The 72,089-nt window shown below is 38.0% G+C and overlaps 1 protein-coding gene and 1 non-coding gene across 2 annotated transcripts; one reads left to right on the top strand and one right to left on the bottom strand.

Moving 5' to 3' along the window:
• Positions 1-5,138: 5,138 nt before the first annotated feature.
• Positions 5,139-5,245, top strand: LOC141593874 (small nucleolar RNA R71). The gene has a single exon (XR_012521932.1). It is a non-coding gene; the product is annotated as a small nucleolar RNA R71 (small nucleolar RNA).
• Positions 5,246-9,862: 4,617 nt separating this feature from the next.
• On the bottom strand, positions 9,863-30,334 carry LOC141592200 (DEAD-box ATP-dependent RNA helicase 57). Its single transcript, XM_074412797.1, has 12 exons — positions 30,137-30,334; positions 29,952-30,054; positions 29,742-29,854; positions 28,699-28,790; positions 27,892-27,988; positions 27,656-27,736; positions 27,324-27,556; positions 26,845-27,039; positions 25,938-26,028; positions 25,308-25,430; positions 24,613-24,763; positions 9,863-10,279 (listed from the first exon to the last, which is right to left on the bottom strand). Exons 1-12 carry the CDS (start codon positions 30,212-30,214, stop codon positions 10,062-10,064), a joined length of 1,575 nt encoding a protein of 524 aa, XP_074268898.1. The 5' UTR covers positions 30,215-30,334; the 3' UTR covers positions 9,863-10,061.
• Positions 30,335-72,089: the final 41,755 nt, after the last annotated feature.

Raw genomic sequence — 72,089 nt, forward strand, 5'->3', positions numbered from 1 at the left:
GTCCCACCATCGTGATTTGAGCTTGCCTTAAACACCTTGATTTTGGAGTTAAAAAGGAGAACAAGGTCTCCAACACTTACCTCTTTCTTCATGATCTTGGCATCATGCCATTTCTTCGTTTGGTCTTTGTAGATTTTGGAGCTCTCATAAGCCTCCAATCTCAATTCCTCAAGCTCATTCATTTGGAGAAAGCGCACTTCTCCTAAGGCATCAAAGTCAAAATTCATCTCTTTAAGAGCCCACCAAGCTTTGTGCTCCAACTCCACCGGCAAATGGCAAGCTTTCCCGTACACAAGCTTATACGGGGTGGTGCCAAGGGGTGTCTTGAAGGCGGTTCTCAATGCCCATAAGACATCCGGGAGCTTTTGGGACCAATCTTTCCGGCTCTTGTTGGTGACTTTCTCCAAAATGGCTTTAATTTGGCGGTTAGAAACCTCCACTTGACCACTAGTTTGAGGGTGGTAGGCAAGTGCGGTTTTGTGCCGCACTCCATGTGATTCAAGTAGAGCTTTGAAGGTACTCTTGCGGAAATGGGATCCGCCATCACTTATGACTACTCTTGGGGTTCCGAACCTTGGGAAAATCGTGCCTTTGAAAAGCTTCATCACAACCTTGCAATCATTGGTGGGGGAGGCAACCGCTTCAATCCATTTGGATACATAGTCCACCGCAACCAAGATGTATTCATTTCCACAAGAGTTGGGAAAGGGTCCCATGAAGTCTATGCCCCAACAATCAAAAAGCTCAATCTCCAATATGTTAGTCAAGGGCATCTCACTTCTCTTCCCAATGTTCCCAACCCTTTAGCAAGCATCACAAGATTTAACCAAGTAGTGAATGTCTTTGAACATGGAGGGCCAATAAAACCCACCTTGGAGGATCTTGGCAATTATTCTAGAGGTGGCCAAGTGTCCTCCATAGGCAGAATTGTGAACTCGGTCAACAATCTCCAAGCCCTCCTCTCTTGAAACACATCTCCGGAACATTCCATCCCCACACTTGCGGAACAAGTGGGGATCATTCCAAAAGTATCTCCTAGCATCATTTCTCAACTTCCGCCTTTCTCTTGGTTCCATTTCATCCGGTAGAAAACCACTCACAATGTAGTTTGCAAGATCCGCAAACCAAGGGGTTTTGGCGGTAACTTCCATGAGTCCATCATCCCGCAACCACTCATTGATGGGTCCACTCTTGTCTTGTATGCCATGGTCTTCAACGGTCAATCTAGATAAGTGGTCGGCTACAACATTTTCCGAACCGGCCTTATCCTTAATCTCTAAATCAAATTCTTGAAGAAGAAGGACCCATCTCAAGAGTCGGGGCTTTGCATCTTTCTTCACCATCAATTGTCGCAAGGCGGTGTGATCGGAGTAAACCACCACCTTAGACCCAACAAGGTATTGCCGAAATTTCTCCACGGCATGAACAATTGCCAACATTTCCTTTTCGGTAGTAGCATATCCACATTGAGTTTGATCAAGAGTCTTGCTTGTGTAATATATCACATGATGCTTCTTATCCACAACTTGCCCAAGTACCGCACCAACCGCGAAGTCCGAAGCATCACACATTATCTCAAAGGGAAGATTCCAATCCGGAGACCGGATTATCGGTGCCGTGACCAATGCTCTCTTCAACCTATTAAAAGCTTCAAGGCAAGAATCATCAAACACAAAGGGGGAATCCTTAAGGAGTAATGAGGTTAGGGGCTTTGCTATTTTTGAAAAATCCTTGATAAAACGCCGATAAAACCCGGCATGGCCTAGAAAACTTCTCACTCCCTTAACATTGGAAGGGGGTGACAAGTTCTCTATGACCGCAACTTTGGCCCCATCGACCTCAATACCCCTCCTTGAAACGATGTGACCGAGGACAACCCCTTCCTCAACCATGAAATGGCACTTTTCCCAATTAAGGACAAGGTTATGCTCCTCACACCGTTTCAACACACAAGCCAAGTTCTCGAGACCAAGCTCAAACGAGTCTCCATGGACACTAAAGTCGTCCATGAAGACTTCCATGCTTTTTTCAAGGAAATCGGAAAATATTGCCATCATGCACCTTTGAAAGGTGTCGGGCGCATTACAAAGCCCGAATGGCATCCTACGGTAGGCATAGACCCCTATTGGACAAGTGAAGGTCGTCTTCTCTTGGTCATCCGGGTGGATGGGAATTTGGAAAAACCCGGAATAACCGTCTAAGAAGCAATAATATGCATGGCCCGCGAGCCTTTCTAGCATTTGGTCAATGAAGGGAATTGGGAAGTGGTCTTTGAGGGTGGCGGCATTGAGCTTGCGGTAGTCAATACACATTCGCCACCCGGTCACGGGTCTAGTGGGTAGGGTACACGGTGGTGCCATCCTCTTGTTCAACCATTTGTATCCCCCCCTTTTTGGGTACCACGTGGACCGGACTAACCCATTTGCTATCGGTAATTTGGTATATAATACCGGCCTCTAGGAGTTTCAACACTTCATTTTTCACCACCTCGGCCATCTTTGGGTTAATCCTCCTAAGACCGTCAACCTTGGGTTGACTCTCCTCTTCCAAAACTATTCTATGCATGCACAAACTCGGACTTAAGCCTTTGATGTCATCAATGCTATACCCAAGTGCTCCTCTATGTGTTTTCAAGATTTCCAAAAGCTTCTTTTCTTGGGACTCACTTAGATTAGCATTAACGATCACCGGATAGGCCTCTCCCTCATCAAGGAAAGCATATTTGAGTGAGGGAGGCAAGGGTTTGAGTTGTACCTTTGGAGGGAGAAAGCCCTCCACTTTCTTTAATAGTTCCTCATCAACTTCGTGATCCTCTTTCATTGCCTCATCATGCAAAGAGATTTGAAAAACCTCTTCCATCTCCGCCTCTTCACGGGCTACTTCGTGCACTACTTCATCAATTACCTCGATTGTGCTCAATCTTTCTACACTTGGACCTTTCATCAAATTTGGCAAGTTAAATTCGATTTTGTTGCCCTCAATTTGGAAGGTTAGCCGCCCATTCTTCACATCAATGAGTACTCCTCCGGTAGCCAAAAATGGCCTACCTAGGATGATGGGAGTGTGGCTATCCTCCCAATATCAAGGACAACAAAATCGGTGGGAATAAAAAACTTTCCAACCTTGACGGCACGCCCTCAAACACCCCATAGGGCGTTTGACGGACCTATCCGCCAATTGGAGAGTCATGGTAGTGGGAGCCAAGTTTTGAATGCCAATCCTTTTTGCAACCTTCAAAGGAATAACACTAACACTTGCTCCCAAGTCACAAAGAGCTCTTGAGATAGGAACACCGCCAACTACACAAGGAATGGAAAAGCTTCCCGGGTCACCAAGTTTAGTGGGCAATTTGTTAAGGATATGAGCACTACATGCTTCTTCCATAGCCACTATTTCTTGGTCACCCAAGACTCTTTTCTTTGTCAAAATGTCTTTTAAAAATTTTGAGTAGGTTGGCATGTTCATTATCACCTCCGTAAAGGGTAGGGTAACCTCAAGTTTCTCAAGCATATCACAAAATTTGGCATACTTGAGGTTTTTCCTACTCTTTATGGCTCTTGAAGGGTAAGGAATTTTAGAAACAAGTTGGGAATTGGAAGATACCTTTGGAGGAGCCGAACTTTTTGTTACCTTTTTAGAATGTTGCAAAGGTATTTCTTCAATAGCTTCCTCCTCATAAGGGAGGTCTTCCACATATCCATCAACATCCTTGTCCACTTGAATTCCTCTTCTAGTCAAATCTTCACAAGCTTTCTTTCCTTTCTTGTCTTCATTAGCTTTACCCGAAGCCTCAATGGGTGAGCTTTCCTCTTCATCATCCATTTCTACCTCATTCCCCTTGGGATCTTCATCAACTTCCAACTCAAGGTCTTTGTAAGGGTCCTCAAGCTCTAAACCACTCCTTAGCACTACCGCATGAGCATGGTGGCTATTTGAGGCATCTTTGGAGCTTTGTCCTTGAGCCAACAAACCACCGGGCGGCCTTTGAGGGTTAGCCATAGCATGAGAAGCCATCCTAGATTCCATTTCCCTCATGTCCTTAAGAAATGTAGCTCTCAAGTTTGCTTGTTCTTGTTGAGTAGCTTTTGCAAAATTAGCTATCTCTTGGCTATGTTGAAGTTGCATGTTCTTAATCATCTTCAAAAGCTCCACTTGAGAGAGCTCACCTTGGGGTTCTTGATGAGGTTGGTTGGCTATGGGTAAAGGGAACCCATAGTCATATCTAGCATTGGGACCTTGGTTGTTGTTTTGCCCCACTTGGAAGTTACCTCTCGGACCATAGTTGTTGAAGTTTGATCCTTGACCTTGTTCTTGAGACCCTTGAACATACCCTTGCCCAAATCCTTGATTTGCTTGATTTACTTGATTCCCTTGGTAAAACCCTTGGTTGCTTTGGTTTCCACCAAACTCTTGGTGCCCTTGTTGTTGGTTGCCATAGTTTTGGGGTAGATTGTTGCTTGACCATTGGTTTTGATTTCCAAAATTATTTCTTGGGTTTGGGAGAATTCCCCTTGGTTGAGCAAAACCGGGTGGATTGGTTTGGGTTTGTGGTTGGAGATGTTAGGGGTTTTGAACATTGGTGCTTTTGTAACTAAAGTTGGGGTGGTTCCTTAACCCTAGGGTGGTAGAAATTGGTATTTGGATTGTAGGTGTTCGGGTTGTTGTAAGGAGGCCTTGGTGGTCTAGGATTGTTGTTGTAGCTTTGAAAAGCGTTCACCTCTTGAGCATTTTCTTCATAGGCACCATTGTAATTGTTGCCACACAAGTCATATGTATGACCACTTCCTCCACAAAGTTCACAACTCGCGACTTGAGCAACTTCTTCCATGGGCGGCCCATATGAGGTCGCGGCTTGGTTCACTTGATTCTTTGAAAACTTCTCAAATTGCTTTGTGAGCAAGTCGAGCTTGGCATTTGTCTCGGAGTTGGAGGCATTTTCCTTAGGAAATTTCCCGTTCCTTCGTAGCATGTTCCCTCTAGAACCATAGTTTGCCTACGAGTCTACCATTTTCTTGATCAATGTCGTGCCCTCTTCATCACTCAAGTGGTCAAAACCTCCCCCCGTGGAGGCATTTACCATCTCCTTAGTTCTTGGTAGTAAAGTTTGGAAGAATGTTTGAGTAATGTACCATTCCGGTATTCCATGGTGGGGGCAACTTGCTATCAAATCTTGATAACGGTCTCAAGCCTCACCTAAGGACTCCCCATCCTCTTGTTGGAACGTATGGATCTCGTTGCGGAGCATCGCGGTCTTTGAGGAAGGGTAGTACTTGGCCATAAATGCTTGGGCTAAGTCATCCCAAGTAGTGAAAGTATCCGGTGGGTGGATGTTCAACCACCGGTCCGCTTGCCGTCAATGAAAACGGAAACAACATCATTCTCAAGGTGTCTTCGGACACCCCATTCTTCTTCATCATTGAAACTTTCCTCTTAAACTTCCGGAGATGAGCATGGGCATCCTCCTCAATATGACCTCCAAACAAGTCCTTCTCAACTAACCCGACTTGGGCGGGATGCATTTCAAAGTTGTTTGGGGCCAAGGTGCCAAAATTGATGGGATTACATGAATCATTATGGTTAGGCCGGTTGTGATCTCTAAGAGCCATTTGTGGTGGGTGGTTTGGTTCTTGATGTGGTGGTGTTTGAGGTGGACTATTGTAATTAAGGAAGTTATGAAATGGGTTCTCTACTAAAGTCTCAATTGTGGTATTTGGTTGAATCGTAGTTGTTGTATCAAAATTTTGTGGGATGTGTGAGTTTGGTTGGTCAATGTTTGCTTGTGTGGAATTATTCCTCACTCTTTCAAGAGTCCTAGTCCTCAAGGTTCTAAAAAGCCTTTCGGGGTCGGAGTTGAATAGGAGAGCTTGGTGATTCCTTCTAGGCATACACTTGACAAATCGTAAGTCTCCTAGTGTTTTTACACACTAGGGAAAGACAAAAATCACACACACTCTACAAACAACAATCAACTACTAAAGCAAAATGACAATTGAGACAAGATTAAAGCAAAGACTCTAAATAAAACTAAGCATAACCTAACGCCATCCCCGGCAACGGCGCCATTTGATAATAGGAAATTTGTCGTCTACTTCCTACACCAAAACTATTTGTAAAACCCGAAAAAGCGTAGTATTTAGTCGGGGTCGAACTCAAGGACGGCGGGGGTTGCTACAAAGTTCGATTAAGAGTCAAGTTTAATCAAAATTAAAAGAAGGGGTTTTGGTTTTAATCACTAGAGCAAAGGACAAACAAGTTGATGATAATGAATACGGTTAATTAAAAGCTAGGGCTTTCGGGGTCATCAATATGGTTTAGGGGCAAACATGAAGATCAAAAAGGGTCAATGGTGAGAGATTAACCTAAGATGTAGAACCAATGTCTTGGCTATCTTAAAGGTGGCTACTAATTCTCATTTAGTATCACACCTCTCCTAAACAAACATCAAGACCCCCACAAACTTTCATTCAAGGGAGAATTAAGCAATAATGAAAGAAAGGCAAAAGCTTTCACTTGAGCAAATCAACAAACACCTTGAGTGCATGAATAGGAAAGTTAAACAATTTCACCAAAGACCAAAATATTCAAAGAATCATGCCCATAAATTCCATAAAGACTCCCCCTAAACCCTAGAAGGAATCTACTCACTCATGTTAAGGGAAATTATGCTAAATAGAGAAGAAAAGCAAACAACACAAGGAGGAGACATGATGAATGTTATAGCAATATCAAAAGACAAGGAAAATGTAAACAAGAGATAAACAAGTAAAAGAAAGGAGAGGAATTATACCAACAAAAGGAAAGATGAATGCTTGATTGATTAATAAGAAGGAAAACCCTTCAAAATCCCCAATACAAACTTCAACAAACAAGTGTAAACAATTGACTATTATTAGAACTAACTAATTCTTGCTAAATATTAATAATAATTATTGAAAGATTAGAACTTGATTAAGGAGGTATTACAATAAATATGGAATGTTTCTCAGATCTAGGGTTGTGTGTAAAAGGGTTTAAGTAGGGGGTATTTATAGGCTATCATTGATTAAGGGAGGAAAGAATGAAAAAGCCCAAAAGTCGTGCTGCGTGTTCTGTGCCGGCGGGTTTACGTTCCGTCGCCTCCCGGTCTTGCAGTGCGTTCTTTCAAAAAACGAGAAAAATGAAGGTTGCGTAATCCCTGCCGGTGGGGTGTAGTCGCTGCTCGCCGGCGCAGAGAATTCCTCTTCTTGAGATTTTCTTCCATTTCTTCATGTCGTACCCTCTGCCGGTTGACCAGTCGCTCTCAGCCACTGTCTTAGCGCGTTGCTTGAACTTTGGCCAAAAACTTCTTCAGAAATTTTCTAAGTATGGAATTGTGTTCCCTGCCGGTGGGCCGGCTGCCGGCCTGCCGGCAGAGAACATCTCTCTCTGCTGGTTTCCTCCTTCATCTCCATATAGCCACATCCCCTGCCGGTGGGCCGGCTGCCGGCCTACCGGCAGAGGATTGTCCTCATAATCCTTCATCTCCCTGCCCCAATTCCTCCATACTCTACTCGGTTCCTACAAAATGATACACAAAATGACAAGTACGGGGATCGGGCACAAATGCAAGGAAAGGCACACGAAACCGACTCGTTATGAGCCGGAATGCGTAAAAGAAAGAGGGAAATAAGGCGCAAATAAGTCATATATCAATACTATGCCTTTCATAAAATGCAAATGAATAGTGCAAGTGGGGTATCCATTTCCTCTCACTTACACTATTTACTTGCATTTTGTGAGAGGACTACTATCTGTCTACAGTTTGTAACGAATAGTGATCGTTTTCAATGAAACAGACTGTTTATATAACTCCATTTTATAAATTTTCAACTTTTCGTATTTCGACTTGTTTCAATATATCGTCGCATGTTGTTAAATGAACTTTTCTTTATCATTTGTTCATTGCCCACACGTTAAAAACGGGAAATATAGCAAATTAACTTCATAAGTTTGATACTATGTACAATCAAGTTCTTTAACTTATAAATGTAATAAATTCTCCCCATAAATTTCTCTTAATGTGCAATTTAACCATATATCTTATTTTTAAGAATAAAATTTGCTAATTAAAATTTTATGATTATTGATTAGATTAATCCTAAAATACTTGATTATTAAAAAACATGTTCAATTTTTTTTTTATATTGGTGAAAAATGTTCATAATATGAGAATTGTTAATGATGTTGCAATGAAAAATTACATTACCAAATTTTCGTTTACACTAAAATTACTTCGCATTTTTGGTTGAATATGTAAATATTATACTTAATTATTTAAGAAATATATTTATAATAGTTTTTATAATAGAAACACAATAGGTTTTAGTTTAAAAAAAATTATAAAAATCTTGATTTGTGGTTAATTGCACATTTTTGGAAAGTTATGGAGCTAATTTGCTACAAGTGAAAGTTAGAGGGCTGATTTGCACATAATTCATAAGTTATGGGGTAATTTGCTACATCCCCACATTAAAAACATTTTAAATAACTCCCTTTTATAAATTTATAATTTATTTTCACGGCATGTTTTTTACTAATACCGTATATTTTATGCAATACTTTCCACATGCATACTCTTGGGCATTGGATTTGACAAACAACGGACCTAATTCTCAAATTCTGACCCCATAACCTCTTATAGATCTATCAAAAAAACATTCAATTTCTTCGATTATAGATCATAATGTGATTAAAGTATAAGTATTTAATTTATAAATCACCATGAACAAATTAATATGATGCCACAGCTAGGTAGCACCAAAACGGACACGGACACTGACACGACACGGACACGCGACACGGTATCTCATGAAATTTAGGACACGGGACACGTCATTTAAATTTAATAAAATATACTCCCTCCTATTCATTTTAACTCTCCCCTTTCAAAAGGGCACGCAAATTAAGGGGAGGATTATTTTATTGTAAAGTATTGTGGTGGTGTAAGGTAATTAGAGAGAGGGAAGATATTATTGTGGGGTAAGATGATTAAAATAAGTATTGTTGTGGGGTAAGGTGATTAAAATAAGATAAAGTATGAGTATTGTGGGGGTATTGTTGTGGGGTAAGGTGATTAAAATAAGTATAAAACTTTACTAAATAAGGAAATGAGGAGAGTTATATGAATAGATGAAAAAGGAAAGGGGGAGAGTTAAAATGAATAGGAGGGAGTATATTTTATAGTTATTTATGTGCGGTTTTATTTTTGAAAAACTATTTGAATATTAAATTTAAATAAGCGAAGGTAAAACTTGACGTTAATTATAATTCATTCTCATTTCCAAAACCAAAAACCAACTTATAATCAATCTATTTCGACATCTCATTACTAGTCTAAAGAACATCATTTACCGCTAATTCAACTTATTTCCCCACCAAATTCAACCATATAACAATTCACGTTATTTACCTTAAATTCAACTTGATTCCGTTTGAAGGTGTGTCCAAATACCATGGACACGTGTCGGACACGTGCCCAAATAAAAGATGAAAGTTAGACACGGCTTTACAAGTGTCCGACACGTTTTGACGTGTGTCTGACAAGTGTCGTGTCCGACACGGGAACGCCGATTAGGAGGAGTGTCCGTGCAACCTAGTGCCACAGTTTATTTTCAAGAGTGTTAGTCAGTCACTAATATAGCTATTTTTTTGCTATAAAATGTCTTAAAATTTTGTTTAATTGAGAGAAATCGAGCCACTACTTATTAGATCCGCTCTGTTTTATTTCCAAAGACAATTTTGTACAAGAAACTTTGAAAGTCGTTTTAATCTTAGCTTCCAAATTCCATGTTTTAAATGGTCAATATAATAGGACCAAGAGGACATCTAAATAACGCAGTTACACTAGGAACAAAAACACTGAAGGCTAGCATATGTAAGGACATTTTTTGCCACTTGAGAGAAAAATGGATGTTACAAATATATTTAGTTTCATTAAACTCAAAAAAGACTTCTTTTTTCGCCTTAAATATTACAGTACAATCTAAGTCATACATATAGATGCTAAATGTGATATGACCTGTAACATCATCGATTAATTTCGCTTAGTTTGCACTCAGGCTTCCATCATTTCGGCCAACAGATATAGAATCCCTTTGCGGTGTATGCCTTTTCCATTTGGTTTTTCGCATGGACATGATCCATGATGGCACCTCGCTACCTGACTGTGCTATCACATTAGCTATGTTCCGTAAAAAGGGTACATCTTGCTCCGTGTAGAGGGTAATAGCTTCTCCTTGTCTCCCAGCTCTGCCACATCGACCTGTACAACATAGACGCGTCTATTAAGTCACGAGGGCCATAAACAATAGCAAACGCTTGATACTTTTGATCGGTGTGTACGAGGAATTTACAAATATAACAGGTTTTTGGAAACAGTCACACCTGATTAGCTCTAGTCGATAGGGTAAGGGGGGTTCGGATGTACACAACCTTACTCTTGTATTAGCAACACAACGAAAAATTAGCTCTACTGCCCTAGGCAAAATGTTTTAATAAAAAAGAAAATCTGCCATGTAACTAAATAGTCTAAATTCTTTCCTGTGGTAGGAAAGATTTTAGCCGACCCCAAATCATTTTGGGATTAAGGCTCTGATGTTGTTAGGAAAGATTTGGAAAGAAGGAATGTCGTGTCCTAGGCAACAATTAACAAGAATTCTGTTGTATCGCCTCATAGGCTACCTTTTATTACAAGAGAGAGGGAATCGAATACTGGCGTAACCTTAACATAAAATTAAGTTGAGATATACATCAATTGATTGCCATCTTTTCAAAGAAAAAGGCATACAACGTTTCTTGAGCTATTGCATATTACATCGTATTGCAAACAGTAAGTCTCATGAGATACCGTCTCTCACTAGTCACTACATTAATGAGAGAACCAATAAATAACTAAGAACTAATTAAAAAGAAAAAGATAAAAATTAAATAAAAATGGAAACTACCTATTATGAGAGAGGTCTCTCAGTAACATTAATATTAAAAGACGTCCTCAAATGAATATTAAAAGTCGTCAACATCACGACCAAGTTGGAAAAAATTAGATCAAGCAACCAGATCACCGCATCGTGTTCATGGTCATGTCAACATTAAATGGGTCATCACTCCCAACACGAACCCGACCCAATTACATAAACAGGTCATTCGCCTCAACCCTAAACCAACCCATTTAATGTTTGTTTTAAGCAACGTGGCCTATTTAACCTATTTATTTTAAGTAGTTCATTTTCAACACACTTAACCCATTCAACCAATAAAACACAATAACCCAACTAAGTTTTACTCCGTATAACCCATTAGCCTAAATATGATGACTGATAGAGTCAAGAAGTGTCGAGTCACTAGGGCCTTTTTAGGCCAAGTATGCTTTTAATTAAGGGTCTTTTTGTCGGAATTAAGAGTTAATCTTCCCGTCCCGATGATTGTCATAACTAATGCGTTTTGATTCACGTGTGGAGCTTCGTATGAGGATAGAACCCGGAATCCAAAGAGCGAACCTCTAGCCACACTAGTAGACAAGAAATCACGCGGAGACGACCTTGCATGAACCAGTTACGGAGCCGACATTCCCTGCTAGGAAGCATGAAGGCTAAGTAGTGAAGAACTCGTGTTGAGGAAGTGAAGAAATAAATTCGTTCCAGGCTCTTTTGGCAGACTGCCACCATCAGCAGCAGTCTGCCATGGCAGTCTGCCCTCCGGGGCAGCGATCTCTTGCAATGATCTGCCACTCACACTCATCCCAGAGATCGCCGTTTGTCTTTGTGCTCGTGACTTTTATTAAGCCCGTTGGCTTAAATTTAAGCCCAAATCCCGTATTACCCTAGATTCGTGTGCAGCCTTATAAATAGTTCACATTTTGGAGACCTAAAAATCATCTTGTTTAGGAGTAATTCAAAAAGGCTTGTGTGTTAAGAAAGCTTGGATTTTTATTAAGGAATTTGTAATCTTTTAGTTTGGATGTTAATCTTTCTTCAATTCTTGGGTTTTTCTAAGAAGATGGAAGGCTAATCTCCCTTTTACTTGGTGTAATTTAATCAAAGTATCCAACTTTGATGTTGTAAGACTCCCAATTCTCTCTCAATTTATCTAATGTTCTTTCCTTTGTTCTTAAATTCTTATGTTGAGTAGATAGAATGTTTGAATTGATCACTCTTGCATCTTATTTACCCATCTATTGCAAATTCTAGAGAAATGGTTTAATCTATCTAGAATTGTTTGGAGCAAACTTGTTATATGTTGATTTGGTTTAAAGGATTCATATTTCAAGTAGGAAATTACATGTCTTTTCTTGCTAGTATGGTTTAATCTAGTAGGATTTGATTCTAGCTTACATCTCTTGTGAATAAGCTTCATGCTCAATACTAGTCTTTATTCATGGTTTAATGAGTTGTGGTTGGATTTGAAGGACTCACATATATGGTTTAATTGTGTGTGTCAATTTCTTGAGATGATAGTATTGGATAGATAACAATAGAGAGAAAAGAGTCAAACTTTGTCATTGTTGGATTACTAAGAGAGAATTACACCAAGTCTTTCCCATATTTGATTGTTGCACATCTAGTGTTTGTTGTTTTGCTTCTATGATAAGAATCGTCTTTACTTTTCCTTATTCTACTTCAAAACCCCTTTCTCCATTTATGTCATACTACATGTTAACCATTGTTCATAAGCATTGTTTGTTGATAAACATAATTAGTAGGTCCTTATTGTAGTTAGTGTTTTGATTAGTCCATAAAGTCCTAATTAGTTGCTATATAGTTAAAATTCAAGTCTTTAGTTCAAAAGTTCTTCCCTTGGGTTCGACCCTAACTTGCCAATTTACTACCCTATTGCTTGAAGTTAGTAAAGTTTAGTTAGGCTTATAAATTGTTAATTTGGTGGTTTATTCTAGTATATTAGCGACCTAGTTTATTGATTACCAAATTTTGGCGCCGTTGCCGGGGAAGGGCAACATAGCTAGAACTTGAGTTTGTGAATTTATGTTTAGTTGTTTTATTACTCCTCTTGTTGTTCGAAGTAATAGGAAGTTCTAATTTGTTTGCTTAGTGCGAAGGTATATGTTTGGTTCCCCACAACACGGTGAATCAACTCCCGTGGAAGAAGACGCTTTTGGGGCCTATTCTTGGCTATTCACTAACCCTTGGTACCGAAGGGCCCAAAGAGAGCATATAGTGGAAGAACCACCCTTAGAAGCCCCTATTGAAGAAGACCCTATTGACGTGGAGCCAATTGAAGTGGAATACCCTTCAATGGCGAATGATACTAGAACTATTAGGGAGCTCCGGCAAGAAATTATGACACTCAACCTCTTTGCATTGCTACCCACCCACGGGGCTAATGCCAACTTTGAATCAAGGGCTATTTCATTCACAACCTCCCAAAGTTTCGTGGACGTGCGGGGGATGATCCAAATCGCCATCTTTCCGAATTCCATATGATGTGTGAGGGTGCAATTCCAAATGGTGTCACGGAAGATCAATTTAAGTTGAGAGCTTTCCCATTTTCACTTCAAGACGCGGCAAAAGATTGGTTGTTTTACCTTCAACCGGTACAATCCGTACTTGAAGGACACGAAGGCGGCTTTTCTTGAGAAATACTACCCCGACTCAAGACATAACCATGCAAAGAAAGCCATCACTTCTCCAGAGCAAGATGCAAGTGAGAGCTTATATGAGTATTGGGAGAGATTCAAGAAGCTAGTTGCTCAATGTCCTTACCATGGCCTTAGTGGTGATGACCTTTTGGTCAACTTTTGTGATGGCCTTACCGCATAATACCAAATCATGGTTAATTCCGCTACGGGTGGTGGAGTTGACAACTATTCCGTGGCGGAGGCAAATGAGATCATAGAAAAGTTGGCCGCTAGCACAAGGAACTATGGAAGAAGCCGAGTGTCAAAGAATATTAACTCCATTGAGACACCTTCTCCTTCCTCCCACAAGCTTGAGAAAACCGTGGATGATCTCACAAAAATGGTTGCTCAACTAGTGGGGAACAATCAAGGAGGAGCACAAGGATCTAATGTGGAATGTAATTTTTGCCAAGGGCCACACCCAATGGAAACTTGTCCCATCATGGAAGAAGCGAAGGAATAAGCAAGGAGAATGTGAGTGCCATGATGCACGGTCAATACAACTCTAGGAACCCCAATGGGGGAGGGTATTATAAGTATGATCCGAGTGGCAATACTTACAACATTGGGTCAAGGGACAATCCAAACCTTAGTTGGGGAGGAGATACCTCCAAGAGCTTCCAAAATGGTCAATTCAACCACTTGAAGAACTCCAACTCTCAAGGACAAAACTCCAATTACCAAAGAAACAACAATCATCAACAATCCAAGGGAGGATCCTTCCAATTTGGAAACCAAGGACACCAAGGTAATTTCCAAGGTAACCCCAAGAACTTCCAACAAGGAGGGGGCTCTTCCTCCCAAGGAAATGAAGATTTGTCTACGAATGAGATGTTTAAGATGATCATGAAAGGGCAAGCCGAAAATACCAAGAGGTTTGACAAAATGGATGCGGACAAAATTTCAGTGATCTTGGGGTGAAGAACCTTGAGATCCAACTCGCCAACTCGCACAAGAAATGGCCAAGAACAATCAAAGGAACTCTAACTCGATTCCATCTACAACATTTCCACCAAAGGAAAATGCAAACTCCATGACTTTGAGAAAGGGGAGAACCCTAGAATCTCCCCAAAGAAGAAGAGGAAGGCCAAGTCACGTGAGAGAGGGTCATTGACATTGAGGAACAAATTGAAGAAGAGCTAGTGGTTGAGAAAGAGAAAGAGACACCTTCTAAGACTAATGGAGAAGAGGAGAAGAGTCCCTTGAGGAATGACAAAGAAAAGAGTGAAAGCAACAAAACCAAGGATCATGTTGAGGAGATCGAGAGAGAATATGTTGTGGAGGTACCTTTTCCTAGTGCTCTCACACATTCTAAAAGAGTCGCAAGAGATGAGGATCTCTACGAAACTTTTAGGAAGTGTGAAGTAAATATCCCTTTGCTAAATCTTTTGAAAGGTGTGCCTAGGTATGCAAAGTTTCTCAAGGAACTTTGCACACCTAGGAGAAGCCCAAGGAAGGGAACCCAAAGAGTAAGGGTAAGTGAACATGTTTCCGCATTTTAAAAATCACTTCCCAAAAAGTGTGGAGACCCGGAATGTTCACCATACCATGCTCTATCGGGGACAAAAGTTTCACTCGTCTTATGTTAGACCTTGGTGCATCAATCAATGTTATGCCATATGCCCTCTATGAGACTTTGGGACTTCCACCATCAACAAACCGATGTAGTGATCCAACTTGCGGATCGCTCAAACATATACCCAAAGGGGATGGTGGAGGATGTGTTGGTAGAGGTAGATCACTTAACCTTCCCTACCGACTTCTATGTTCTTGACATGGAAGCCGACTCGAGGGCCACTCCAATCCTTTTGGGGAGGCCTTTTATGAAGACCTCTAAAACCAAGATTGATGTGTCTAATGGGAACCTCACTATGGAATTTGATGGAAGGAAACTCACGTACAACATCTATGATGCTATGAAACAACCTAGCGATTCACATTCATGTTATTTCTTAGACATCATTGAACCAATTACCTCTCAAATTTATATGTTGAAATCATAGGGACCCACTTGAGGTGGCCCTCACTAACAATGTCGAGAAAGAAGGGTTGCGGTTTTTGTTGTCTAATGATGTGCAGGATTATGTCAACAAGTTAGAGGAGGAAGTAACCCTTGATGACGATCAAATGGAGAAGATGAGACGACGGAATCGGGGGTTTCATCGATCTGCCATGACCACCATGATGCAGCTTCCGCCACGCCTGCTGGACCACTAAGACATCTGCCGTGGCGATCTGCCATACCCTCAGCGATCTGCCAAATCCCCTGTTTCCCGAATACTTGTTTTGCTTGAAGACAAATCCTAGTTACCCCAAATTCCTACCCCTAGAAGCCTCCTCAAAGACCACTTCCATCCATCATTAAGCCACCCACCCCCGATCTAAAACCACTCCCCGACCACTTGAAGTACGTGTTTCTTGGGGAAAACAACACTCTACCTCTCATCATTTCAAACCAACTTGAGGGTGATCAAGAGAAGAGATTGGTGGATGTTTTGCATAAATACAAAGGAGCATTTGGATGGAGCATCGCGGATATCAAGGAATAAGTCCAAGCACTTGCATGCACAAAATTCGATTGGAAAAGGATGCAAAACCCGTCCGCGAACCACAACGGAGGCTCAATCCACCCATGATGGAAGTTGTCGAGGAAGAGATTATCAAACTTCTCCAAACGGGTATTATCTTTCCAATTAGTGACTCCCAACGGGTAAGTCCTACTCAAGTTGTGCCAAAGAAGGAGGGGTGACGGAATCAAAAACCCTCGAGGGCGTTGATCCCCACCCGTTTACAAACGGGATGGAGGGTGTGTATTGATTATCGCCGCCTCAACCAAGTCACTGGAAGACCATTTCCCTACCCTTTATAGATCAAATGCTAGAGAGGTTAGGTGGAAAAGAGTACTTATTGTTTTTGGATGGATATTCCGGGTATTTTCAAATCCCCATTCACCCGGAGGATCAATCCAAAACAACTTTTACTTGCCCATTTGGTACTTATGCTTACCACCGCATGCCCTTTGGATTGTGCAATGCCCCCGGCACTTTCCAACGATGCATGATGAGCATTTTCTCGGACTATATGGAGCGTATTTTGGAAGTCTTCATGGATGACTTCACCATCCACGGGGACTCATTTGACTCGTGTCTGAGACCACCTCGCTATGGTCCTATCACGGTGCATGACTCTCACCTCGTTTTAAATTCTGAAAAGTGTCACTTAATGGTGAGTACTGGAATCGTGTTAGGGCACATAGTGTCGAAAAGAGGGATTGAGGTGGATACGGCCAAGGTGGATGTGATTAAAACCTTACCGTATCCATCTAATACTCGAGACGTGAGGTCGTTCTTGGGACACGCGGGTTTTTATCGAAGGTTTATTAAAGATTTCTCCAAAATAGCTAACCCTCAGTGCAAACTTTTGCACAAGGATGTGGAGTTCGTGTTTGATGATCATTGTAGGGAAGCATTTGACTTGTTGAAGGAGAGACTTATATCGGCCCCAATCATTCAAGCACCCAGTGGGATCGGCCTTTTGAGATCATGGCCGTCTGGCGATTTTTGCCATTTGGAGCCGTATTGGGACAAAAGGATGACAAAGCTTCATATGTGATTCAATATGCTTCATCTCTCTTGAATGATGCTCAACGAAACTACACCGTCACCGAGAAGGAATTCTTGGCGGTGGTATATGCTCTAGAGAAGTTCCGCTCATACTTACTAGGAGTCAAGGTGATTGTCTATACCGATCACAAATCCATCACTCAACTTGTGAGCAAGAAGGACTCCAAACCAAGATTAATGAGGTGGGTTCTCCTACTTAGTGAGTTTGACATAGAGATAAGAGAGAAAAAGGGATTGGCAAATGTGGTGGCCGACCACCTAAGTCGACTACAACTTAATGATCAACAAATACAACGAATGGGGGTAGTCGATGGGAGTTTGCCTCATGAATCCCTTTATAGTTTGAGGATGACGGAGCCATGGTATGCCAACTTGGTAAACTACATGGTCACCAAGAAGTTTCCCACCTCCCTTTCATCTAGTCAAAGGAACAAGATCAAGTCCGATTCTAGGTTCTATATATGGGATGAGCCATATTTGTGGAAAATGTGCCAAGACCAAGTCATCCGCCGTTGTGTGCCGGATGTAGAAATCCCGTCCATCCTAAAGCATTGCCACGAGTACGCTTGTGGGGGTCACTTTGGGCCGCATAGAACGGCACGTAAAATCCTTGAGTGCGGCTTCTATTGGCCCAAGTTGTTTAAAGATGCTCATATTTTCGTTACTACTTGTGATAGATGCCAACGTTTTGGTAACATATCACGTAGGAATGAAATGCCCCAACAACCGATGCTCTACTTGGAAATTTTTGATGTTTGGGGAATAGACTTCATGGGGCCATTCCCTAACTCCTATGGATACATCTACATCCTCTTGGCGGTCGACTACGTGTCTAAGTGGGTGGAAGCCATCCCCACAAAATGTGATGATGCAAAGACGGTGCAAGCATTTGTCAAAAGCAATATATTTTCAAGATTCGGCTTCCCAAAAGCCATTGTGAGTGATAGGGGGACTCATTTTTGTAACAAGGTGATCTCAACCTTGCTTCAAAAATATGGTGTGCTTCACAAAGTTTCTACGGCATATCACCCCCAAACAAATGGCCAAGCGGAAGTCTCTAACCGGGAGATTAAACACATCTTGGAAAGAACGGTCAATCCCGACCGAAAGGATTGGAGCAAGAGGCTTGAAGATGCTCTTTGGGCTTATAGAACGGCCTATAAGACCCCACTCGACATGTCCCCATATAGGCTAATTTATGGGAAGGGATGCCACCTTCCCGTAGAAGTGGAGCACAAAGCCTATTGGGCAATCAAAGCTTTTAATCAAAATGTCGATGAGGCGGGATTGCACCGAAAGCTTCAAATACAAGAATTGGAAGAGCTTAGGCACAATGCCTATGACAATGCTAGCATCTACAAGGAAAAGGCTCGGTCTTGGCATGACAAGATGGTCACAAGAAGAGTTTTCAAAGAGGGAGATGATGTGTTGGTTTTTCAAAGTCGCCTCAAGAATTTTCCTAAGCAAGCTAAGGTCAAAGTGGTATGGACCTTACAAAGTCAAGAAAGTTTTTCCCCACGGAGCGGTGGAGGTGGAAGACCCGACCTCCGGGAAGGTGATAAAGGTAAATGGGCAACGGTTGAAGAAGTACTACAAAGGAATCGAACTACAAGGTGAAGAGGATCTTCTTTTAGAAGATCCAATTTATAAAGATTGATTCTCCAACATTGACTTAGTCGAGCCATCGACGTTAAAAATACGGCACAAATTTGTAAATATTCTCTTTTAGTGTAGAATTTCCCCTTTTTCATAGATAGAATTTACATTCACGTCATTTATCATTCCGTTATTTACATTCTTGTTAATAAATTGCATTAACCTTCATGAAGTTACTAATCATTCTATAAAGTGTGAAGTCGATTTTTACATCTCCTCGGAAGGCGTGTCATTGATGAAGTGACGGAAAAGTGGAAAGGAATTTGAATAGGGGCGTGTCACGGGGAAGAGCAAGGATGAGGTGAAGCTTGTGAGCTAAATTTTGGTTTTATACCAAAATTTAGCCAACACAAAAAAATGCGACATCAGGAGGTTTTGGCAGACTGCCAAACACCTCGGCAGTCTGCCACGGCAGTCTGCCAAAACCACGGCAGTCTGCCGTTCCTGCTACAGTACCGGATTGCTCTAAAAATTACCCACGAGAATGCCCTTGTCCTCATTTCAGAATTTTCGAAACCCTCAATCATCCCAAATCCCCATCTCCCTTCAATCACCCCATTCCCACCCAAATCACCCAAAATCCTTACCAACTTTCATCAAATCTTCATTCCTTAACTCTTTAAACCTCCATCATCCCCTCACAACACACAAAATACCTTTGATTCCACCCAAAATCAGAAATTTCCCCCAAATTTTGAAGAACCCTAACTTTGAAGACCTCAAATTTCAAGCTTCCAGTTTGGAAATCAAGGGTTTAAGACGGGTTTTTGAGCAACTAGGAGCAACAAAGAGCATTATTTTTGTGGAATTCGGGGAGGTATAACAACCAAACTCTACTTCCATTTTTCTTGCTCTCTTATAATTCGTTTTTCTTCTTGTTTTAGAAGAATTAGTTGGATTAGTTGTTGCCTTTTGATGTTATAGTTGTTGTTGGTGGAAAAATTTTCTGGGTGAGGCTAGACAAACATCAAACACAAGCTTTTGAATTCGTCTTGAGCTATTGCACACCAAGTGTTTGGTGAATTGTCTCAAAGAGTGAAAAATTTTTTTGAGTGCCCTATTTTGTGTTGGTTGTGTTGTATCAACTTTCTTGTAGGTACAAAAATGTCAAGCTTTAAACCCATTCCGAAGGCCAAACAAGAAAAGGGTTGTAGAGGAAGCCGAAAATGTGGAGGAACCAATTTTTACCGGGGGGGAAGGGTTAGATGCCAACCAACTCAAAATCTTTCAAAAACTCGGCATTCACCAAAAACAACCTATCAAAACCACCCGTTTCCTTTCCCCCGAGACTCTAAATGCCCTAGGCATGGGCACTCTCGCCCGGACTATGCTTGCTAAGGTGGGTTTAGAAGACTACTTTGATGATGGGTTATGGGATTACACTTACACCTCCTACACCCGAGAGTTCCTTTCGACCTTGACGGAGTGTAATGTGGCGGAGGGAAGAGAGAAAAAAATCCGATTTCGAGTGAATGGCAAGTGGCATACCCTCACCCATACCCAAGTAAGAGAGGTCTTGTCCATCTCCAAAGCCCCATCCCCCATTCTCACGCCCGGAGTCGGAGTGATGCGGCTTGGACCGAGATGGTAGGAACCAAAATGCCGCCCGTGACAATATGATTTCTGTGCGCACCAACCCCGTGGTCCAACTCCTCACCCGCTTCATAACCACCATCTTCTATCTTTATAGGAGAACCAACTAAGGTCAATGCCAAAATCCGAACTACCATGGACCATGCTCCGGAGGGGGTAGGAGTGCCCGATCGGTACAACTATTTATTGATGCATGCGTGTTCACAAGACCAAGAGTTCGGGAGGGAGTATAAATTGCGGGGGGGCAATCACATTCTTTGTCACGCATTTTGATGGGGACATTGATGAGTCCCAAGACATCTTCAAGACTAAAGGTCTTCCCTATTACAATGATATGGTCCTTGAGGAGTGTAAGATGTTCAAGAAGGTGAAGGATGAACCCCTTAAGGGGTATTGGTTGGGTCCCGACAAGCAAAAATACTTGAGGCTTCCGAGGCCTAGCAATTCTCCTTTGCCAAGTGGTACCCATGGTAGGAACTTCTTTTGTCGTATGGATATTTCGGACTTTGCCTCCGATGAGGAGGAAGAGGAGGCAACAAATGAGCCTCCCGTGGACATGGACACCCCCATGTATGACGCGGGGGAGGGCTCTCATGCATCGGTTGCTCCTTGGCAACAAAATATGTACGACTATTTCAAAGAGACAAGAGAGGTGTTCACTACCATAAGTGGACGTGTGGAGAATCTCCAATCTTGGCAACAACAACAAACACCAAGGTTGGAGAATCTTGATCAATGGAAAAGTGTGGTTGATGATAGGGGGAGATTGATAGAGGAGGCCGCAACAACTCAAACGGCTTTGATGAGGGAAATGATTGCCAACCAAGAGGCTAACCGTCGTTGGCAACAACAACTTGACCAATCAATGGCGACAATGCCACCATGTGGAAAGCACAAAATGAGTGGAGAAGCGAATGGACCACCATTTGGGGTCCAAAATGAAAGATATCAAGAGTATGTCGAAGATTCATACTATGATGCAAGGACCCAAGAAGACACACTTGGGATAGTTAATGGTCTATTTGGCATGTCTCTCCACCCCACCATCCCACCCTCTATCACCCAAGAAGATGTGGACCAACACTATGCCCGGGCAACAAGAGAAAGAGAAAGAAGAGAAAGAAGGTGGAAGAACCAAGGCACCCATGATCAAGAGGGTGCCTCGGGTTCTCATTCTTGAAGAAGAAGTGTGTGACTCCTCCACATTGAGGACAATGTGGAATGTAAGTGTGGGGGAGGAATTTGGATTGTATTATATGTAAATTTCTTGTTGGTTAATGCATGCAAAAAAAAAAAAAAAAAAAAAAAAAAAAAAAAACGAAAATCCCGGCTATGTGAAAACCCACAAGGGTGGGCGCCTAGGCAAGATTGGGAAAGGTGGCCGAGGACGGAATGAAAACCCGAAAGGGCATTCCGGGCAAAATGAAAAATTGAGTTGCGAGCCACCATGAGAGGAAAGGAAAAGCTAAGGTGAAAACCCGAAAGGGCACCTTAGGCAAAATGAGGGATTTTCAACAAAAAAAAAAAAAAAAAAAAAAAAAAAAAAAAAAAATTGAAAAATTGAAAAATGCACCACCAAAAATATGGAGGGACAAGAAGGGAGTGATAAGGAGGGTCTTGGAAGGAGGCTAGACTAGGATTTAATTTCATTTTTGAGTCACAAAAACTTGTTCCAAATCGGTGGATTTTTGGCTATGGCTACTTTGGTTGTTGAATTGCATAGGTGTGTGGCCAACCAAGTAGCATGATCATACTCTTTATGGAGTGATAAGGGGGTGAAATAAGGGGAAGATGAATGATGTGGAGGATTGGTTTTGTCACTTTGCTTGTGCCTTGGGATAAGGCAAAAGTGGCCACTTCTACTTTGGAGATATAAGAAGGGTGGAGTTATGTGAGGAGTCGGAGTTGGGGTCATGTCGTGTCTTGTGTGAGGGATGATATAAGGAGGACGAGTGAGAGAAGAGTTTGTGTCACCTTTGAGTCTAGATTTTCTCTTTAATTGGTGGTAGTTCAAGAGGGAGAAATAAGGAGGAAGAGGTGAGGGAAGAGTGGTCATTCTCTCCTACACCCGCTTGTGGACTTGCTTAGAATGCTTTCTTGAGTTTTACTCGGGACGAGCAAAAGTCCAAGTGTGGGGGAGTTTGATAGAGTCAAGAAGTGTCGAGTCACTAGGGCCTTTTTAGGCCAAGTATGCTTTTAATTAAGGGTCTTTTTGTCGGAATTAAGAGTTAATCTTCCCGTCCCGATGATTGTCATAACTAATGCGTTTTGATTCACGTGTGGAGCTTCGTATGAGGATAGAACCCGGAATCCAAAGAGCGAACCTCTAGCCACACTAGTAGACAAGAAATCACGCGGAGACGACCTTGTGAACCGATTCTGGGCCAGCATTCCCTGTAGGAAGCATGAAGGCTAAGTAGTGAAGAACTCGTGTTGAGGAAGTGAAGAAATAAATTGTTCCGAGCTCTTTTGGCGATCCACCATCGCCAGACGATCTGCCATGGCGATCACCCCTCAGGGCAGGCGATCTCTGCAATCATCTGCCACTCATCCGCATTCTTGGTTGTCTTTGTGCTCGTGACTTTTATTAAGCCCGTTGGCTTAAATTTAAGCCCAAATCCCGTATTACCCTAGATTCGTGTGCAGCCTTATAAATAGTTCACATTTTGGAGACCTAAAAATCATCTTGTTTAGGAGTAATTCAAAAAGGCTTGTGTGTTAAGAAAGCTTGGATTTTTATTAAGGAATTTGTAATCTTTTAGTTTGGATGTTAATCTTTCTTCAATTCTTGGGTTTTTCTAAGAAGATGGAAGGCTAATCTCCCTTTTACTTGGTGTAATTTAATCAAAGTATCCAACTTTGATGTTGTAAGACTCCCAATTCTCTCTCAATTTATCTAATGTTCTTTCCTTTGTTCTTAAATTCTTATGTTGAGTAGATAGAATGTTTGAATTGATCACTCTTGCATCTTATTTACCCATCTATTGCAAATTCTAGAGAAATGGTTTAATCTATCTAGAATTGTTTGGAGCAAACTTGTTATATGTTGATTTGGTTTAAAGGATTCATATTTCAAGTAGGAAATTACATGTCTTTTCTTGCTAGTATGGTTTAATCTAGTAGGATTTGATTCTAGCTTACATCTCTTGTGAATAAGCTTCATGCTCAATTCTAGTCTTTATTCATGGTTTAATGAGTTGTGGTTGGATTTGAAGGACTCACATATATGGTTTAATTGTGTGTGTCAATTTCTTGAGATGATAGTATTGGATAGATAACAATAGAGAGAAAAGAGTCAAACTTTGTCATTGTTGGATTACTAAGAGAGAATTACACCAAGTCTTTCCCATATTTGATTGTTGCACATCTAGTGTTTGTTGTTTTGCTTCTATGATAAGAATTGCATCTTTACTTTTCCTTATTCTACTTCAAAACCCCTTTCTCCATTTATGTCATACTACATGTTAACCATTGTTCATAAGCATTGTTTGTTGATAAACATAATTAGTAGGTCCTTATTGTAGTTAGTGTTTTGATTAGTCCATAAAGTCCTAATTAGTTGCTATATAGTTAAAATTCAAGTCTTTAGTTCAAAAGTTCTTCCCTTGGGTTCGACCCTAACTTGCCAATTTACTACCCTATTGCTTGAAGTTAGTAAAGTTTAGTTAGGCTTATAAATTGTTAATTTGGTGGTTTATTCTAGTATATTAGCGACCTAGTTTATTGATTACCAATGACGATGATCATTCTTATTTTTAAGAAGGTTGGTTAGATTATCGAGTCTACTCAACGAAATTAAGACCCATTTAATTAAATGGATTAATGTCGAAAGATCTATAAGTTTTGTGCTGTGCATGGCAACACAATTATATAAATGGGTTACGGCCTCTTAACCGTAACCGCTAACTTCGTGTTGGATTTTCGGATCGGGTCAATGATTGTCGCCTTTAGAAACAAATATAAGCACTCCAACATGTTATTGAAATGCGTAATTCATAAAAGCTCTATAATAATAAAATAAAGATGCGCTTCAATTAGTAGAATCAGTCACAATTAATCACACGCAAAAATTTTAGGCATAGAGCAACTTACCAACTCTATGGATGTACGTGGAAGCAGAATCTGGAAAATCATAATTAATCACACAGTTGAGGCCTTTGAAGTCCATGCCACGATCAACAACGCCAGTGGCTATTAAAATCCAAGTTTTACCAGCCCTAAAATTATCAACAGCATTTTCCCGCTGCATAAAGTCCAAATATCCAAGATTAAATCAATTACAATTTAAGCACCCAGTAAACATAACAAAGAAATGGTTCAACCCAGAGATGGTAAAACATTCAGTGCATCTCATACTACTACAAAACCCGAGCATCTCCATCCTTCCGCAAAATTGGAGGAAGGTGCAAATATGACTACATTCCTAATGAATCTGTAGTCTGTACCTAGCACCGACTGAGCTTTGTGCCACAATACTCCCATGAAATTTTACATCAATAAATTAACGTGGTTTAAAATTGAACTTCATTAAACATGGAGTGTGGTGGTCCTGGAATTGGGTCACACCATGGAACATTGTAATTAGTAACTAGTAAGGTGTGGGATATAGGAATATACAGATGGAGAGTGGAATAGACAAACCCCAAGTTAAATTCATTCATAATCATATCATAAAGTTGCGCAGTACAGTATTTTTTAGATTTTTGAGTTTAGGAATTGTAACTAAAGTTCACAATGCTTTTTGACTAGGAACCCCAGTAGCAACTATCTTCAATGGGAAGACCCACCTGTGCTTGCGGCAAATCAGCATGGACAACATCAACTTTAAGATCACATAAACCCAATTCTTTGTACAATTCTTGAGCACGTTCCTTGCTTTGCACAAAAATTAACACTGGTGGATTCAAGCTCTGTTCAGGGAAAAAAACAAAATCAAAGAAGCATTTGTTAAGAAAGAACCACGGCTAATTCATATAATAATAATGCAAAAGATAAAATGCACCTCAAAGAAATATTTGAAAGAAAACTTGCTGACAAAGATAGCCAATACGCTATTCTTTTTACTGATACAGCTCCTTACAGATTGCAAAAAACCACTATAGCTTATACAATCGGCCATTAAATATTTCAAAAGTGTCCTTTCTACTGTTCCTAAGACTGTTACTAATCTTTTTTATTTTGAACATAAAAAAATTAGAGATTTTTAAAAGCTAGGCCAACGAGTATCTCCAGGTAGAATAGCGAAAACTATGGTTAATGATTTCTAAATAAATAAGAAAACTGAGACTCAAAGACAGCAGCCATTAAAGCTATTTTCTTGAAACAGAAGCTACACTTAGCAGTTCAGAATCAGTTACAATTACAGGTAACCAAAAATTCAAGAGCAAAAGGATTTCTTGCTGCCCAACATTCCCTACCTCCGCAAAAATCTGTCTTAGTGCAAGAAATTTTCCTTCTTCACTTCCAGCAAAAACCAATTTTTGCTTTACAGATTCAGAAGCTGTATTCCTAATGAAACATTTAACACAGCATGGCATTAAACCAAAATATGATTGAAAACAAACCAAAAAAAACAGAGTACATATACAAATGCTTGCGCTGCCACCCACACAGAGGGACAAAGCTTGGTACACTATATGGTTATTTGATTAAGGTAATGTTCTAGAGAGAGCATAAGAGCAAAGTAAAACAAAACGGAACCAAGGACTACCAGATAAGCAATCATGGGTACACCCAAACGAGATGTATCATGATAGAAAATAAGATAGTTAATTAATTGTAACAAAATTAGACAATTATGCAAAAGATTATTCACAACATGAAGTTCATGAGTTTGAATATTTAACTTATTACAGGAACTTCACACGGGGACGCTAATTATTGCGGCCAATTTGAAGGAAGAGTATAAAGGCACGAATGAGATGATCAAAACAACTCTTTTGAATTGCAAAAGGTAAAAATAAATAGGAAGCGAACTTCCTTTATACAGAAGGGCATCAAGGATTCATGCAAGGCTCTCATAAAGGACACATTTGCTTATGGTTTCAGAGTGGTCCGTTAGTATTTCCTACAACACCTCAGCCCAATATTCCATCCACTCGAGGGTGGCCCATTCTAACATCTGTGGATCTGTTGCCTTATTTTTTAGGTTTCAGCAAGATGTTAATACTTGCTCATACCGCTTATGTCCAGGAAACACGTGTATAGGCTAGAGGATTTTCTTTTTCGACAATGGCCTAGAACACTTTTTCAGTGCATAGTGAAGCAAGTAGATTCTCGGCTGGAAACTATATATACACTACGTAATATGAGAAACTCACTCACTTTTTGCCCACAATGATCCGCACAGCATCATGCATCAATGTACGGGCAAGGTCTTCAACTGTGTCAGGTAAAGTAGCACTGAACAATGATCTGATTATTGATGGGTTTGAGCATGCTTTAACAACAAAATCAATCTGCTTCACAAAGCCAAGCTCAAATAGCTTATCAGATTCATCAAGAACAAGGAATTCAACTCTGCACAATGGAAACATGAATTAGCAAGAAGCCACAATTTACATGCTCATATGTTCAATTCAGAGTTCAAAGAGAATAATGATTGCACAAGGCCACAAGGGTTCCATCCAATGTGTCAGGGGTCAAAAGTGAATTAATTACTCGACTTTGGTAATTGAAAATGTCAAAGTCCCTCCCACCTCCCCTCTAGTGTTGCAACGATGATAACCACAAACAAAAATTGACTTAAGTAGCTTCACATAATGGCAATCTCTCGCAACTACGCAAATGAGAACAGCATATACCTGGTTAAATCAAGCTTTCTTTTGCTGATTGCATATTCTAAGCGAATTGGAGTTGAGATGAGGACATCACAAGGCAACTTTGAAAAATCAGCACTTTTGGCAAGCTCTTTGGTCATTAATTTAATATTGAATTTCTTTCCTTGAGCAAGTTTCTTGCATTCTCTAGTTGTCTGAGCAGCCAACTCTCGAGTAGGGCAAACCACAACAGCGCGGACACCACCTTTCATTCCATGCTGGTTAAAATATTAAGACGACGTTTATTTTGCATTACTAAAAAAAAACCTTTGAACACCTTCCTTCTCTAGCATATTCAACAACAAAAAGATAAATACCTTTAATTTCATTAATATAGGGCAGATGAACGCCAAGGTCTTCCCAGAGCCAGTAGGTGCACAAGCAAAGCATTCGCGCCCCTGAATATTTAACAATGTTAAACATGTAATGGGAAGAAGTAAAAAAATAGTTAGCTCTTTGCAGAAATGCAGATGGTCTGTAAAGGTCCAAGATTCATGAACCTAATATGTCTAGAAAGCCAGATGTCAATGAAAAATAAAGGCAGAATGCATACAGATAAAAGGACTGGAATAGTCTGCCGTTGGATAGGAGTAGGCTCCTTGTATCCAAGTTCAGCAAAATTTCGAAGTAAATATGGTTTACATTTGTATCTGTCAAAAAAAAAAGACAAAAGAGTAAACTATATTATATATGCAACATTACTAAAAAAGAGATGTTTGAAATCAAGGGACTGTAAGGCTTCGCTTTCGCTCTTCTTTTCTCCTCAAGAGGATATTTGTGCTACATTATCAAAGAAGTTTGTTCTACAGATAAACAATCCAAAAAAAGATGCATATCCAAAAATCTAGAGACTACAAAGCCTTCTCTTTCACTTTTCTGATCTCATCAAACGGGGAGGAAGCGGCAAAAAGTAAAAAAAAAAAATAATATCACATATGATGTATGAATGCAAGTAGCATACAAACTACAATACATGCTCTACTTCAAGAGTGACCATTTGCCAAAACAGTATCTATAGTAGAAGATTCAAGTTAGAAAGTCTGTTAATTAAAAAAATTAGATCGTATAAGTTGACCATCAAAGACAAACGGGTATAACATGAATGGTATGGAGTAATTGGTATCAAAGATTAAGACCATTACCAATTATATAATTTTATTATGCATATGTGCAGAAGAAACGCCTATGACCTAATTATGAGAAGAAAAGGAATATGGTGATTCAAATTTACATAAAAACTTAATAACACTCTAAAAACTTAATCAGATATCCAGTCTCAAGTCTCAACACATTGCTGAAAAAAATAATAATAAACAGGCATGCTATATCAAAATACTACAGGTTACAGTGAAGGCATTACCTAACACTAAGGTCCTCAAAGCTTTGGAGAGGAGATGGAACATTACTTCCAGAGATATGAATATTATGCTCTTTACGCAAAAGTTGATCACGCTGTAAGTTAAAAGGAAGTCACGTCAAATACACAACTGCAAACAGATTATCATGATTCACTAACTCATGGTGGCTGAGCTAGGGAGTTTGGAAGGGATCTCGCCCCCGTAATCAATGAAAAGTATACAATTCTGTTGTCCTAGCTTCCTTTCTAGTGCATTCCAAATAAATTGTCCCATTTCAGAATATAGTAAATAAAATTGGTATTCATCTTATATTACCCTTATAAAAGTAGCCACTAACAGTTAATCCCTATTCATTTGCTCCTATTTTCTATTAGTCAAAGGCTTAGTCTAGAAAAGAGTGTCTGAGAGGCCAGCCCGAGGCGTATGGGATCCAAAAGGGCGCACCTAAGCCACATTAGGCGCAACCGAGTTACACCTAGTGACAAGGCGCAATCAAGGTGCATTAATATCCAATCATATACGGAGTATTTTTTTTTCCAAATTGTTGTGCTTTACCCTTCTTTTCTCCCCCTAATGCTTAATTTCCACTTAACAATTTATCCCTCTTCGGAAACAAAAAGGGGACTAATTGTTGCACAAAATTTTGTTCTAAAATATCACTGTTCCGTTTGAAAATCAGTGTCTCGCACCCATAAGGTGGGCGTGCGCCTCGTTGTCTTAGACCCCATCGCCTAAGTGCGTCTTGCGCCTTCCTCAAAATAAGGTCAAAGGGTAATTTTGTATTTCATCGCATTTTCTTAAATCAACTGTTTAGTCAGAGGGGAGAATATAAATGGGATGGAGGGAGTAATTTCAATCTTGCTTCACCCCCAAATACATCTAACCGACATTCAATCTACATTTTAACCCCCAAAACTCTGTATCTTTACCTCATATTTAGCACATATAAACAAAACCCTACTCTGTATCATACTCAACTAATTCTGAAGCTAATCAATAAGACAAACGACAATCAAGCAAACGAATCGATAGTGTCAAACAGCACCTCAAGTTGCCGAAAAACCTCCTTCCTTTTCTCAGAAGCACCATCCTTTGCCTCACTGTTTTCTTGATCTTCAACTACAGAATCTACACCCTTGAATACATTGAACCCTTCCACTGGAATTAAATTAAACATCAACAATTAATTCCCATCATAAATCGGCAAAATAACGAATCAAATCGCCACATTAAAACATAAATTAAAAAATTCCACCAGCAATTGCATTCTTCCGCTTCCGCTTCTTGCTGGTCTTTTTCACTTCCAGTGGAATCTCGGTAATTGTATTTGTTTCGGTATCGCTATCGTCTTTTTTAAGCTACATATACAATTGCAAGTAGATAAGATTATGAAAGGTATAGAAAATGGAAATTAGGGTTGGAAAATGAGAGAATGAATACCTTGAAGACATCGAAATCTTTGGGGAATTTCTTACGATTGAATTTCAAGCCTGCGAATAGAAAAGAGGTGTCTTTCATTGACGGGCGAGGAAGAAATGTTAGCTGGAAAAGTTGGGAGGAAGGAGACGATCAGGTAATGAGAGCACAAAGATGAACTCAGTTGGCTACTGGCTAGGTAGGGTTTAAGGGTTTATGAGTATCGGTCCAACTCTTTTTCCATAAACTAGTTTTAAACCGTGTAAAAATAATTTATTTTTTTTTTTAAGAAAATCCCAAAGCGGGATTAAACGCTTTCATTCATATCATTCTTAGCAGCTTCAACAATACGACTTGGGAATGTCGTACTACTGAAAAACTTGCTTTCACCAATCGTACAGAGATGTGCCAAATCATGTGATACCTGATTACAGTTTCGTCGAACTAAGGACCAAGAGCAAGAGCTAACATAAGTACATAGAGAGCGAATTTTGTGAATTACAAGATGAAAATCGTTGCGCCCGGTTTCTTGACATTTTAGTGCATTGATAAATTCTTGGCAATCACCTTCCAAGCTGACATCCCTTGCTCCCTCTCGTCTCGCAAGCTACACACCCACAAGCATCGCCTCTGCCTCCGCAAATCGTGGCTCATACACCTCTCTTCGCCTTTCTGCACATCCCCATCGAAGTTCCCCTTTCTCAACCCTCCAAACAACCCCTATCCCCATCCCCGCACCTACCTTCACTCCTGCGTCCACATTGATTTTCAAAACACCAGCTCGAGGTGTACTTCATCCCGTCTCTACATCCCTCCGTCTCAAAGCTCCTGCCCCTGCCACCGTATTCTGATTCTTCCATCACCACCCACACTCTCCATCTCCCTCATTAGCTCTTGCACCCGTCTCACTCCCTTGTCCACCCTCGCTACATGATTCTTGAAGACAACCTTGTTCCTAATCTCCCAAATGGCCCACCTAGGTAGCACCAAAACGGACACGGACACGAACACTGACACGACACGACATCTCATGAAATTTAGGACACGGGACACGTCATTTAAATTTAATAAAATATACTCCCTCCTATTCATTTTAACTCTCCCCTTTCAAAAGGGCACGCAAATTAAGGGGAGGATTATTTTATTGTAGAGTATTGTGGTGGTGTAAGGTAATTAGAGAGAGGGAAGATATTATTGTGGGGTAAGATGATTAAAATAAGTATTGTTGTGGGGTAAGGTGATTAAAATAAGATAAAGTATGAGTATTGTGGGGGTATTGTTGTGGGGTAAGGTGATTAAAATAAGTATAAAACTTTACTAAATAAGGAAATGAGGAGAGTTATATGAATAGATGAAAAAGGAAAGGAGGAGAGTTAAAATGAATAGGAGGGAGTATATTTTATAGTTATTTATGTGCGGTTTTATTTTTGAAAAACTATTTGAATATTAAATTTAAATAAGCGAAGGTAAAACTTGACGTTAATTATAATTCATTCTCATTTCCAAAACCAAAAACCAACTTATAATCAATCTATTTCGACATCTCATTACTAGTCTAAAGAACATCATTTACCGCTAATTCAACTTATTTCCCCACCAAATTCAACCATATAACAATTCACGTTATTTACCTTAAATTCAACTTGATTCCGTTTGAAGGTGTGTCCAAATACCATGGACACGTGTCGGACACGTGCCCAAATAAAAGATGAAAGTTAGACACGGCTTTACAAGTGTCCGACACGTTTTGACGTGTGTCTGACAAGTGTCGTGTCCGACACGGGAACGCCGATTAGGAGGAGTGTCCGTGCAACCTAGTGACCCACACACCAACCATGAAAGACACAATCTCCCTCTCATCCATCTCCCTTAGGACAACCTTCATCCACTCCCTCACCCGCTCATACCCCCATATCGGCCTCACCTCCAAGCCCAGCCCCTCCCAAATCCCAGCCAGCCACCCACCCACCCACAACCCCGAGCAAGATGTAGACAAGTCTCCATCTCACAACAACAAACCGGACACACTATATCTAAGGACCGAATCCGGGATGCTATATTACGTTTCGTAGCGATCATATCGCTACAAAACTGCCAAAAGAAGATCTTAATACGAGGTAAGACATTTGTTTTCCATATTCGTTTCCAGAACCATTTCTCCTGCGAACGATCCGACTGTCCCACATCCAACTCGACATCCCCAATGAGAGCTCTATAAGCTGATTTCACGGAGTAATTACCGTGTTTTTCCAAGTCCCACAATCAGTCATCTTCAACATCGTGTTGCCCTACACGCAAGTTTAAAATAGTATCATGTTCGAAGGGAAGGAAGGTAGACTGTACCTTATGTGTATCCCACGAGCATCCATCTGGACAAAGCAACTCCGCCACAACCATGTTTTCATCCACTCCTCTTCTTGGTGACAGAACTTTCCGAGAGTTTGTACCCACAATCCAAGGGTCTTTCCACACATTGGTGCTCAACCCATTACCCACCCGCCGTCGCAGACCCCGCATCAACACTTCCCTAGCTTCGAAAATCCCTCTCCAAGTGTAGATGGGGTTCGAGCCCAACCCCGCCTTCATAAACGACTGATTAGGAAAATATTTCCCACCAAGAACCCGGACCATCAAGCAATCACGTTCCGTCAACATTCGCCAAGTTTGCTTCCCTAGCAAAGCAAGATTAAACTCGTGGACACTACGAAAGCCCAGGCCGCCAAAATATTTCGGTTGACAAAGCTTAGACCATGCAATCCATGGAATCTTCCGCTTACCATTATTAGAACCCCACCAAAACCGAGAGACCAAGGAGCGTAATTCATCACAAAAATTTGCGGGCAGCTTGAAGACGCTCATTGCATAAGTAGGGATCGATTGGGCCACGACCTTTATCAGAATTTCCCTACCCGCCTTCGACAAAAGCATACCTTTCCTACCTTGAAATTTCCTACACAATTTGTCCCTAACCACCCGTGTAACCACCTGTTTCGAATGTCCCACAACCATCGGCAAACCTAAGTATTTATCTTGTCCTTCCACAACTCGCACTCCCAACACGCGACTTGTGCCTGTCTCTCCGGAGAAGTACAACGGCTGAATGACACCGTAGTTTTATTGAGGTTTACAAGTTGCCCAGAGGCCACTTCGTAATCGTTTAGAATTTTCTGAACTTTTTTAGCCTCCACTGCCCTAGCCCGAACAAATAAGATGCTATCGTCGGCAAATAGGAGATGGGAAACCACCGGTGCCCCATTTGATACCCGGATACCGTGTAAAGACCCATCTTCAACTGCCTTCCTCATCACGCCAGAGAGCACTTCAGCACAGAGAATAAAAAGATAAGGGGACAAAGGGTCCCTTTGATAGAGGCCTCTACTAGGACGAAACTCATATGAAATCTTCCCATTAACTCGGATAGTAAAAGTAACCGAACAAATGCATTTCATCACGTTAGAAGTCCAACCGTCATCAAACCCCATTCTTTTAAGAACCCGCTCCAAGAAGGACCACTCCACCCTATCATAAGCCTTAGCCATATCAAGTTTTAGTGCCATGTGACCGTCTCCATATCTAGTGTTTTTCATGTGATGGAAAAGTTCAAAAGCTACTAAGATATTATCAGTAATGAGACGGCCCGGGGTGAAGGCAGATTGATTTTCAGACACAATCTCCCCCAAAAATTTCTTAAGCCGATTTGCCAACACCTTAGACACCAATTTATATGTTACATTACAAAGGCTAATCGGATGAAAATCAACAATTTTATCGGGTGCTTTTTTCTTCGGGATTAACACAATTTGTGTTTTATTGAGCCTTGAGGGAATAGGTGCGCCTCTCAAAATGCCTAGAACCGTTTTCACAACTAACGGCCCAACAATATGCCAATAAGTTTGATAAAAGAGACCATTCATACCGTCTGGACCTGGCGATTTAAGCTGGTTCATTTGACTTAGTGCAAAAACGACTTCCTCTTCGCTATACTCGGCCTACAAAATATTATTCATCTCCTCCGTCACTTTACCTGCAACCACATCAAGATACTCTTCTTGGACATGGGGCCTGCCCGAACTGAATAAGGTTTTAAAATAGTCAGTAGCAACCTCAGTCATGGCATCAGTCCCTATATGCTCGCGTCCTCTATCATCAACTAGTTTAGCAATATGGTTCTTTTGTTTCCGTTGTCCTGCTTTCCTATGAAAATATTTAGTGTTACGATCACCTTCCTTTAACCATAATGCTCTCGATCTCTGTCTCCAAAATAATTCCTCTTGATTGAGTAAACGAGCGATGTCTTTCACGATTGTTTTCCTTTCCTTTATCACCCTTGCCGATCGATCTCCCTCATTGAGCCGCTTAAGTCTTCTTCTCTTAGCCTGGATATCACGGACAATTTTCCCGATACTAATACCCTTCCATTTTTGGAGTTCTTCAGCACAATCAGAAAGCGTAGTAATTAGGTCCCCATGCCCCTCCTCCCACGCCTTATGGATAGCGTCTTCACAGCCATTTTCGCCTACCCAAATCTGCTCGAACCTGAACAGCCGCCTACCCCTCTCCTCGGACATCAATGATCAACCTAGGGTTCAAAATAAGTTGGATTGGAGCATGATCCGACCACTCTCTCACCAAGTGAACCAGTCTAGCTCCAGGAAACAAGTTGAACTCCCGGAAAATAAAAATTTGGATAATGGATATTATTTAGCAAACAATTTGTTTCAGACGGTCTGAAATAAGACGGATTAAATGTCACCATTTCTTTAATAAAATTTAACCATTTAATGACAAAATGTTATAACTAAAATTGTCACTTTTTACACTGAAAATGATGGTAACATTTTATCAGAAAATAGTAACACTTTATCGTAAAATGGCTACATTTGGCCCGTCTTATTTCAGACGGGAAATAGCCCGTCTGAAATAAGAATTTGCATTTAGAAAATTAATTAGGGAATTTAGGATCCATTTCAAATTATTTGGGATTAATGGGTACACGTTATCACTTTCATTTTTTTCCAGTTTTTGGGTAAAGCCATTAAGGTCTCTAGCGACTAATATCCCCACCATGTTGGAATCCCTACCGCATATCACTACCATTTTGTAGTGTACCTACTGCAATGTTGTTGGCATAAAACCGCTGGCTTCCTCAGCGTATTGCACCTACATTTTTTTTAATACTAGTTGGAACTACGCGTGCGCAACACGTGGTATAATTTTTTTTCTTTGCATCGGTAGTATTTGCGGTTGATCATTTTGTACTATCCACACTGTTAAACGGTAAAAATATTTACAATCTTATTTTATTTATTAACATTGTAACTTTGACACTGTCATATTTGTAGATGCTCAGTCATCATCTGAAATTGAAAGAAGTTCAATTTCAGGTGCTATCTCGTGTCTGGTAGCCGTGTAGTATTCAGTCCTCAGCGTATTGTAGTTATGTTTCACAAGCTGTAGGTCATAGTAATTCAAATCCAAAACGTCAAACTTATAAAAATCTTGCAGAAATTTTATAGCTTTTCTAGCACAGTTTTGTTGAGATGGTCCTGCGAGCTTGGACGGTGATCCGATAATATTTAATATCTCTCAAAGTGCACCAACTCCTCTTATCTGAACGTATGCTCTTTGTTTGTCTTCAGTTACCGCGTGAATGCAAAATTCCGCAGAAGGCAGCTTAAGTTGTTTTAATATATCATTTAACATAATCTTTATGTTAACTTCAACCGGACAACGTTGTATCTCTGATGAATCTGAAACAGATCAAATAATAAGGTCAGTGTAAAATAACATAAGATTTTATCAGTTCCATATATTGAAACTGAAGGTTAAGATGCGTGAGATAAATAGTACATACGTAAAACAAATTTAAAAAGTGTAGATGAGAAATATTACCCATTACGATATGTTAGGTATGAGAATCGATTTTTAATCGGCAATTTCACGATTTGTATTTATAGAGAAGTTTATGTGCATGCAACATTAATTTGTGTGTGAATTTGTTTGCCATTTGGAATATACGTGTCTATTTATTGTTTTTTTTATTAAATGACGTGTTAGACAATCGTAATTTTTGTATAACACTTGTTCTTGGTTTTATTGCAAATGCATTTATATGAGTCGATACTGCTTACTAATTTGTTTTCTATTTGAAAATTACGTGTCTGTTTATTGTTTTTTCATAAAATGACGTGGTAATCAGCCGTAAATTTTGGATAATAAAACTTTATTTTTATTTTATTTTGCAAATGGATCAATATGATATATAAGAACGGTATTGTGATTGTCATTTATTTATTCTGTTTATGTTGTTACATTTGTCCGTTTATTATTCTTAACCTATTTTTATTTTCGCTGTTATCTTTTTGATACCTTTGTATTAGAGAGCTTTTTAAAAAAATGCCTTAGTATATTTTTTTTCAAAAAAAAAAAAAATATCATTTCATACATGTTGCTACAACATGTAGCTAAGAGGGAGATCAAATTGGTATTAGTTTATTATGTGTTAAACTAGTTTTGGAGCCCGTGAAAATCACGGGATCGTTAATAATTGATTGTGTTTAAGTGTTTAATTTGTGAATAACTTATATGGAGTAGCCCCCCTCTCAATCATTTGTTTAATTTTAATTAAAAAACCACTCACAAATAATTAAAAAAAAAAGTAAATAAATAAACACGACTGAGGGACCGGTATTTTAAAACAAAAGTTTAATACACCAAATTTTTGATTATGGATGGTACGCAGACCAAAATGTGAATAGCTTGGTTGTTTTGAAGCGATGACACAATCCGTCAAATTGAATTTTCGGGTACTTTTGGTCTTATGGACAATCTTGACGCCATAGAAGTATTGGAACATGAAATTGCGCTCCATTGTCGTCCCTTGTTTTCAAAGGACGGGTAATGTTGGTTTCGACAACCTGGTATCAAATAAGACAATATGAATTGGTATTTTGATGAGATTTTATAGAAAGAAAATCAATGACTTTCAATTTTCTCGTTTGAGTTGCTAATGATTCTTCAATTGCCTGTTCAATTAATGGTTCTTCAATTGTCTCTTTAATTAGCGATTCTTCAATTGTCTCTTTATTATTTAACCATTGCTTTGACCGGCTTAAAGATTATAGAATATGAATAGTTTTTTTCACCGACAAACATTGCATTTTGCCTCTTTATTGCTTGAATGAAGATACTGTTTTTATTGTCGTTTTTGTGCATTTTAAAGTACTTGGCCCTATGTTTATCTTGCAAAGAAACGGTCGTGAACTTTTATGTGAGCAACTTTAACAACTATTCGAAATAATTCCAAGGAAAGATTACATATATTTAAAATATCACATTTTGTGTTATAATAATATACTCCGTAGTATATACAAGATTAGATATGGGACAAAAAGTAAGAGAGTAAAGTAAGGATCAAAACTTTATAGGTGAGCTCTAATAATTATTATTAGTAGTATAAGATGAGCAAAACTAATTACACATTGGAATTGAAATAATGAATTGGAGAATAATAATTGGTTTCTAACTAATTACTATTTATGCATATTATAACACTATGATAAGATCAAATTGACATGTGTATCGTTATTTGGCTAAACAATTTGATTTGTAACCTGTTTGACAAAGTAAAAATAAAACATAAGTGTTACAAATGAGACTAAAGTGTAGGAAAGAGTGAAGGACAATAATGCAACAACATGTCAACAACTTATTAAAGATTTTTGCTACCATTCGATATTTCTAATACACCATAGTAGAAAAATGAAAAACTGACAAAAATGAAAGAGTCATTCAAACCAAGAAAAAAATCTGTAAAGAAGATCCATAGCCATTATTTCGAATCTCGTGCATTGTTATTGATATGTGAGTATGTCATCCTCTTATAATATTAATACAAACACACACAAAAAATAACTAATAAAATTCTAATTAATCCAAAACATAATAAAAATAAAAAGTGAAACAATTAATGTAGTTCTCATTGTATAGTTTACCTACCAATTTTTTGAATAAAGTTGAAAATTCATTCTTCTGCAATATTAATATAAACACAAAAAAGTAAATAATAAGATTCTAATTAATTCAAAACATAATAAAAATAAAAAGCGAAATAATTAATTTAGTTCTTTAGCCATACCTTACCTACCAATTTTTTGAATAAAGTTGGAAATTCATTCTCCTGCAATATTAATACAAATACAAAAAATAATAACAAATTAATACAAAACATAAGAAAAATAAAAAATAAAACAATTAGTTTACTTTTCTATGTATACTTTAGGTGCTATTTTTTGAATAAAATTGAAAATTAGGGTGAATATAATAGTTATATATATGAAAAATTCTATTACAAATTCTCTCAAAATTTTATAAATGAAAGAAAAATAAAAAAATATGGTACATAAATACGGAGTATATATAGTAATGATGAAGTGAAAGTTAAAAGGTCATTTCATTAAATAAAGGAAATAATGGTTATTAAATAAATAAGGTAAATAAATAAAAAATTTATGAGAGGAGATCAATGGTTTACAATTTTTTTTTTTTTTTTTTTTTTTTTATCCCTTATATATTTTTTTTAAATTTTTTTACCTTATATTTTTTAATTTTCTTAAATTGATAATCCATATCACTTTTTTTTACCATGTCACATTAAAAGTTGTCACATCACAATTAAACTTGCAATGTCACATTTTTTTGTTAGCCTTTTAATAAGATTTTGTAGATAAAAACTATTATAGGTTTTATAGCCATTATACAACAATAAAATCCAATATTTTAATTTAATTTGTGGTATTATTTAATTAGATAATTGATTGCCGAGACACTCAAGAGGTGAATTAAATAGGAAAAATGTTAATAAAAATTATTGGTGTTAACTGTTAAGTAATATAAAGAGTTTTAATCAATTTATTAACATATTATATTATAAAAATTGATTAAATAGGAAAACAATTTAATTAATTTGGTGGGTGTTAAGTATTATGAAGAGTTTTAATCAATTTATTTCCGTGTTTAATTAAAAAAATGAATTAAATAGGAAAAAATGTTAATAAAAATGGTCCGTGCAGTAAGTAATATGAGAGTTTTAATTAATAAGTTTTAATTAATTTATTAACATATTTTATTATAAAAATTTCAATTTTAATTATAAATTATAAATTTTATTAACATGTTTTATCACAAAAATTTCAATTAAAATGTCAATATTAACTATAAATTATGAAATTTTGATGTAATTTCTAAGGTTTACATAAATTTGGGAAAAAAATATATTTAATATACAAAAATCATTTAAGAATATAGATAATATCTTTTAATATTATAGATAAGTGAACTAAATTAATTTATAGATAAATGAATTAAATTAATGTCATGTAACAATAAATTAATGCCGGTTAACAAAATGAGCGGAAAAAGGGAGATTGTCGTTGTCGGTAGGAACAGTGATGATAAGAGACGGGGTAATTGGGTATGAATGTGTATGTGGCATTTGGGTTATGAGGCTGAGGTGGGCTTCAAATGTCTGCGTGGCTTTTTTATCCTACGTGGCATTGTCTACGTGGACTTAATTGGACATTTTAGGGTAGCCTTTTAATAGTATTTATAGATATTATATTTAGGTAATTGTAATTTACAATTCTATATATTAAAACATTGGTGAATGATATTGTCGTAATGGAAAAGAAATACCAATTCATTACAACATTTATTTATTTACATAGGTAATTATATTTTCGATAGGAAAAAGGAAAAAAATAAAAAGGAGATGTCTATAGTACATCGAAGTAACTTAAGAAAAGGCAACTAGTTTACAAACAGAAAGAAAAACATGTTTGATGAACAAACTAAAAACATAACGCTTTGAAAAGTAAGTTTTTTTAACTACACATTCACTTCTGTAATTCGTCGGGGATTGAACGTAGAGTTGGAGCTGTACCATATTTCTTGTACGACGCCATCTTTATAACAAAATGTTGGTCTTTTGTTCTAGTAAGAGTTTCATCTATCACCGAACGCTTTTCCTAAAATGATAAGATAATAGTGAATAAATGTTAGTTCCAACAAAATATTAAAATATGGTCATGTATTAGTCAAATGAAGAAATAAGAAATTGCCCAACACCTCTGTTGTTAAAGCTCCAAGTTATGCGACAATTTTCTTTAGAACAACTTCGGCCACCGAATCATACAAAGTTATGCGGACGTCGCCTGTGTCGTCGGTAAAAATGATTCGTAGATCACATCTATTAAAATTAACACTAAAAACTATTAGATATATTATATAAATGTAGAATACTCCCTCCATACCACACCAATGGTAACATTGACTTTTTCACACTTGTCGAGACACGTTTTGCAACGTAAATATCTTTTGTTACACATTATTAAAAATTATAAAAATTTGATATTCTTATAGCATTCATGATGATAAATCAAACGAGATCTCACATGACTATATTTTGTCTTATAAATTAAGAATAATATCAAAGCTTCTCTACGACCATGAATAGTGGCAAAACGGTCAATGTTACCATTGGTCTGGTATGGAGGGAGTATAATTGTAGTTAAAATATATATTGATTTTTTACTTACGTCGACTTAGAAATGTCGTCGTGAGGCTTCTTCAAAGCTTCACATCTGAAGTGCTCGCCGCTTTCTACTGTAGTAGAATTTCTACACGTATTGCAGGAATTGTATATAAAAGTATCTGGATTTGTGATAGATTTTATCTTTCCTAGTATCAATATAGTTCTGTTTGCCTACGAATTTGTTAAAAAAAAAAAAATTCAACACATATGAAAGATAGAATTTAACAAATTAAGCAGCTGTATATATTTATGTAAAGGATTACCTCTTGATTCAGAAGAGAGCTAATAAGCGTAATCGTTTCTAAGCTTTCACTTGACATACTCGTCTGAGTTGAACTTTCTCCAAAGACGTTTGCTTGAAAACTATTACTAAGATGTTGAAGCTCTTCTTTGTTGTTTGTTGCCCTATATTTAGGTTACATTATGATATTTTTGAATGCTAACTACAAATGCATTTTTTTTTAAAAAAAAAAGAAAAAAAAAAAACCACCACATGCGTAGTTCTTCTGCAGCTTGGGCGGTACTGTTTAATCTTAGAGTAGAAAAACGTGTCGTACTCCACGAGCCACCTGTGTATGTAAATGGTTATCATATGTTTTTTTAAAATTTAGATTATTTCAGAAAATGTATATATACCTCTATAGTTGGACGCCTTAACACGAGTTATCTGAATAACGGGTAGTGACTCTATTGCTCTTGCAATTTTTCAACCGGCTCCAGAGCAAGCGTACACCACACAATCACCACTACCGGTCTCATACTGCATACTTAGTTTATTTAAACGTGTGTGTGTGTGTGTGTGTGTGTGTGTGTATATATATATATATATATATATATATATATATATATATATATATATATGGGTCGGGGTCAGGTGCGAACTAATGTTCAGTACGAACCGTACGAACTAATTTAAAAAATTATCTTTAGCAGTAAAACCAAACTATCGCTGACGTACTTCCCTCCCCCTTATCCTTTTATGTTTATTGACACCCCACCTAAATTTCCATCTCCCTCATCCACCACCACCGTCATCCGTCGGAGCTTCCCAGAAGACCGTCGGAAATTATGATTTCCATCTCCCTCATCCACCACCACCGTCATCAATCCATTGCTCCTCTTACCATCGTATCTCCCTTCGACGAGGCTGTTAGTTTAAACTTCTGAAAATTGTGATTTTAATTGCAGATCTACTACAATGAGGTAATAATTCGAAAAATTAATTGTGATAACAACCTATTTAGTAGATTTAGAGTCGTTTTATGTTTCTGTTGGACAAATAAGAGTCTATCGGAGGCGGTGAAGGAAAATAGGCGACAATGATGTGGTGTTTGTGGGTGGTTGTGAGTGGCTCGAAATGGTGGCAGAATGGGTGAGGTAATGTGTCGAATGTTATGTAGTGGTATGGTGTGTTGATAGGTGGATTTAGTGGTCGGCGCACCTTTAATTCCGATCGTGATGTTGCTAATACAGGTTCAAGGGGCTGTCAGGGCTGATGGCGGGAACGGGACTGGTTGTGGGTTTAGTTTAGGAATGATGGTGGTGGTTGTGCTAGCGGTAGGTGGTGCTGGTGGGTAGTCGTATTTGATCTTTAGAATATGGATACACAAAATAGCATCCCGGATACACGTGGGATTACTACTAGATACACAAATCGATTTGTGTATCTAGTAGTAATACCATGTGTATTCGGCAGTAATACCATGTGTATCTGGGAACAATCTCTTTGTGCTTAATGTAAGGGTAGGTTGCGTACACATGACTCTCCTCCCCACGACGCCATTTTAAGTACTGGGTTTATGTTATCGTGGTAATTTGGTATGTAGGATGGTTAGGTTTGGGATTAGAAGGTGACATGACGAAATTAGCAACTGTATTGTGACCATTAAAACTAGGCCAGCCGTGACAGCTGCATTATGAGCAAGTTGTATGAAGCTAGTCAAGGATGTTTTTGTTTTTGAGGGATGATCGCAAGCCAATTAAAAGAGGTTCTTTTGAAATTATATTACTAGAGTTTATAGACAAATAGCCAAACATTTTGGCTGAGAAATTTGCTTACGCGAGCTAGATATCTCACGTCTTAAGTTCTTAGGAAACAGCATACGTAGCCTGTCATCAACTCATCCCTGCTCATGTGAATTGTGTCATTTTAATTGTTAAATTCATCATAAAACTGTGTTTAAGGTGATCATTTCTGCAACTGGAATCTTGCAGAAGGTATCTCAGTTGATGAACCGGGCTGCACGTTTTAACGAGGCATTCTCAGTGGTGAAACGCGTACCCATTATACGCCCTGCATTACCAGCTTCGGGAATGGCTTCATGGCCACTGATGACCTTGAGATAGGTCTGAAGACCTCTTAAAATACCGTTGATGTTTCCATGGATATTTGGGTGATTGTAGTATGTTTACCTCATCTCTTGCTCGTGTCTGTATGTAATATATGTGTCAGACATCTCATGCCTTTCCAGCACCATCGCTTGTCGAGCAATGAGAACAACACCAAAGAATCGATTCGGATTTCAAGTTAGTGATCTGAACAATTCAGGTAATCTCAAAACTTACTATATTATTATTATAGAATATTATTATATTATAGCTAAATTTACCGTGAAATCATTTTTACTTGCCTTTCCAACACCATCGTTTATCGGACCACCGGAGAACAACACCAGCAACTGTATGAATGCTATGGAAGATATGTGTTTCATTCTTAGATTTCAGGTCAGTGATCTGAACAATTAAAAAACAATGGTGGTTTAGGAATGTTGGTGGTTGATCTTTAATGTAAAAAATTCCATAAGATCTAGAGTAAGTAATTGCTATTTGCTACTGTTCTAATTACCAGATTTCTTGCAAAGTTCGTTTTACGGTAGTTCCTTTTATGGTCAGCCTTTTATAAACATTCAAGGTAGGAAAATAGTACTGGGTTGTATACTTGTGTCTATTAGCTATCGAACTCTTTAATTTAACTCACCCTTATTTGTAGTTTTGCTGTCTATTCGTGTGGTGTATAGTTAGAGCAGCTGACAATGTTTCATTAAATTGATTGAGTTTACTAGAAGCGTATAATTATTTGATTTTTCAGTTCTCAGTCGTATAGATAGCTTTAGCTGGCTTGCCGATTTCGAATCATCCATATGTATAGGTCACTTTTTGATTTACCGTTAAGTGTCTTTCTCTCCTCTCTATTCTACCAAGCAGCAGCACCATGGTCCAAAACCAGGTTGCTGTATTTATGATGTTAAGTTGTTGTGCCCTCTCTGCTGCTCTCTTTTGTACCCATGTTACCATATTAACTGTGGTGGCTGTGTTGAGGCTGTTGGCTTTTTCATTATCCTTGTTCAAATTGTCTTGCATCTGGTTCTATTTCATTTAAATTGGTTGACTGCAAGATTGGATTAGGGGTGTTAAGTTGTTACTGTTTGATCTGTCACTTTTGTTTTTATTAAATAAGATCTATTCATTCCATTAAGCTTGGTGTAGCGTTCTTCTGTTTGTTTGAGGTCTACTGGTAGGCTAATTGCTAGTGAAGGTTTGACTAATTTGGGGTGTATAGATAGTGGCATATTACTTTTCAGTCGTATATTCCTTTATCATTAAATTGGAAATAAAATGAAAGTTATTAATTTCACTTTGATATATGCTCTTTCATTTAAAGTAGTGTATCTAGCTAGCTAAAACTATGTATCTAGAAATTTAAAAGAGTGTAGCTAGCTAGCTAGAGGTATGTATCTAGCAACTTAAAGGAGTGTATCTAGCTAGCTAGAGGTATGTATCTAGCTAGCTAGAGGTATGTATCTAGTAATTTAAACGAGTGTATCTACTTAGACGTTCTAATGTCGATTGTTTTTATGTATTATATGCATAATTGAGTTGAATTTGGCTCAACCGATCACCTAAGTCCGGAATTTGGGAATCCTGCCATCGTAGGTAGCGCCTGCTTAGAAAGTGCTATAACTTTTGAGTTTGAAAAGGATCTCATGCTGACTATTGAACTAGAAGGTCTTGGCAGTGCGTATGTTGACTACACTGCGTTAAGGTTTGGAGTTGCTGCTTCCTTGGACTGCAGGCTAGTAAAATACTTTGAAGGTTACTGCAGTCGCAAGTATTGAACTAGAAGATCTTGGCAGTGCGTATCTAGGGACGGCGTCGTTGAGGGGTCGGTGTTAACATTGGCGGTGATGGTTCGTGGGTGAGGTTAGTGGATGGTGTTGCGTTGTGGGTCAGGTGTTAGTCGTGGGTACGGTTGGTAAGCGGTGGTGGTCGGTGCTAGGGTTGGTACACGAGAAGCTGTTTGTAATGTATATATGTGCAGGGCGTGGAGTTGAGGCTGAAAGGCAGCTGTGGGAGATGAAGCTTATGAGAAAGGAGGTCGAAAGGTACTTTTATGACATTGTTTGTAATTTCTATTTGATTATTAGTCTATACAATGACAAGATCAATTTTTCCGACTTGTTCTTAATGTCACAAGGGTAAAAGGCTATTAGCTCAATGGTAGAGCGATGTGTATTAATGCACAAAGGTGTGGGTTCAACTCCCACATAGCCTAAGATATTAATTTGCGTAATTGAAATAATCTAGTGGTGTGATGTGATTGTATAGCTGAAACTGTAATCTTATAAGTATGTTACTCTAATCCTATAAATAAATTATGATAATAATACAATTAAAGTAACATGAGAACACCATTAGAGGAACATGAGTTACTCGATGCGCTTGTTGACATTCTAATTTATGTTGTTAAAGATTACCAATCAGCTCAATGTTAAAGCAAGTTGTAAATAGTGCACATAGATTTGAGTTCAAATTCCGATCAAGCATAATTACTTGAGTGAGTAGAAAATTGATAAAACGTGAACGAAAATATTACGACACAGTAATAAAACAAAAAAAAAACAGCCTATGTGGGGGTTTAAACCCACATCTTCGTGCAATTGCACGATGCTCTACCGATTGAGCTAATAGGCTTAAAGAGAGATGGATGATCACACTCGGTACAATGGATATACATAATATCTATATACCTTGAACTTGTTCGTGAGAATCTAGGAACAAATGGATGGGCTACAATAAGGATTCCAACGAGTTACATAATACGGAGTAACAATTATGGGTTACAGTACATTAACAAACAAATACTTTGAATGTTTTACAATGACGATAAATATATGTTACACTAAGAAATCGAATGTGTTATGTCTACGATGTGTCATTATTTCAGGGAATTGTTTTGTTTTGTACAATGGTATCACGAAGTAAAAGAATGTCAGGTCCTTGGTTAAAATACAAGCAGCAAAGGTAAACATGTCATTATTTCAGTAGGCTTATTAGTCGATTCTTAGTAGTAACTTCAGGATTCAGATACTTACCAACATAGTCCTTTTGGTCTCCTCCAATTTCAAAAACTGAAGGCTTTGAGTAATAAGTTAGATGGTGCAATGTGGCCAATGGTTTGAGATGAGAACAATTGCTTCAAGGATATCCTGGAGATCTTTTCTAACATCAGAATCATGAAGCAAATGACCCTGGAAAAATCCATCCATAGACAGTGGATTAAGTCCCTTACAGTATTTACAAGGTATAATGTCAATTAGAATCTCTTATCAGAAGTCAGCACTAGCATGATTCTAAACGCTAACATCTGAACTGTCTACTCCATCTAGAGCTCCAAATAAGTGAGACAGTGGAAACAGGTGACATGTGACACATTTTTTAAGCATCAAACATTTTAAGCATCAAACAGACTAATCAAGTAGGGTAGTGTGTGTATCTAAGAAGGTGGAGATGTGTATCCACGGAGTTTTCAGAACGTATCCGGAGACAGAAATGTGATTGTACAACATTCACATATGCAACAAATTATGTGTATCTACAATCATAAAGAATATTGACAAAATTGGCATGCACCTACATCTTATCAGTTTAACATCCAGTGTAACACCCCGCGATAAAGCGGAAAAAATAACTTATAAATTCAAGCGGAAAATAGGGAATTTTTGAAACTTTTAAAAATTTAAAGCGCGGTTTTATTAAAATACCAAACACAAACAAAGAATGCGAAAAAAAGGTTTAAATTATACAAACGTGATAGTCAAGGTGAGGGAAAAGATATCCCTCGAATGACAATACAATAAAAGGTGAGTCTAAACAATCCTAATAAACCGACTAAAAGGCCAAAGTGCTCGCTAGCTCACACATGTCTTCTCCCCATGAATGCACCAACTAATATATGTCATTCATGTAAACATGAACGCCACAGTCAGTGGGGAGTAACTCAAGGTTCTCCCAGCCACAAAATGTCAAAACGAACATAACAAGGAACTAAAACAGGTAAGTTATATAAGATACATACAAAAGATAAGAATATCAAGTTTATATGTAAACATGGCAAATAATTGAGATGGAACAAGATAAGCCAACATTAGCATAATAAAGATTCAACTGTTCACGTGAGACCATTAAATAATATGAAAGACAAGAATACGGTCATTTATGCAAAAGTACGCATTTCAGGGAATTACAGCATAGATATGAGATTAGAATCCGAATCATGTGAAGCAGTTAAGTAAGGGATCAACCAATGCAAATTACAAGAATAAAAACCGTAGTCATTATTTGGAAAACCACTTAGCAAACATTGCACGGGACATGGCTACTAATGTCACATTCATACTTATGGCTTGCATCTCACCATAAGAACGGATGGGAACATCAATCCCGACGATCATATCGCAACTAGAGGGCTTATAGCTCACCCCTAGTATCCGATAGGACCAAGACTAACAACACGAGGCACAAAAGATAGATACCAATATCTATAACCAAGCAAGACTTTTACTACTCATATAAGACATCCAACTCTCGGCAGGACGGCCAACGAGAGAGGTGTCGAAAGGGTATAGTAACCAACTCTCGGCAGTGCGGCCAACGAGAGCGGCGTAAATAAAATAAGATATCCAACTCTCGGCAGTGCGGCCAATGAGAGAGGTATCGAAAGAGTATGGTAACCAACTCTCGGCAGTACGGCCAACGAGAGCGGCGTAAATAAAATAAGATATCCAACTCTCGGCAGTGCGGCCAACGAGAGAGGTATCGAAAGAGTATGGTAACCAACTCTCCACAGTACGGCCAACGAGAGCAGCGACCCAAGTCCAATGAATAGAACAAACTTAGCCCAACAAACAAGCTAGACAAGTCCAATTAAATTAACAAGACGAATCCACTTAAATTAACAAGACAAATCCACTTGAATGAATATGACGAATCCACTTAAATAAGTATGGCAAGCCTAACTAAATCAATATGTAAATGAATGATATTTGACGAGTCACGTAAAACACAAGTCGGAAATTCAAATATTTCATATAACCTGAAGTTGGCACCAAAAGTACCATAATAAGCGTGGCCCAATAACATAAGATGTAAACAAGCCCAATTGAATAAATATTTAGAAGAACGGTATTAACGAATTACGTTATAAAAATATGAGACGGAAATCAAATATCTCGAATAAACTAAATGGCGCCAGACCACTCAAAACCACGATTCAAACACCCAAAACACACGGCCCAACCAACAGCCAAATGCAACTCCGACCACCTAAACAAGACCCAAAAACCACCACTTACGCACCCTACCTAAAATTTGGCAGTTCTGTACATATCATGACTTGAACCCAAAATGAATTTACTTACAGAAACTAGACGCAAGTATGACTTCTATATATTATCAAAATTAATACTCCTTCCATTCAACTCCACTTTGCAACTATGCTTTTTGCCCGGGTATTAAGAAACGGATTAAAAAAACTATTAAAAGTACATAGGGAAAGGGAATGGTGGGGTTAAAGATATTAAAAAAATATAAAGGTGAGTTTTATGGTGGATTTGTGTGGGGTATGAATGACATTTTTTGTAAATATAGATTTTCAATAAGGATAGAAAGGTCTTTTACATGTCCAAATAAGGAAACCTGTAAAGTGGAGTTGAATGGACGGAAATAGAATACTTGTAAAGTGGAGTTGAATGGAGGGAGTAGACTATGATCAATTTGATCTTTTCATGTTTTGAAGTTCACAGCAACCACATTTTTGAGGCTGATATACGCAGCTCCTACAGCACAACAACAGATATCAAATCCTGAATAACTCTCAGACCCCAGACTCAATGCCGCACGTCAGATTCTAACAATCTACCAACACAACCATACATTTTAGTACTTCCGGACATCCTTGTAGTTTGCCAATGCACGGATAAATGAATAGGCACAAATTTCGACACCAAATCGAAAAATAAAATGAAAAATACAACATATAGATCAAGCTCAAAAACTCGAACCAGTGACGAGACCGACACCCGAAATCGCACTCAGACACGTCCCATACAGCCTTACGCCGACTGCCCAAAACAGGGGACCAAACCATCCCAAAACGGTCCATTTCAGAAACTAATATAAGACGGAAAATTCACCATACAAATGAGATAAGTAAAGAATCAAACTTTATCAGAAAAGAACATATAAAACGACCCATAAGACGGAGATTTCGACATTTGTCGAGTAACCTATCACCGTTACCTGTTTGTGACCTCTTAAACGTCCAAGGAACCATCCAAGGGTGATTCTAAACCCAAAAATGGAAGAAACTAGCCCAAAATCCGAATCCTTTGTAAGACGGTCGAATTGAAACACGACGAAAGCTTGGCTCTTTCTTACATACAAAGAAGGAGGACGAGATGAGGAAGCTATTGGTGCAAAATTTATCGAATTTGGTTGAGAAACGGAGGAGGGATCCGGGTTTTAATTTGGCGAAAACGGGTTGAGTATGGTGTTCTGTTCGCTGTTCATTGTTGTGGCTGCTGTTTGTTCGAGAAGAAAGAAGTGAGGAGTGAGGGGGTGGGGACGCAGGGTACAACAACAATAATAAAATATAATAATAGTAATAATAATATATAATAATAATAATAATAATAATAATAATAATAATAATAATAATAATAATAATAATAATAATAATAATAATAATAATAATATACAAATGTAGGTGTGAGTGAGTAAGTGGTATGAGTGTTGTTGAATTTTGATTGGTCGAGATTAAGAATAGTCTTACATATGAAAATGGGACGGTCTATTGCTAGACGGAAATTATTATTATTACGGTCATTATTATTGTCACTATTATTATCCGACCAAAAATACGTATACATATATTCTTATATAAATTATGTCTTAAAAATATAATTTAATAATACGTATTTTTATAAAAATGAGCTTTTATATAATACGTTCATAAAAATCGTGTTTGACATAAAATTAATTAAATAGAATAATTCAAAATTATAAAATAAAGTAACCAAACGGTTTAATAAATTTTAAATGTCAAAAAGGGAAATTCGCGGGTGTTACATCAAGTCAAATAATTTCGTCCCAACACCGCTCCCCCGCCTACTTCCTGCCCTCTTCTCCTCTCCATATCCTCATTTTCAACCTCTTTCTAGACCAATATCTATCCTCATTTTTCACCCACATGATACCTGGCCAGAAATCCAAAAGGACTCGACTTAACCCGAAACGAAACGAAATGTATAAAAAACCCGACCTGAGCCTGAATCGATTCACCTATTTAGCACCTTTAAGGAGTGTATCTAGCATGCTAGAGATGAGTATCTAACACCTTTAATGAGTGTGTCTACCTAGAAAGAGGTATGTATCTAGCAACTGACTCGAGTGTATCTAAACAACTAGAGGTATGTATCTAGCTACTTAAATGGTAGCTAAATTCTGTTACTACGTCATAATCAGTAGTCCTTCTCAAATCGGATTACTAATAATTCAGTATGCAATAACTCCGTCCCGGCGCTGCTCCCGCCAACAAGTATATATATTTTATACTATCTAATCAACGCATAGAAATCGATTAGAAAACAGAAAAATCAAAGCACACTCCAATGATTCACAAGTTACACACAAATATAACTAAATTAATCAAACAACAAAGTAGCAAAAATTGATTGAAAACAACAACGAAAGAGGAGAAATGGACAAGAACAGAAGTGTATACCTAGTATAGAGAAAACGGAGACTGTGAGACGATAATGAAACCGATGAGCTTGGTAGGTAGGAACACCAAACTGCTGGTAATGTCATGCTACAGAACGCACAAAAATAAGAAATAGTTAGCAAATAACAGCAAAATTAGGGTTAGAATTGTGAGAAAACTTAAATTCGTGAATAAATTGGAAAAAAACTTACATTAATTAACGAAGAACCGCACAAACGCATGAAAGGCAACAAATGCGAAGTTGGTAACGCCATTTTGGGGGGAATGCGGCAGGAATGGAATTAGGGTTAGATTCCTTCTAATTAGGACAAATTTGGGGGAAATTAAGAAAATGATGGAAGTAATTGATGAAACCAATGAAAATTAGTACGAATTATAAACTTACATGACGAAGGATCTCGAAAAATTCCATCAAATTGGAGGACTGATGTGATGAAATTGAGCGAAACACGATCAAAGGTGGTTTTCTGCGAAATAGTCAGGTAGAGATTGCGCCACCGGCGACTAGTCGTCGTCGGAGCCGCCGTCGGACAACATTCGTCGTCGGTGATGAGAAAGATTAGTGAAGATAGGATTAGTGGGAGTGAGTGTCGTGGGTTTGGGGTTTTGAGAGGATAAGGGAGTGTAATGGGTGAGTACTGAGTGGTTTCATGTGAGAGATGATAGCGCGTGTTTTTAAATTGGGTTCTTTAAGTCAGTTCGTAAGTTCGCACCGAACTTTAAGTTCGCACGAGATCCTGTTTCTATATATATATATATATATATATATATATATATATATATATGAATAGGATCATATGAGTGTAACTCATATATTTGAGGATTGGAGATTAATTCATATCATCAGATCTAAGAGATCCAACTGCTTAAGACTGACGCACATCATTAAGGGCGAGATAGTAATTTTGTTTCCTTATATAATCCCTAATACAGACTTCGTCATTCATTCTTTAGTGATTAATTTTCTCTCTCTAACTCCTCTTATTCCAAAATCTCTCTGATATTCCCTCAATCACTCACACAATAGATGATCGATGTTTGGTTCAGTTTTGTCATCTCATTCAATTTTCCATTAATAAATTACGAGTTCAGGTTTGTCCATTAAGCCTTTCTTTCAATTTTGCTAAAAATTCATAGTTTATAATGTTCATTCTTTTCTCGCAACTATTCTTGATGCATTTTGTTGTTCATTCTGAATTTTGTAGCTATTCATCGTGATTTCCATGATTTATTTCTCCTTTTTCCCTAAATTAGGTTTAATTTGGGTCTTATATGATTTATTTGTTTTATTTTTCATACACCTAGGTTTAATTCGAATTGTGATTTAGTAATTTTTCCTGATCTATGTTCAATTCACTTGGTATTATGATTTTTTTTTGTGCTGGAATCATAATTTTGATGAGATTGATTCATACAACGTGTTTATTTGATTGCTGCTATTTCAATTTATTTCACTTTGTTCGAGTTTTTCGTCATGTAAACTTAATTTATGTGTGGTATCTTGTTTCACATCTTTATAAATTTGTGTCGGATTGATTTACATCTGCTTCACATTTGTTACTCTTTAATATTTAATGCTAATAAATTTAGTTCGGTTGAAGATCTGGAAATGACTGCTGAATCTAAGATTGGGTTTGAAGAATCTAGGGTTTTGCACTTAGATACAAACATTAGTGATGTACAAGCTTCACAAGTCATGCACTACTACAGATACAGGCTATAACAACGGTTAAAAACCGTTGTTATATAAAAAAGCGGACGTTGTTAAAGCGTCCGTTGTAAAAGATTTTAACAACGGTTGATTTTTTTAAAGAACCCGTTGTTAAAACTAGTAACAACGATTTTAAGTATAAAAACCCGTTGTGGAAAGTGTGACTCAATTTTGGGGGGAAAGTTATAACAACGGGTTGTAATATACAAAACCGTTGTTATAACTAAAGACAACGGGTTGTTTCTCAATAACCGTTGTTGTTTATTTTTAAAAAATAAAAAAAATTAAATTAAATATTACTAGATGCATGCATAATTACGGCCCGTTATAATTCCGATGCATGCATTATTACTGCCATCCCTGTGCATATGAATGAACAATATGGAATGAGAAGGGTTATAATAAGATTTGAAGCAGCAGAGAGAGATATGATGATGATTATGGCACAACTTCCTAACATATATTAATTAAAAAATAACTCAAACCACACATTACTTAGTATAAATACATGCATTATCTCAACTACCATTCCATTATCTCACTATCTCCAAACCCTAACTGCTAAAACAAACTCCAAACCCTAATTAATCTTTCAAACAAACTCCAAACTTCATCAACAAAATAAATGATATCATCCTTAAGACTCTTACTATGATCGAGAACAACAACAGTTTCATCCGCCGGTTGCTCCACATTGAGGACAGTTTCAGGAGCTACCTTGTGGATGCTCGATCCGTACTCAAGGACGCCAAAAAAGATGGCTTGACAGAAGCGGCGATTGTTGCGGCTATATGACGATATAACAATCTGCCGAACGGAACCTCCAAATAGCCAAGGAGGAGAGGACGGATATCATAGAAGAGAATAAGACCCTCTATGAAAATATAAGAATTACATTTTTATTAATGTAATTTTTTTTTAATTTATGTATTTATATATATCTTATATATATATATATATATATATATATATATATATATATATATATATATATATATATATATATATATATATATATATATATATATATATAAAAAAGCTGGTTGGAACATCGTGGATGCGCCACGTGGCGTTTCAACCTTAATTACAGTCATTTATTTCAACTAATCCTTAAGTATGAACATAATGAATACTGTGTAAATCTCAACAAATTATTAATTATAGTTTAATAAATATTACGGTATTTATTAATTATATTAAATAAGTATGGTTATTTGATTCTAAATTTATTAAAAAAAATATTTGGATAAAAATTCTAAAATGTAAATCATTACGTTTATTTCGAAAATTGCTTTCAATAGAGTATAATTTCTGTTATATTAATTGCAATATTTTGATATGTATTGGTAGTGTCTATATATAAAGTTGGGTTGAGAAAATGTGGATTTAACATGTGTCAATTTTTTTAACAAAGAGAAACTTACTTGAATGTTTTACATTCATAGTGAATTCTGAATGTAACATTTCCAAGAGAATAGAAATTAAATTTAAATTATAGAGAAGATAATTACAATCGTATTTCCAAGATGCATACTCAATATAAAAGACTAAAAGGAATGGTTGTGTTCCCATGTTAATCAACACATTCATGGTATCAAACTATCAATGATCTATCACATTCATACCTATTCAAATCCCTTTGAAACAAATTCACACTATAAATACAAGTTTTTTCTTCTCACCACATCACACTTCTAAACCTTTTTTTCATTTTCATAGACAATCTGCAAAAAAAGAAAACGAGAAACTAGCCATAGTTATGTTCACATGTATGATACCATGAATATGTTGAATGTAAATCCATAATGATGACTAGAAGGGTAAAGCTCAAAGTATCCATATTGAGAAAGCTTTCAATGCGAATAAGTACAAATTAAGTACATCGGAACTGCATTGTACAACCTCCTCTTATTTAGTTTTTTTCTCTTCTATGCATCTCTTGCATGATACGGATACTTTGAAAACACAAACATTCTTCTATTCATCAACCAACCGGCGAACATCAGAAGAGATCGAGTAAATGTGGTTGTGGGTCTGTGTGAGCAACTTCCGTGATTGGGAAGGAAATTTGATAGAGCATGCATGTGCGTGAAGCCGTGAAGGAAGTATAGAATGGTGGCCTGGCGAGAATTGTTGTGCATTTTAACACAAAAAATGAGTATTATTTAAAAACTACTCTCATCTTTCTGTATAATGTCTTCATTAAGTGGAGTGTTTTCAAGCTTGGTCAAATATATATATTTTGGTAAATAATCTTTACTTTAATCCATTATCAATATCAATTATTAATTTAATACACGATCGTAATCACATTTTCTTTAGCCTCTATGTGTTACGTTGTTTTCATTTAGACACTATTGTCATTGACCTGCACTTGAAAGCATTAACATTAATTTGGTCTTAAAATCTTAATTGTGAGTTTTGTTCAACAATGCATTCAAATGTAAGGTCTTAAATTATTTATTCTTCGTTTTTTAACGGCTATCTAATTTAATTGCTTTTGGTTAATTTGTGGTTAATTACTACTACACTCCATATATTTATCAGATGTCCCCGAAACAACTACACTCCATATTATTATACGTATATGGTTTAACTTTGAGTTCTTGAGATATCCGAAAAAATTGCGAGGTGTTTTGGTTTGAGTAAATTTCTCCTCTCTTAAAGCAGTGTAGAGAGTGTCACTTATAGTTGGGGTTTTATGACGAGGATGACATGCCATTAACTTCTCGGAGTTTATTAACCGGGAATGAATCGTCATGAAAAGAGCTGACATTTTCCGTGACTCACCAATGGAATTTTCAGGTCATTTTGCTCGAGTGCCAATTATAGTTTCACATTTTGATAGTATTTTTTCAACAGAATGCCGAACAGACAATCATAAGATGAGTTAATTTTCTAGGGTTTTTGAGTTTCCTAAAAGAGAGATAAGGTAGAAGTAGGATAAGAGAAAACAAATAATTGTAAGAATGCATAAGTTTGTTGAGGCTAAAATTATTTCGTAGAAGATTTGTACATGATTCACCAGAATAAGTTGGAATAGTTTGGTAAATAGCAGAAGTTGACCATAATTATGTAAAAAGAGCATAAATGGTTATTGTTGGGCCCTAAATTATCCTGCCTGATCAGGTATAGCCCAGGTAACAGCCAAGGACAACTTCCAGGCAAAAGATATCTAAAATCAGGCATTACTTCAACACGGATAGGCACCAAGCAGGAGTTGATAGAAGACGGGCGAAAGATAACCAAAGAACTGAAAAGGAAAAGCACCAGTTACTGCGAGGCAACAAACAGGCAGTTTTATATATGTTCCCTACAAAAAAGGAAGACCAATTCCAGAAAGCAAAGATATAGGGAGCAGTCAAAGCAACGGCTAAAAAAGAAGCAACCATCTCCGGGTAAATAGGGCACACTCCCTATTTACCAGAAAACCTAAACGACAAAAAGACAATTGGAAGCAATCACCTATAAATAGAAAGGAAGAGAAGACAAGAAGGATCATCTGAAAGACCATCACTTTTACTCATATTCTTTGTATTCTTAAGCAATATATTCGCTTTATCACGCCCGATATAACAATACTCTGTCAGGGCTATCCAAATCATAGTAACAATCACTCGACTTGGTGCCCGTGGTTTTTTCCCTTATTCCCGGGGTTTTTCCACGTATAAATCCTTGTGTCATTATTTATTAGTTTGTTTTACATTTAATTATACCAATCATGCAAGTTATTCGAGTTAGATCACCCTACATATAAATCCCTCGCGGACGCTCTAGATCAATAAAAACCCTGCCAAAACAATTGGCGCCCACCGTGGGGCATCTAACTCAAAAATAATCAAAAGCCCACCATCAAATACCACAAAAACTAAGAAAAATGGCAGGAGATAGCATTGAGCAACAATTAGCTTCGCCAAACAACGATTGTTGGAGATGGAACAAGCTGAAACAAAAAATGATCCAGTTGGTCGAAGTGGCAAAATTGAAAGAATCGAAATCCAAATTTAAAGATACAAATGGGAGAAAAAGCTTCAGGATCAAAATTGAAAGTCCAGTCTGGCACACCATTCTCCTCCATCATAAGGAACATTGACTTCTCCAATATTGGTACTCCAACTCCATCAAAATCCAAAGCAGGAGAAGAAATGGACTCCGGAGAACTCCAAAATCAAGAACTCCAAGATCAGACTAACACGGCCATTATGATGGCTATGCTCCAGGAAATCCAAAAACTTCACGAGAGATTTGAAAAGATCCCAGGAGTTCCTACCCCAATTGAAGAAGCAAATCCAGAAAGCTATGCTGATTCACCCTTCGTGGATGAAATAACAAAGATAGACTCGCGAAAGAAATTTGTGATTCCCTCAATGAGAATCTATGATGGAACCACTGATCCACAAAACCATGTTGCCTATTACAAGCAAAGGATGCTTTGGCAAATCAATTCCCAGTGAACTACGTCAAGTATGCATGTGTAAGGGATTTGGAACAACTCTGAATGGACCTGCCTTGCAATGGTACATAAACCTGCCAAATGGAAGCATCAAGTCCTTTGCTGACCTGGTCAATTCTTTCAATCATCGGTTTGCCACAGAGCGAGGGAACTAGAAAAGAGATCCGGTGACTGTACGGGGTTAAACGAAGCCTGGAGAATCCATCGGATCATACATGACAAGATTCAACAAAGAAAAGTCTCAATCCCCGGATGTGATGTTGGAACAGTAGTTGAAGCTTTCAGGCAAGGGCTACCCCTTGACAGTGACTTCTACGATGAAATGACCATGAAGCCCTGTCATACCTTTGAAGATGTCCAAGCATTAGCCATAGGCTATATCAGCCGGGAGGAAGACAAAGGCTACAAGGCGATAATACGACAACAACTCGGGATATGACAAAACCAACAGAAAAGCTTTAACAACAAAGGAAGCGTTCCAGGCCATCTCCCTACACAAGACCCGACATATCGAAGTCAACTATACACATGAACAACGAGGTAACTCCTATACTTATCCTCCTGTCCAGGAATATAACTTCTCTGTTGACATTGCAGGATTAATCAAGAGGCTTGACCATATGGGAGACATTGTCAAGTGGCCAAAGAAGTCAGACAACCCCAACTCAAGAAAGGACACCACCAGGTGGTGTGAATTTCACATGGACATAGGTCACACAACGTAAGAATGCCTGGGATTACGGAGACAAGTGGCTTACCTGCTAAAGAAAGGATACCCGAAAGACTTGATGCAAACAAAGAACAGGAAGATGACGGAACAAGAAGAAACACGAAAGGCAACAACGTGACCTACCCCTGCACCACCCATTTATGAAGTCAAATTCATCAATGGAGGATCGAATTTGTGGCCTTGACCAGTTCAAATTTGCTAAGAAAATTGCCAGGGAGTCAAAAATGAAATCTCCTTTTAAATCTATCAATTTACCTCAAATTACTTTTGACGACACCGATATGCGGGGCATTCCGGACCTCCACCATGACAAAACTGGTAATCACCATGCAAATAGGGACTGCACGTGTCATGAGAATCCTGGTAGATGGAGGCGATTCAAGAAACTTGATCATGCTTGATGTCCTTAAAGAAATGAAGATTGATGAAAGCCAAATCATAAAGAAGTCTAATGTCCTAGTAGGATTCAGTGGAGAAACAAGAAACACACTGGGAGAAATACACCTTCCCACATATGTGGAAGGAGTATCTTCATATGAAAGATTTGGAGTCCTGGACTGCCTGTCATCCTATAATGCCATATTGGGAAGACCATGGATCCACAACGTAAGAGCCATACCCTCCACCTATCACCAATGCATCAAAATACCAACGAAATGGGGAGTAGCAACCATTAAAGGTGAACAAAAATCTGCCCAGAATGTTATACTTTGAGTCACCGAAGCCTTCCAAGACAGGTAAGTCCCTCGCCTAGCAATTACGATACCACTGTCGGGACAACTCATGTGGCGAAACCAAAATGGAAACCGATCAAGTAATTTTAGACCCCGAGTACCCCGACAGCACGCATCTTGGTAGGATCGATGTCCCCGATCATATCGAGGCGGAATTAGTAAATTTTCTTAGAGGTAAATCTTCATGTTTTGCCTGGTCACATTTTGATATGACCGGAATAGATGCCAATATTATTACACATAAACTAAATGTTGATGAGTCTTATAAGCCTGTCCGTGAGAAAAAGAAGAAAGTTTGCCGCTGAAAGACATGCTATCATTAATGAAGAAGTAGACAAACTATTGGACATGGGGATGATAAGAGAAGTCATGTACCCTAGCTGGCTAGCCAACGTAGTGGTGGTTCAAAAGAAGAATGGCAAGTGGAGAGTTTGTGTAGATTACACAGACCTCGATAAAGCCTCCCAAAAGACCCATTTCCACTCCCACACATAGACGCAATGGTGGATACTACAACAGGACACGAACTCCTGACATTCATGGATGCCTCAAGTGGATTCAACCAAATCAAGATGCACCCATCTGATCAGGAACATACTGCATTTATCACGGAAAGGGGCATATCTTGCTACACAAAGAATGCCCTTTGGCCTGAAAAATGCAGGGGCAACATACCAACGCCTGGTCAATACAATGTTTAAAGACCAAATAGGGGACACCATGGAAGTCTATATTGATGACATGGTAGTTAAATCAAAGAAAGCTGAAGATCATGTCAGGGACTTGGAAACAGCCTTTAAAATCCTAGAAGATTTCAATATGAAACTCAACCCATCCAAATGCCATTTCGGGGTATCCTCAGGAAAATTCCTGGGGTACATGGTGACCAAAAGAGGAATAGAAGCTAGCCCAGAACAAATAAGAGCCATACTAGAACTGGAATCCCCCAAGTCAGTCAAAGATATTCAAAAACTGACAGGACGAGTTGCGACCACTGAATAGATTCATTTCCGGATCATCGAAGATGCAAGGCATTCTATGACCTACTCGGGAAGAACAAAACATTCAAATGGTTGCACAACACGAGTCGGCCTTCCAGGAGCTCAAAACATACCTGACTACACCTCCGCTACTTGCCAAACCGGACAAAGGAGAACCCCGACGGTCTACCTATCTCATCACGAAAACAATGATAAGTGGAGTCCTGACCAAAGAAATTGATGGCCAACAACATCCAGTCTACTATGTAAGTAAAAGTCTCCTAGATGCAGAAACCAGGTATGGCCTACTTGAAAAATATGTACTTGCTTTAGTAATGTCCTGCACTAAACTTCGACCTTATTTTGAAAGCCACCCAATCGTTGAAAGAACCAACTTGCCTATCAAATCTGTCTCGAGAAAGCCCGAGTTATCGAGCGAGAATGGCAAAATGGTCGACAAATCAAAGACCTATGATATAACCTTTGAACCTAGGACGGCATTAAATCTCGGGCATTAGCGAGACTTCGTGGGGCTCGAATTCGGTCCTACCCTAGAACCAGACCTCATAAAAGAGGTCAATCTTCTTGACACCCAAAAAACCGACCAGAATGGACTCTCCATGTAGATGGGGCAACAAATATGAAAGGCACTGGCCTAGGATTAGTCCTAAAATCACCACAGGGAGACCTGATTGCACAGGCTATTAGTTGTGAGTTCAAAGCCACGAATAATGAGGTGAATATGAAGCCCCGATTCTTGGATTAAAGGTATGTATAGAACTCGGTGTAGCAAACCTCAAGGTAAAAACCGACTCTCTCTTAATTTCCAATCAAGTCAAAGGAGTATATGTTGCAAAAGATTCAAAGATGATACTCTATTTGGAATATGTCAAAAACCTTTGCAAAAAATTCAGAACCTTTGACATTGACCAAATACCAAGGGACCTAAATACCCAGGCGGATGCCCTAGCCAAGATGGGATCAAATTTCAGACCTGCTTTGTGTTTGACAAAATACCCATCGTCCACTGCTGGAACCAACCATAGAAAGGCCTCGAACAAATTTGCCCTATCCAGAAGATACAAATTCTGGACTAAACCTTACTATGATTGGTTCCTACGAGGGATACTCCTACAAATAAAAACGAAGCAAGGGCCCTGAAAATCAAAGCATCCACTTATACCATTATAAATAACACCTTGTTTAAAAAGTCTCAGTGGACCTTACTTACGTTGCACTGGAACCAAATGAAGCCACCAGTCATAGAAGACATACACTTCGGAAATCATAAAGGTGGAAGGAGCCTGGCAAGCAAAATTCTCGGACAGGCTACTGGACAACCCCGAGAGCCGATGCATAGCATACAACTCAAAATGTGAAGCTGTCAAATCCATTCCCCTTATATCCATCAACCATCGAACTACTACATTCCATCTCTACCCCTAGCCATTTATGAAATGGGGCATGGACATAGTAGGAAGCTACCTCGGCGCACGGACGGAAAGTCTTCATGCTAGCAATGACTGACTACTTTTCCAAATGGATAGAGGCGGACTCTTACAGGCAAGTCAAAGAAAAAGATGTCATATCATTTATCAAAAGGAACATCATATGCGGATATGGAATACCTTCGAAAATAGTCTGTGATAATGGAACACAATTTGTGGGAAAAAGAACAGCTAATTTACGTGTACAATGGAATATCAATCTAGTCACATCTACACCAGGCTACCCTAAAGCCAACGGCCAAGCGAGAATCAAGCAACAAAGTAGTAATCGGTTGCACGAAGAAAAAGCTGAAAAGAAGAAAAGGAAGATGGGCGGAAGAGCTCCCCTAGTCCTATGGGGTGACAGACCACACCCAAAACAACCACGGGCCAAACACCATATTCCCTGGTCTATGGCGCGAAAGCGAATAATACCAGAAATTCATGTGCCAACTACCGGAATGGCTGAACACAATAGAAGAGAACAGGCCCCTATTACAAGATAACCTACTCTTAACAAAGAACCGAGAGATGCACCAAAGTCGGGATAACCGCCTACCAACAGCGAGCCAGAAGTTACAACAAGAATGTCAACATCAGAGTATTCAAAGAAGGAGACCTGGTACTAAGGAAAGTTTTCCCCAACACCCGAGAAAAGAACGCAGGCAAACTAGCCCCTACATGGGAAGGCCCGTACTTAATTGATTCAATAGTGGGACAAGGAGCTTACAGGCTACAAACTTTGGAGGGAGAAATGATCCCCGGATCTTGGAACATTTCCCACTTAAAACTATTTCATATCGAGAAGCGGTAAAATCACCCACCCTATATACATGTGCTAAATTCCATACCTGCTATGTGCTAAGTTCCCACTTAAAACTATTTCATACCTGCTATGTGCTAAGTTGCTTACATGTTATTTTTAATTTTACCCAAAACTTTATTTCAAATCCACGAAAACTTGTTTTACGCCTTCTTTTCACTTATTATATGTTACACTTTAGGCTTAAACAAATGTTCGGGATTGAGGGCCACTCCACCCAACCCGAATAGCATTTCTAAAAATGCTCTAACTTGGCACCGCCGCCCAACCCGAAAAATAAACTCGAGCTCGGTACATAAAAAAGACAAGTACAAAGGTGGAATAGACCATAGTACTTGTCAAAAAGCCCTCCCGACAGTGAGGGCCATAAGCCCTCCCGACCGCAACCACCCTCATTCTTATAAGCCCTCCCGACAGGCAGATAAAGCCACCATTTCCTATAAACACGGGAATGAGGGCCATAAGCCCTCCCGACGGCATTACTCTAACAAAAAATATCACATGAATGTACAGTACAAATCCCGATCAAAAACAAAGAAGAAAATCAAGGAAAGGATATATATATTAAAACCTACCCAGAATACACCCCTCCCCGACAGAAGAACACACCGTTTATCCAGGCAAAGCCAACAAAAACCAAAACAAATCCTAAATTATTTGTTCAGGGAACATCCCCCCCGAATAAGCCAAAACAACACAAAATCCCACAAACAAAAAAAATCAAACTAGCCCACCTTGGACACGATGGCAACCAATCCCCTCATCGCAGACCTCCTCTTCTTCATCTCCTTCACCATCACTGTTTTTCCCTTTGGATGGAGGAGAGTCCACCTCCTCGTCGGCATGCAACTTACAAAGCTCGGGATAAGTGATATTGAGATCGACCAATTCCCGATCGGGATTCCAAAAAGGCCTGACTTCAGCAGGCTCTTTCATAGCATCCACACGACCCTTGCCAAAGAAATACAATGCGGATCTTTATACCTGGCCCGAACCTCATCCCTCTCTACACCAACTCCTTATTTACCTTTAATCGCTCTGCGCATAGCCTTTGTTTTTCACCTTCATTCTTCCCCGGGCAATATCAAACTTAGCCGAAGAGCTTTCAAGGCATCCTGAGCGATTTCACCAGCGACTCCACCAAAGAACCGAGCCTTCCCCGCCTCATTATCCTCCTTCAACGAATGATTCTCGGCCTTGGACACCTCCAAATCGCTTTAAACTTGTCAAAGATCTTTCTTCAAGATTTGTACCTCCCAATCCAAGGCATTTTTTAGACCATGGATCGATTCCGGTTGACAGCACTCCTCAAAGACATCATTAACATTCTAAAACAAAAGAAAATGCCCATCTAAGCCACAAAAAAGAAAACACACACAAAAACCCACAACAAACAAAGACAAAAAATATATACCTCCTGAAGCATGGTAACCAGGTTGGCAAATAATCCCGGAACGATACATAGCGGCCAAAGCACGAGCGAAGCTTCCTCTCGCTGGTACTTGAAATAAGGATCATCAACCACAAAAGCCCGAGCCCGAATTTGATCCTTAGCAAACTGGACCTCATCCATACGAGCCCCGACTCCCCTGACCTCATGAACTCCTCCCAAAGACTCATCCACTCTTTTCCTCTTCTCGGACGATCACTTTCATCCACAATCTTTTCAGGGCGACACCAACCGAGCCCCCGCACGATTCCCCGAATTTGAACAAGACTATCACTCCCCGTTGCCTCACTACTCTTTGACTTCTCCCCCCTTAATTTGAGAAACCCCGCCTTCACCAAAGACAGACCAAAACTAGCAATTACGCGCGAAGCCCCGGTAGTCGCACGACGAGTTTCTAAAATCGACAATATAAGCATGAATCCAATACAGAAACAGAATGACAAAACAAGCAAAAGAACTTACTCCCTGACGAAGATGCCCCTGGAACCTTAGTGCTCTTCACAGGCTTATAAGTGCTCAACTTAGCCTTCTTAAAACGAGGCATAGCGACTTGCCCCCAGACAGGCGAGGCCAAGCCCTCTCCTCTTCAGCAACGCCATAAACGCCGCTATCCGGTCACCACCCCTCAAAGATCGGGATCATTCACCCAGTCATTTACTAAAAGAAAGCACGGGCAAAGTAAGTAAACTCTCCAAAAAATATTATTACCAAACCAAAAAATAATGCGGAAAGAAAGATTACCTCCTTCAACACCGGGTAATTAAGATAGTCCAGTCGGGGGCAATTGAGTCGACCTTGATAAACATATAAGCTTGAGCCCGCCTTTATCGTCCCCTGAATCAAAATTGGTGATCGGGTGAGCCATCTTTGACCGACTCGAAAATTAAACCTCCCAAAGAGAATGACTCTTCAGGTGATAGACGTTCTTAAAATCATCCAGGGTAATGACCAACTTATGCTTAGAGCATAAATGCTCAATAGAATGGACAATCTTCCAAACCATTGGCATGAGTTGAAACGGAGGAACCCTAATAGCCTTAATCACCTCGGCCATAAAGGAGAAAGGGAAGTTGACCACCACCCCGAAAGCCCACTCAAAAATACGAACCAACCCGGGCTACTCCAATTAGCCCCGATAGGACCATTCTCGGAATCCAAACTTGACCCCATGAGGAATGAAACCCCGCCTTTTATATAATGCTCAAAAGCGGGTTTCATTGATTAGCCTCATGGAAAGAGACTGCCAAAGCCTTATTTGGAGAATACTCAACCCCCTTATAAGACATAGACAGAATCTGCGGAGGAGGAACAACCTCCACCACATCATCCTCGGGGATGACATCGGGGACCCCCTCAACCCGAGCGAAAAACCATTTCAACTTCAACAGAACTTTTTCAACCTCGGCAGAGCTTTTGAAGTCGCTTGTCTTTCTCCTCCACCAGCATATATTATTTTTCTGGGAAATGAATTTTTTACAAAGAGAGAATTTTTTAGAAAGAGAAAGAAGAAAATTAGAGATTGGAATGTGAAGACATACACGGAATAAGCAGGATATTTATAGCCGCAAAACTATAACGACTAGGAAAGCAAGTGGTTAAGATCAATCATGACTCTCCTAGGGTTTTGTGAACCTACCCTATTTATGGTAAGTAACCATTACAAGAAGTTGAATCAAACACAAATTCTGAATCCGATAGAAAGTCCCCGCACAAATCACTTGCACGGCCCAAATTTTTATCTCCTCATTCCTGGCCAGACCCAATAAAGGAATAAGCAGATAAGGGGCAATTGTTGGGCCCTAAATTATCCTGCCTGATCGTATAGCCTGTGTAACAGCCAAGGACAACTTCCGGGCAAAAGATATCTAAAATCGTGCATTACTTCAACACGGATAGGCACCAAGCGGGAGTTGATAGAAGACAAAGCGAAAGATAACCAAGAAATTTGAAAAGGAAAAGCACCAGGCTACTGCGAGGCAACAAACAAAAATTTATATATGTTCCCTACAAAAAAGGAAGACCAATTCCAGAAAGCAAAGATATAGGGAGCAGTCAAAGCAACGGCTAAGAAAGAAGCAACCATCTCCGGGTAAATAGGGCACACTCCCTATTTACCAGGAAAACCTAAACGGCACAAAGACAATTGGAAGCAATCACCTATAAATAGAAAGGAAGAGAAGACAAGAAGGATCATCTGAAAGACCATCACTTTTACTCATATTCTTTGTATTCTTAAGCAATATATTCGCCTGTCACGCCTGATATAACAATATTCTGTCAGGCTATCCAGAATCATAGTAACAATCACTCCTGGCTTGGTGCCCGTGGTTTTTTCCCTTATTCCCAGGGTTTTTCCACGTATAAATCCTTGTGTCATTATTTATTAGTTTGTTTTACATTTAATTATACCAATCAGGCAAGTTATTCGAGTTAGATCACCCTACATATAAATCCCTGGCAGGACGCTCTAGATCAATAAAAACCCTGCCAAAACAGTTATAGTATGACATACATAAAATATTACTCCACATTTATTACTAGAAATCCATGAAAGTAGTTTTCGTAGAAAAACAGTATGTATAAATTCTTAAAAATATGTTTACCATCTTCTAAAAACAGTATGAAATTCCGTTTATGTTGTCTTTTGAAAACAACATGCATGAAATGAAAATACAAAAAAAACATTATAAAAAAGGGGAGTATAACTATATCGAGATGCCATGTAAGTTGAACAAAAACTAAATGGGATGCATGAGATGAAAAGGAGGACTATTGTATCTTTATAATGCAATAGAATAATTAACTTATGTATCAAGACTCAACAATAATTCTGTGTATTCAGTTGCTCTTCTAATTAAAAATTTGAGTGTTTTTTACTAACTGAATATTAAAACAGGTCGTGCGAAGCACGAGATTCTACCTAGTATATATATATATATATATATATATATTAATTAATTAAGTTTATCATGCATTCCTCTCTATCATCTTGCTTCTTCTTTGTTTTATTTAATTTAATTTGTTTTACTAGCTAATTAAGCGAATAATACTTAGAGAAATAACATAATGATCGATAAAAACACATACATGCAATGAAATAATTAGAAGAAGAAAATAATGACTATGAAAGACGATGAAACCAATAGTGACGTCGAGATTTACCTGATAATTAGAGAAAGTAAGAGACGATGAAATCAACAGTGACGACGAGATGATAAAGCGACGATGAGAAAGAGAGAAAGAGACGATGAGAAAGTGTGTGTTTTGTGTCTGTGTTTGTGTTTGTCTGTGTTTGTGTTTGTGTTAAGGTTTGTGTTTTGTGGCTGTAGCTGATCTGTGTTTGTGTGGTTTATAGTATGGAAAGTATTGACAACGGTTGTTAAACAAAAACCGTTGTTAAAACGTTTTAACAACGGTTGTAAAACAAAAACCGTTGTTAAATAAGTTTTAACAACGGGTTTCAAAAATAACCGTTGTGATTACTTTTCACTAACTTTGCGCCAATTTTGCGCCAAATTATTAACAACGGTTGTGCATGTTTAACCCGTTGTTAAAACTTATAACAACGGTTATATAACCATACCCGTTGTAATTAATTTTAGTAAAATTCGCGCCATACATTCTACAACGTCTATTGTGATTTTCGTGAATAAGCGTTGTTAAATGGGCGTTGTAGTTGCCTGGATTTGTAGTAGTGATGAACAGAAGACATCAGAGATATACTAGATTCACCAGTCATGGAAACAGTTATTGCCCCAACTGTTGAGTTTGTAGATCAAATTGATGAGGATTGCAGAGTATTCCAAGAATCTCCTATCGTTGAAGCAAGTGATTCGTCTACTACAGTGTCTGAGGATCACAGAAATATTAATTCGCAGATAGTATCTGTGGAGGTCTAGAAAGTATGCTACATATGTTGGACAAAAAAATTGTAATTGGAAGTACATGGATGTAATAATGGTAGAACTTATTTCATTCGTTACTCAATCCTCAATTATTTCTGGTTTAGGTAAATATTGTATCTCAAGATTACAAAAGTAGTTATGGCTAAACAATTTTACTTCAATATTGTTTTGTATATATTGTGATATTATTTTATATACAATGTTATATTATTTCTAATGACTTGTGGTATTTTGTTTACCTGGTTGTGATATTGTTTCACAGTAGCACAAAATTGGATACTCATTTTACAATACTTATATCTGTGATATTGTTTTGTTTACAGAGTGATATTGTTTATAAGTACATGTGATATTATATTACAATATCACACAAGGGGTATTTTCTACAATTAAGCGTGATGTGATGTGATGATATTGTTTTGTATATAGTGTGATATTGTTTTACATACAGTGTGATATTGTTTCTAATGACTTGTGGTATTTTATTTACCTGGTTGTGATATTGTTTCACAGTAGCACAAAATTGGAGACTCCTTTTAAAATACTTTTAACTGTGATATTGTTTTGTATACAGAGTGATATTGTTTATAAGTACATGTGATATTGTATAACAATATCACACCAAGGGGTATTGTCTACAATTAAGCGTGATGTGATGATATTGTTTACAATACCGTGTGATATTGTAAAATACAAAAGGCAAATCTTGGTAACACTATATTATTGATTCCGAGGTTTTATGTTATTGTTAACCAAAAATGGAGAAAGAATACAAAATTGTTGTCATTTGGAATTACATCAAAGCATAAAAGAATTTGTATATGTGAGTAAAATGAGTAAAAAAAGATGATTTTGCTAAGTTGATGATGTAATATAGACTTTTTCAGCATGCACACAAGTTCTTAATGAACATCCGCAAGTGAATAAATCTGCAAAAGAAAAAAAAAAAGTAAACAAAGAACAAAAACATAATATCAGTAGTAAGTTTAACTCATTAATAACAAAACTGTGATATTGTTTCTAAGGACTTGTGGTATTTTATTTTAATGGTTCTCATATCGTTTCACAGTATCACAAAATTAAAGTCTCATTTAAAGTACTTGTGAAATAGTGAGGATCTAATACTCAAGAATCTAGTACTGGTAATTTGAAACAAAAACATTGAAAGTCAGGAGACTCATGACCATATAATGTCATTGGTTTCTTCCTGTCACACTGAGAATTCCCAACTGAAACTGAACTATTTCTACTGTTACTTATCTGAGATCCTCCCTGTTATGACCCAACCAGCCACCTCGAAAGACTCGTATCGACTGCTATCTCCTTCTTACCCTGCAATGTCTCCTTTTTAACAAGAAAGCTGAAATCTTAGACAGAATTACGGTTCTTCTTCAGTTTATCTTTCGACATTACCCTTGACCTAGCTTTAATATCCTTCCACTGTGTTACATTCTCAACAGGGTTCAACACAGAATCGTCATACTTTCCTCTATCAAACCCACATTCTAAAACCGTCATAATCATCAGCATCTTCATACTCACCATCATCAGAAGATAATAATGAGGGTGAAGATAATAATTAGCCTATTTTCTAGACAGATTCTAGGGTGAAGAGTTCGTCTCATATGACCCTCTTGAATTGTTTTACATCAATTCTAGACCTAAATCCATCTTCAACTCTACCATAAATAGTTAAACTATAAAATCTTACAAAATTGATTTAAAAATCGCAATAGAATGGCGATAAATTCAGATTTTGCAAAATCAAACCCTAATTTAAAAACAGGATATTAATTAACTGAAATAAGGAAATTAATAACCGAATTAGTCATGAATATTGAAGAACAAATGCAATATTATAAATTTAAATTGACAAAATGGAGAAATGAGATCCAAATATACCTGTTTCAAACTTTCAATATTGACCTAAAAAATGAATTGCGTCAAACTCATTTTCTTCATCTTTTATTTGATGTTCTTGATGTTGAAATTAAATGGTTTCCACAAATTTTGAATCTCATGAAATTGAGCAGCAATGAGAGAAAACAGTATGGAGGTGAGAGAAAGTAATATGGAAGGAAATGAGTTGAGATTTGTTTTTTTAATCGCGCGTAGGTTTGCGTTGTTGATTAGTTAAATTTGATAGCTCTGTTGAATCCTCAATCCTCAAATATTTAGGAGTTCTCACCGGATCCCGACTATATATATATATATATATATATATATATATATATATATATATATATATATATATATATATATATATATATATATATATATATAAAAAAAAACAAGGTACACTATATTGCAATTTTTTGCTTACACGTGATCAACAATTATAACATCTCTTGCCTCGTATTCCTCGCATGTTGTTCTATTTATAAATTGTCTCATAGATCGAACACAAATGGCAATACCTAATAAATCTAAACAAAGAAAACAAACAATTGATCAACGAATTGACTATAAATTGGATAAAATATTAGGTGAAAGTAAATGTATAAATATGTACTAATTCTATCACGGCGATCGAGATTATCATCTACTGAATTGACTGGTACCCAATACGTCTTTGTAATTTCTGTAGGACCAAGGTCAATCATCTGCAATCCTTCTCTTAATTGCATTTGGTAAACTTGATTGTCGAATCTAAACTGTTCAGGAATATTTTTGACAGTAGGATTTTTAATCTCATATTCGTGCCCTTCGTGTAAAGTATTTTTAAAAGCAACAATATCTTCTTCAAAGATTACAGCGGGCATTTTCGTTCGCTGTTTCATAATTATATATAGAAAATAAATACTTATTAATATTTAATTGACGTAATTATATTTTCTTAATATTATAATACCTCTGTATCGGTAAACAGTAAATTTTGAAGTGTTTGATCCCCGCAAAATGATTTTTTTGATGCAAGTAGGGATTCAAGTGTCACAACAACAGTAAAGTTCCTACTCCGACCTGTTACTGAGGCAAGCGGTATTCTTGGGGGAGCCATTATATTCTGCAAAGTATGAGTACTAATGTAAGAGATGTATTATATACTGAAAATTTTCTAAGAAAAATTAAAGTGAGCAATTTATGAGAACATAAACATTAATATCATACTAAAAGTAGTCACACAGAATAATATATAAATACTGCAGATAAATGTTTTTAGGTCGTAATAATTTTTATTTTCAAAACCTAACAATATACGACGTTTCTTGTATGTCTGTAAAACTGATGCCAACTTTTATTCATGAAATAAATAATGTGATGGCAACAATAAGAATTCCAAAAAAAACAAAAAAAACAAGGTAGTAAGCACGCAAAAGTGTGTGTATATATATATATATGTATATATATATATATATATATATATATGTATATATATATGTATATATATGTATATATATATGTATATATATGTATATATATATATGTATATATATGTATATATATATATGTATATATATGTATATATATATGTATATATATGTATATATATATAGAGTCAGGTTCAGGTGAGTCCACAAATTTGGTTGAGTCCATAAGTCCTATTCCTAGCCAATCATTCTCTGACTGTAACTTTACTACTTGATAAGTGTAACTTTAGTCATTGATTACTTTATGAGGGTAATTTTAACATTTTAAAGTCATTGTGTATATAAAATTTTGAATTTAGAAATTTGATTTATGTAATTTTAACAAAAGAATATGTAATTTTATTGTTTTATGAGTGTAATTTTAGTCGTTTAAGTTATAACTTTAGTTGTAGGGTGGTTTTATGTATAAATTTGAATTTATATACTTTTATGAGGGTAACTTTACCCCTTTAAAGTGTAATTTTAGCCGTTGAAGATGTAACTTTAGTTGTATGATGTTTCTAAGAAAAAATTTGAATTTATAATTTTTATGAGTGTAACTTTAACCTTTTTAAGTGTAACTTTAGTCGTTGGAAGTGTAACTTTAGTTCTATGATGTTTCTTAAGTAAAAATTTAAATTTACAATTTTTACGGGTGTAACTTTACCTGCTTTTAAGTGTAACTCTAGTTGTTAAAGTCGTAATTTTAGTCGTTAGAATCATAACTTTAGTCGTATGGTGATTTATATGTAAAAATTTGAATTAATATACATTAATATTGTAACTTTAGTCCTTTCAAATGTAACTTTTGTTTTCCAGGAATGTAACTTTAGCCATGAGTTGTTGGTTTAGCCAACAAAAGTATAATTTTATTGTCCTGCTAGTGTAACTATAGTCCTTGGATTTGTAACTTTAGTACTTAAATTTGTAACTTTAGTCCCGAAAATGTCACTTTATACTACTAACTTTCTTTCTTAGCCACCACCACCATCATCCTATCACCTCTTGTCCCAACCACCGCAGCACCACCACCACCTACAAACCGCAACAACCAACAACCACCCAAGCCACTTATTATTTCAGATCTGAAAAAAAAATACAAAAAAAAAAAAGATTGACACGTACAACAACCAACTCACCCATCACATTCCCCCACGCGGCAGAAAAAAAAAAAAAAAAAAAAAAAATCTCGAAAAACCCACCACGGTCCACGGCACCACCATCAACATTCACAAATATGACACCAACTCACCCATCAACAACCAACAACCAACAACATTTTCTTTTTTTCAGATCTGAAAAAAAAAAAAGAGAAGAACGAGAAGGGTGGTGGCAGAGAGGCGGTAACGGTGGTGGCGGAGTAGGTCTGGTGGCTGCTGAGCAGCAGGGGCGGCGGCGGTTGTTGTGTGCGTGAGAAAGAAGGGGCGGCGGCGGTGGTTGTGTGCGTGAGAAAGAAGGGGCGCGGTGGTGGTTGCAATTTAGAGAGAAGTGGGAGGAAAATGAAGAGAGAGAGAGGGGTGGTAGGGTTTGTGAGAATAATTAGGGTTTTTGGGCTTTTATAGGATGGTTTGTTTTTTTCTTTTAATCTTGGCCCTTCATTCTTTTGATCTAATGGCCTAGATTAGGACTTATGGACTCAACCAAAAAAGGTGGACTTACATGATCCCTTCTCTATATATATATATATGTATATATATATATAGAGA

Source organism: Silene latifolia, chromosome 7 (genome assembly GCF_048544455.1).
Source record: "Silene latifolia isolate original U9 population chromosome 7, ASM4854445v1, whole genome shotgun sequence".
Lineage (NCBI taxonomy): Eukaryota > Viridiplantae > Streptophyta > Magnoliopsida > Caryophyllales > Caryophyllaceae > Silene > Silene latifolia.

Excerpts from the sequence above, each read along its gene's own strand:
- LOC141592200 (XM_074412797.1), bottom strand. The coding sequence starts at position 30,214 with ATGAAAGACACCTCTTTTCTATTCGCAGGCTTGAAATTCAATCGTAAG. Across the intron at positions 27,737-27,891 it reads CTATTCCAGTCCTTTTATCT|GGGCGCGAATGCTTTGCTTG; the intron begins GTATGCATTCTG and ends TTAAATATTCAG. Across the intron at positions 25,431-25,937 it reads TAAGACAGATTTTTGCGGAG|AGCTTGAATCCACCAGTGTT; the intron begins GTAGGGAATGTT and ends TTCCCTGAACAG.